The sequence below is a fragment of the Oncorhynchus mykiss genome, chromosome 5 (genome assembly GCF_013265735.2).
Source record: "Oncorhynchus mykiss isolate Arlee chromosome 5, USDA_OmykA_1.1, whole genome shotgun sequence".
NCBI lineage: Eukaryota > Metazoa > Chordata > Actinopteri > Salmoniformes > Salmonidae > Oncorhynchus > Oncorhynchus mykiss.
In genome coordinates, this window is record NC_048569.1 from 7,393,328 (window position 1) to 7,465,416 (window position 72,089).

Genomic DNA, 72,089 nt, shown 5'->3' on the forward strand with positions numbered 1-72,089 from the left:
GCATTTCTAGACTAAACTGGTGCCTCTGCCACTATGGTTCATGGGTTGAATGGGCAAGCCTTGCTCTCTCTCTCTCTCCTCCCTTAACCACCAAGGGTCCAAAATCACACAACCATCAGGATTCACAGGTCTTTCCATCCTGAATGCACAGCGGAGCTCGTCTCGATCACACGTCTGTGAAAGCCTTAATGCATCAACGGGTCCCTTTTTTACCATGGATTGTTTCCCTCTTCAAATAAGCAGTACTGAACTTTAAAAACAAAGAAGAAGAAACGACTGGGCAACCAAAGGACTTCTGTTTGTTCATTTTTTTTTCTTTTTCAAAAGAAAAAGGACCATCCATTTGGACAGTGGACCAAGATGTCCCAATGACCTTATTGTTTTGTTTGGTAGGAGTGGAGGGAGGAGTAGTGGGAGGTGTGGAGGGAGGAGTGGAGGGATGCAGACAAGGTGGAGTGGAGGGAGGGAGGGAGGCGAGGAGGGAGGTGTGGAGGGAGGAGTGGCGGGAGGGAGGCAGACAAGGAGGAGTGGAGGGAGGCAGACGGGAGGAGTAGAGGGAGGCAGACCGGAGGAGTGGAGGGAGGCAGACCGGAGGTGTGGAGGGAGGGAGGAGTGGCGGGAGGGAGGCAGACAAGGAGGAGTGGAGGGAGGCAGACAAGGTGGAGTGGAGGGAGGCGAGGAGGGAGGTGTGGAGGGAGGAGTGGTGGGAGGGAGGAGTGGCAGGAGGGAGGCAGACAAGGAGGAGTGGAGGGAGGCAGACGGGAGGAGTGGAGGGAGGCAGACCGGAGGTGTGGAGGGAGGGAGGAGTGGCGGGAGGGAGGCAGACAAGGAGGAGTGGAGGTTAGGGAGGAGTGGAGGGAGGCAGACGAGGGAGGAGTGGAGGGAGGCAGACGGGAGGGAGGCAGACAGGGAGGAGTGGAGGGAGGCAGACAAGGAGGAGTGGAGGGAGGCAGACAGGGAGGAGTGGAGGGAGGGAGGAGTGGAGGGAGGCAGACAGGGAGGAGTGGAGGGAGGAGTGGAGGGAGGCAGACAGGGAGGAGTGGAGGGAGGCAGACAGGGAGGAGTGGAGGGAGGCAGACAGGGAGGAGTGGAGGGAGGCAGACAAGGAGGAGTGGAGGGAGGGAGGCAGACGAGGGAGGAGTGGAAGGAGGCAGACGGGAGGGAGGCAGACAGGGAGGAGTGGAGGGAGGCAGACAAGGAGGAGTGGAGGGAGGCAGACAGGGAGGAGTGGAGGGAGGGAGGAGTGGAAGGAGGCAGACGAGGAGTGGAGGGAGGGAGGAGTGGAGTGAGGCAGACAGGGAGGAGTGGAGGGAGGCAGACAAGGAGGAGTGGAGGGAGGGAGGAGTGGAGGGAGGCAGACAAGGAGGAGTGGAGGGAGGCGGGGAGGAGTGGAGGGAGGCGGGGAGGAGTGGAGGGAGGAGGCAAGCCAAAGGGAGAGAGGGAGACCTAGTTTGCTCTCTCTCTGGCTTGGTTTGTGTGGGATGGTTCTCAGTAGTAGTAGTAGTAGTGTGAGTCTCTCCTCCTCTCCTGCTGGAGGACTGGGGGAGGCTCCGACCTCTCTGTAGGGGAGGAGGGAGAGTCTCAGACCTCTCTGTAGGGAAGGAGGGAGAGGCTCAGATCTCTGTAGGGGAGGAGGGAAAAGGTGGGAGAGGCTCAGGTCTCTGTAGGGGAGGAGGGAGAGGCTCAGGTCTCTCTGGAGGGGAGGAGGGAGAGGCTCAGGTCTCTCTGGAGGGGAAGAGGGAGAAGGAGGGAGAGGCTCAGGTCTCTCTGGAGGGGAGGAGGGGGGAGGCTCAGATCTGTGTGGGACTGGGGGGGGCTCAGGCCTCAGAGCCCAGGGAGATCCGTGTGGGACTGGGGGGAAGCCTCGCTGCTGCGCTGTGCTCTGTGCGGAAACTATACTCGTACTGAGAGAAAAGGTAGATGGAGAGAGATGGAAAGAAAGATAACATGTCATCAACTATCATCAGGACAACATTAAATACATTTATAAAACATATTTAGTGCGTTTGTTTAACACACCGTTGAAAACAGTTAGGGCCACCCATTAGTCTCATGCAGTTACCAGTCTCTGACTGGATTTTTGGTCAAAGTATTCCCCCTTGTGGCGGAAACCAGCACAAGCAAAAAAACAATTTTATCCACCACAAAAATACAATGTCCTTCCCCACTGATAGATGCTTGAGGTCTGGAATCAAATCAAACTCATTTAAATCCAAACAAATGCTTATTAAAATGTTGAATTAAGAGAGATCAATAGTGTTTTGGGTCTATTACAACAAACTGAACTAAACAATTCAACTAAGAGATTACATTCCAAGTTTAAAATGAAATGATTTCAGTTGATTTGCTGTGTGGTAAGAAAGCAGGGCACTAGGTGATGGTGTGTGACTACTAGTTGACAGATCTCCTCCATACCACAGGACTAAGGTTAAACAAGCAGGTATTCCCACCGCACCAATTCATGGCTTGAAAAGCAATTGTAGAGAACAGACATACATACATACATACATACATACATATACAGTGCCTTGCGAAAGTATTCGGCCCCCTTGAACTTTGCGACCTTTTGCCACATTTCAGGCTTCAAACATAAAGATATAAAACTGTATTTTTTTGTGAAGAATCAACAACAAGTGGGACACAATCATGAAGTGGAACGACATTTATTGGATATTTCAAACTTTTTTAACAAATCAAAAACTGAAAAATAGGGCGTGCAAAATTATTCAGCCCCTTTACTTTCAGTGCAGCAAACTCTCTCCAGAAGTTCAGTGAGGATATCTGAATAATCCAATGTTGACCTAAATGACTAATGATGATAAATACAATCCACCTGTGTGTAATCAAGTCTCCGTATAAATGCACCTGCACTGTGATAGTCTCAGAGGTCCGTCAAAAGTGCAGAGAGCATCATGAAGAACAAGGAACACACCAGGCAGGTCCGAGATACTGTTGTGAAGAAGTTTAAAGCCGGATTTGGATACAAAAAGATTTCCCAAGCTTTAAACATCCCAAGGAGCACTGTGCAAGCGATAATATTGAAATGGAAGGAGTATCAGACCACTGCAAATCTACCAAGACCTGGCCGTCCCTCTAAACCTTCAGCTCATACAAGGAGAAGACTGATCAGAGATGCAGCCAAGAGGCCAATGATCACTCTGGATGAACTGCAGAGATCTACAGCTGAGGTGGGAGACTCTGTCCATAGGACAACAATCAGTCGTATATTGCACAAATCTGGCCTTTATGGCAGAGTGGCAAGAAGAAAGCCATTTCTTAAAGATATCCATAAAAAGTGTCGTTTAAAGTTTGCCACAAGCCACCTGGGAGACACACCAAACATGTGGAAGAAGGTGCTCTGGTCAGATGAAACCAAAATGTAACTATTTGGCAACAATGCAAAACGTTATGTTTGGCGTAAAAGCAACACAGCTGAACACACCATCCCCACTGTCAAACATGGTGGTGGCAGCATCATGGTTTGGGCCTGCTTTTCTTCAGCAGGGACAGGGGAGATGGTTAAAATTGATGGGAAGATGGATGGAGCCAAATACAGGACCATTCTGGAAGAAAACCTGATGGAGTCTGCAAAAGACCTGAGACTGGGACGGAGATTTGTCTTCCAACAAGACAATGATCCAAAACATAAAGCAAAATCTACAATGGAATGGTTCAATAATAAACATATCCAGGTGTTAGAATGGCCAAGTCAAAGTCCAGACCTGAATCCAATCGAGAATCTGTGGAAATAACTGAAAACTGCTGTTCACAAATGCTCTCCATCCAACCTCACTGAGCTCGAGCTGTTTTGCAAGGAGGAATGGGGAAAAATTTCAGTCTCTCGATGTGCAAAACTGATAGAGACATACCCCAAGCGACTTACAGCTGTAATCGCAGCAAAAGGTGGCGCTACAAAGTATTAACTTAAGGGGGCTGAATAATTTTGCACGCCCAATTTTTCAGTTTTTGATTTGTTAAAAAAGTTTGAAATATCCAATAAATGTCGTTCCACTTCATGATTGTGTCCCACTTGTTGTTGATTCTTCACAAAAAAATACAGTTTTATATCTTTATGTTTGAAGCCTGAAATGTGGCAAAAGGTCGCAAAGTTCAAGGGGGCCGAATACTTTCGCAAGGCACTGTATATATAACACGCTGTATGGTACCACAGCAGATCAAGATTCAACAAAGCATCTTGTATTGGTCTTAACCCTGACCCTTTATTTATTACCTTACTGAAACAAGGGTTAGTCTCAACCGAGACTCACCCGGTCCGGTCTATCGTCTCAACCGAGACTCACCCGGTCCGGTCTAACGTCTCAACCGAGACTCACCCGGTCCGGTCTAACGTCTCAACCGAGACTCACCCGGTCCGGTCTATCGTCTCAACCGAGGCTCACCCGGTCCGGTCTATCGTCTCAACCGAGACTCACCCGGTCCGGTCTATCGTCTCAACCGAGACTCACCCGGTCCGGTCTATCGTCTCAACCGAGACTCACCCGGTCCGGTCTATCTTCTCAACCGAGACTCACCCGGTCCGGTCTATCGTCTCAACCGAGACTCACCCGGTCCGATCGATATGTGGTTGAGACAAAATTGTTTCTCTGCCATGTTCATTTGCCGACATTCCAGGTTAAGACATTTGTTTTTATGTCTGTTCCCCTTTCCATCTCTCCCTGCAATTCATCACCATCTTCCTCATCCCTTGTCCATCCTCTCCCTCATTCCTTGTCCATCATCTTCCTCATCCCTGCAATTCATCACCATCTTCCTCATCCCTGCAATTCATCACCATCTTCCTCATCCCTCGTCTATCCTCTCCCTCATCCCTCGTCCATCCTCTCCCTCATCCATCATCTCCCTCGTCCATCATCTCCCTCGTCCATCATCTCCCTCGTCCCTCGTCCATCATCTCCCTCGTCCCTCATCTCTCGTCCATCATCTCCCTCGTCCATCATCTCCATCATCCCTCGTCCATCATCTCCCTCATCCCTCGTCCATCATCTCCCTCGTCCCTCATCTCCCTTGTCCATCATCTCCCTTGTCCATCATCTCCCTCGTCCATCATCTCCCTCGTCCATCATCTCCCTTGTCCCTCATCTCCCATCATCTCCCTCGTCTATCATCTCCCATCATCTCCCTCGTCCCTCAACTCCCTCGTCCATCATCTCCCTCATCCCTCGTCCATCATCTCCCTCGTCCCTCGTCCATCATCTCCCTCGTCCCTCGTCCATCATCTCCCTCGTCCCTCGTCCATCATCTCCCTCGTCCCTCGTCCATCATCTCCCTCGTCCCTCATCTCCCTCGTCCATCATCTCCCTCGTCCATCATCTCCCTCGTCCATCATCTCCCTCGTCCATCGTCTCCCATGTCCATCATCTCCCTCGTCCATCGTCTCCCATCATCTCCCTCGTCCCTCGTCTCCCATCATCTCCCTCGTCCCTCGTCTCCCTCGTCCCTCGCCCATCGTCTCCCTCGTCCCTCGCCCATCGTCCCATCGTCTCCCTCGTCCCTCGTCTCCCTCGTCCATCGTCCCTCGTCTCCCTCGTCCCTCATCTCCCCCCCGTCCATCGTCTCCCATCTCCCCCCCGTCCCTCGTCTCCCATCTCCCCCCCGTCCCTCATCTCCCCCCCCCCGTCCCTCATCTCCCCCCCCCCGTCCCTCATCTCCCCCCCCCCGTCCCTCATCTCCCCCCCCCGTCCCTCATCTCCCCCCCCCGTCCCTCATCTCCCCCCCCCGTCCCTCATCTCCCCCCCCCGTCCCTCATCTCCCCCCCCCGTCCCTCATCTCCCCCCCCCGTCCCTCATCTCCCCCCCCCGTCCCTCATCTCCCCCCCCGTCCCTCATCTCCCCCCCCGTCCCTCATCTCCCCCCCCGTCCCTCATCTCCCCCCCCGTCCCTCATCTCCCCCCCGTCCCTCATCTCCCCCCCCGTCCCTCATCTCCCCCCCGTCCCTCATCTCCCCCCCCGTCCCTCATCTCCCCCGTCCATCATCTCCCCCGTCCATCATCTCCCCCGTCCATCTCCCTCATCCCTTGTCCATCATCTCCATCATCTCCCTCATCCCTTGTCCATCATCTCCCTCATCCCTTGTCCATCATCTCCCTCATCCCTCCCGTTGCAGCCCCCCCCACAGGATGAAGACGTCAACTCAAATTGTGGGCTAATCAACACTTAAGAGACACCAATTACTTATGTTCGCAGGTTCCTCTAGTCATTGGGGAAATGGGAGCCTAATGGCTGGAACCGACACCATCCGAAGCAATGAGGGGAGAAAAGCATGTAGCACCAGCCGCCCCCCCCCCCCCCCCCCCCCCCCCCCCCCCACAAAAATAAAATATATTATTGGCTTCTGTATATGATTACAGGATCCATTCTCATCACTGGATCATGCCTTTTCATTTACTCAAAAATGTCTTCCCTCTAGTTACTGTATGCGACCCTTCCACAGGGCAAACTGCACCGTTTGAGTAGAGAGTAGAGGGTGAAATAGCTCAAATTACAGGCCTCTAGTGGACAGATGGGAGAAATACAGAGGAACAACATTGCTGAAAATGCTGCCTTCACAAAAGCACTAACAAATAAGCTATGCACCTCCTCTCCATACTTACTGAACTCATTGTCTCTGGGTTCCTTCCATTCCACCGATCATGTGGATTAGACACTACGACTTACTTTGAGCCCTCGCGCACTATCGTTTATTCTTTTTTAAAAGAGGGACAAACACACCCGTGGCCATGCTCAGTGCTCTGACAGAGAGAGGCTTGGGTGTGGTTTAATTCAGAGAGGGCCTCATCTCTGCCTGAAAAGCCCCTCTAAACTCCACGTGTAAAGTCCCTTTTACACAATCAACAAGACGTGTGATCACCCTGCCTCTATCAAAATGCTAGAACCCGTTTTTGAAGGCAGTCGATGATGTCATATGTCAGTGAACATGGCGGTGTGAGTTTAGCCTGGTCCCCAGGCTCGGTTTGTGGAGTCTTGCCAACTCCTATGGTGTTCGGGCATGACAACGACCACAGGAGTTGGCAAGACGGCACAAACAGATCTGGAACCAGGCTCGTACACCGTCTCACCCCAGGCTAACTCGTACTCACCTCTTTCTCAATCTCCGTCAGCGACTTGATTGTGATGCCCATCAGATCCACCTGCTGCAGCTGCAATACAGATGGCCGACAGGACAGGAAGTTGACAGGCTGAGCGAACATGTTGAATGCATGTAAGTGGAACACAGACTTCTTCTCTCAGTCTGTGCCTACTCTTCATCAACCAGTTTCACACACACTTGAGCAACAATCTTATCAAGCTGATATCTACATCAGAGGCAAGAATATTGCCCGTTGCATTTAGTTCTCTCGTCACAACTATGATGCTCAACAGTCAAGATTACATTTTGTTTTCTCTTCACAACTATGATGCTCAACAGTCAAGATTACATTTTGTTTTCTCTTCACAACTATGATGCTCAACAGTCAAGATTACATTTTGTGAGTGAACCAACCCGAAAGACAGACTCACATCATCGGAAGCGCAGGCAAACTTCTCAGAGATCATGAAAGGCACTCCATCCATTGCTGAAAGAGACAAAGACTCATTACGCCAGCCACAAGATACAAATGTCTGGCCTCGAGGTTAGGGCGTTGAGCCAGTCACCGAAAGGTTTCTGGTTTGAAAACCCGGAGCTGACGAGGTGAAAAATCTGTCGCTGTGCCCTTGAGCAAGGCACTTAACCTCAATGGCTCCAGGGGCGCTGTATAATGGTGACCCTGGATGTTACTTCACTCCCTGAGGGTGTATCAGGAGGAGTTGGAATATGCAAAAAAATACATTTCCATTATAAACTTGTAACAGGACAAATACAAACCAACCCCTAAAATGAGGCATTAACACCTAAAACCCTCTGTCCGAAGGTTCCGTCGAGGCCACTGGGACTGTTGCCTTCTTGCTGATCCACCTCCCTCAAGTCCCAACACAGGCCACTGGGACTGTTGCCTTCTTGCTGATCCACCTCCCTCAAGTCCCAACACAGGCCACTGGGACTGTTGCCTTCTTGCTGATCCACCTCCCTCAAGTCCCAACACAGGCCACTGGGACTGTTGCCTTCTTGCTGATCCACCTCCCTCAAGTCCCAACACAGGCCACTGGGACTGTTGCCTTCTTGCTGATCCACCTCCCTCAAGTCCCAACACAGGCCACTGGGACTGTTGCCTTCTTGCTGATCCACCTCCCTCAAGTCCCAACACAGGCCACTGGGACTGTTGCCTTCTTGCTGATCCACCTCCCTCAAGTCCCAACACATCTCCAAAGAAACCAAATATATACACTAGATTAAAACTCTATTTAAATAGCTCTTTAGCTCAGAGGGCAAATTCCTGATCTTGAGGCGTGAAGGCTTAGCTATAAATGTGGAACCGTGGTGATCGTTCAACAACGAAAACTCAGGCCTGCGTAGTTTTCTTTGACCAAAGTTTGAGTTTGACCCCAGTGTATGGCTTTTGGTTCAGCCGAATGAGTATAAAACAGGGTGTGTGTTTAAACGGAAGACGTCAGACTAAAGTGTTAATTATACAACCTCCCCTCTGCGGTAATGTAGTCTTCACCACGTTTAAAATCACAGGCCTTCTGACCATCAACGGTCGCATGTATCACACTTCTGAAAATAAAATCTTATTTAAAATCGTGTACAGATGACATGGGGTACAGGCCAGGGGTTAGAGGTCAGGATGGGGTGAAGGCCAGGGGTTAGAGGTCAGGATGACATGGGGTACAGGCCAGGGGTTAGAGGTTCAGGATGACATGGGGTGAAGGCCAGGGGTTAGAGGTTCAGTATGACATGGGGTGAAGGCCAGGGGTTAGAGGTTCAGTATGACATGGGGTACAGGCCAGGGGTTAGAGGTGAGGATGTGGTGTAGGCCAGGGGTTAGGGGTTCAGGATGACATGGGGTGCAGGCCAGGGGTTAGAGGTGAGGATGGGGTGAAGGCCAGGGGTTAGAGGTGAGGATGGGGTGAAGGCCAGGGGTTAGAGGTGAGGATGGGGTGAAGACAGAGAGAGAATTCTCCAATGAAAGAGCCTAAATACATTCAACAATCCCTTTTAAACCTGTTGACACGTGACAAGCTGGCACAGGTCAATTGTTAATTTTTATGATGTTACTCCTCCAATATAATACAACATGTAAATAAATATCATCCAAACAAAAACAGATTTGTCCTTCAACCTCCTTGTCTAGTGCCTCGTCCTTCCTAACTAACCTTAAAACTCTGTAGGGCATAGAACCCCCCCCAGATCAACTAAGGAGAGGAGACAAGGAAGGAAGGCCGCTTCCTTCAAGCAGAGCATTAGAAGCTTATTAATAACTTACTTAAATAACCCGCAGAAGATCTTTTAAGGGACATTAGGATGATGAATCTTTATAAATTGTCTTTAAATGGCTTGGATGTGGAGGGCATAATTTCATCTGGCTGTAATTAGCTGGGGATGTATAGCATGGCCACACTCCTCCATGGGATGGGATGGATGGACAGTATGTCGCCGTCTCCTCAGGCCATGTGTTGCAACAGGGGTAGGGTTTCAAAATTCCGGTAAAATTCCACGGTTTTCCAGAAATTCGTGTTGGAAGATAACTGAAATGATGAGAATAAGGAAGGAATACAGAAATTCTCCAACCCAAACCAGAATTTTGGGAAAGTAAGTAGAATTTTGCAACCCGAAAAACAGGGGGTTATGGGAGATGTAGTGAGGACCAATGGGGCATACTGAACTGAAGGTGATGGAGACCTGTTGTGGCACATCTGGGCTGTGTCATGTAGCTTGTTGACTACTTGTGCTCTTTGACTAATAAAGTGTAAAACCAAGAGGAGGATTTGAGACGAGGAGTTTGGGGATGTGTTTGGATAATAAGCTTAGAGCCCACGGTGCCTCAAATGTGTACTTCTACGATGTCATTTGTTTTTACTTCCTCCATTCTAAATGATCCCAAATATCCGGATGGATTTGACTGAAAACCTCAACTGTCAAAAGGCGATCCTTTTCCCTGTGTAAATAGTGAACTAAAACGTGTGTGTCAAAAGGACGAAACTCAATTAAAAAATAAAAAAAAGAGCAAAAAATAAATAATGGGAGGAAGTAGAGAAGAAGGAAAGTCCTTGCCATAATCAGTGAGCCAGGCGTCATCTGGAACTATTAAGCGTATTCCACACAGAGTGACGAGGGGGGGGGGATCAATCGTCTAAGCGTATTAATAAAATACCCTAAAATTACACAAGTCATAAATCCTGGGGAAAATGAAGCGCACCCTCGTCTGTCACTGCTATTTTAGCTTTAGAGACGTCACCAAGAGTGGGGTGAGCTCTCGATAAGGCTGAACGGCAAAGAGATGAATATGTAAATTACACTGAGCATTTTACAAGCCTCGAATACCCTCCCCCCCCTTCCTCCCCTCAAAAGACAACTTCTGTCTGAGGCTTTTCCGCTTCTCATTGTAACCCACCTCATGTTTAATTCATTCGGGGACTCACCTGTCAGTTTCAGCCTCTAATGCTGCAGGGGTGTCATTACTGCGACCTCCGTCAAGGAGCCAGCGTGGGTTTTAATTGGAAAGCGACGCCGAGTTCTCAGAGCTACAATTATTAGGGTCAAATTATAAAATAATAAAAAAAGGGCAGGTGCATCTCCTTAAAATGGCTGATATCTGATATTTGTTTCAGCGGCTTGGCACCCGATTGGTTACTAGGCTTCTCTCCCGACTGACGGTCATGTCTCGTCTTAATTGGTTACTAGGCTTCTCTCCCGACCCGACATCGCGTCCGTTCAAACAACGTGGGAGTAATGAAAGGGATCCGTCGAAGCAAACTGATGTTTACTGCAGTGTTGATGAGTGGTGCGGTCATTGGTTGGTTGGTTTCGCAGCCTTTCTCAACTGTGCGGGGGGGGGGGGGGGGGGGGGGGTCACCCGGAGTTTAGAGAACAGAAGGAAAACTTTTGGGTAAAACTCAAAAATGTCCTGCTTTACCCAAAGGGTTTCCTACGCGCAACTCCAGGGGAGATTTCATGTGTCAGTGTTGCGTCTACTCAAGCGTTTTGTTTATTTTCGATGTGCCAATGATAAGGAGTACAAAGAAACCCCTATTAGATTGCATTACCACTCCCGGTACATAGCTCATTAAGTGAAAATTAGATGTAGAATAGAGTATGAGAGAGTATGGAAGAATTGAGTCGCCCAGTACTGGGGGGGGGGTCCATCTCTCTGGCTCACCATACGATGTCTCTCTTTGAATCCATAACATATCCATCATACGACATCCAAAGACTCCTTAAGGGGTAGCTACCACAGGTGACTTCAGAGTAAACTGAGGGATAACACTCCTTAAGGGGTAGCTACCACAGGTGACTTCAGAGTAAACTGAGGGATAACACTCCTTAAGGGGTAGCTACCACAGGTGACTTCAGAGTAAACTGAGGGATAACACTCCTTAAGGGGTAGCTACCACAGGTGACTTCATAGTAAACTGAGGGAAAACACTCCTTAAGGGGTAGCTACCACAGGTGACTTCAGAGTAAACTGAGGGAAAACACTCCTTAAGGGGTAGCTACCACAGGTGACTTCAGAGTAAACTGAGGGAAAACACTCCTTAAGGGGTAGCTACCACAGGTGACTTCAGAGTAAACTGAGGGATAACACTAAATTCAAAATTAATATTATGCAATGGCTGAAAGGGAAAAAAACAACACCAACAAAAAAACATTGAATATATGCATATTCCAGAAGACTTTTTGCAATTGGGAAGAAACGTAGACAGTAGCTCACCTGATATGGCGTACAGGTTGGAGTTCTGGTGTTCAAAATCTGGTCTAGTAGTGGTTTGCCTTTTGAAACTGGCGGGGAGTGTCATGGATATATGTCTGTAGGGGACAAACAGATTTTTAAAAAAGCCATGTTTAATAATCAATGTGTCCAATTTTTTAAAATGTGTGTATATATATCTATCTATCTATAGACTCAGTCTTGTTTTGGTATCAATCGCTTCTAACTGATTTTTATCTGTAAAATCTCTCTCTCATATATATACATACACACACACACACACACACACACACACACACACATACATACATACATACATACATACATACATACATACATACATACATACATACATACCACACACACACACACATATATATATATACACATATACATACACACAAGACTGAGTCTTCCTCGTCGCCCCAAAACAGTCAGCAATATTTACAAATAGACGTCTGGTTCTGTCTCTCTCTCTCTCGGGTTTATTCTGCCATGATGGGGGTCGACCTTTTAACCTCATCAATTCCATCAGCGTGTGGATACGCTCCTCTCAGACAAGACAGCGGAGGATTCTTTTTATTAAAAAAAGGTTGACGACAATCGTTAATCTGGGCATTGGCCACGGACTGCTTTAATGAAGATCTCCTTTCCAGCTCATCTAAAAAAAAGGTTGACTGAGGAAGTGGAGGGGAATTACGTCGGTGATAGGATTCCGATGGCGGGTGTGATATTTCACAAACACAGATTGACCTGACAGATATTGTTTGGGTGCTCTTTCTGAGTATGCCTGCCTTTGGCCACACTAGACAAAACATCCATCAATATCCAGAAATGAATGCAGTAAATAGGCTGCTTTTGGAGAAGTCTACTCTCTCAGACCAGGACGAGCGACGTACTCAGGAGCTGCGTCTAGAGTCAAATCAGAAACAAGAACAGTCGCTTTTGATCAAAATGACAAGCTTTTGAATAGTGTATAGCAGGGCTCTCCAACCCTGTTCCCAGAGAGCTACCCCTAATGTAGGTTTTTGCTCCAACCCCCCCCCCCCCCCCCCCCCAGCTGAAACTAACCCGTTTATCAAACAGTTCATTATTACAATCAAGTAGATTAGAGATGGAGCGAACATCTACAGCTCTCGGTTTCCCGATAGCGATGGAGTTTATAGGCTTTTACAAATGTTTTAGCGATGCATCTTTCCTTACAACGACTTTCCTAAAACACCACGCAGAGAGAACGTTCGCTAAGTGCCTTTCGGAGCATAGTGTCGATACTGCCGGGATCGAAATGAAAAAGGCAGCACTGCTCTCGGATCAGATTCTGCCGTTCAAATCTTACCTTGACGTTTATAATTATAATAAATTACAGACAGCCTACAATTAGCAAAACAGAACTCGATTGAATGAACAAGAAATGTATTTAAATATTTAATTATATAGTCCTATACTGTAGGCTATTTATCTTGAATAAACAGCCTTTTTTTTAACAATTGCAAAGACATTGGCAACTTTGTATTTGTAGTCAACTTCACTGTGAAATTAATCGGTGGTCACAGAGACAGATAAATAAACACATTAATTCTATGTTTAGCAGCAGGGTAGCCTAGTGGTTAGAGAGTTGGATTAGGAACCGGAAGGTTGCAAGTTCAAACCCCCGAGCTGACAAGGTACAAATCTGTCGTTCTCCCCCTGAACAAGGCAGTTAGCCCACTGTTCCTAGGCCGTCATTGAAAATAAGAATTTGTTCTTTAACTGACTTGCCTGGTTAAATAAAGGTAAAAATTAAAATTAAATCTGTGTTTAAAGTCATGCAGTAGGTAAAAAAAATAAATACAAATCTAACGAAGATGTTTGAATGGTATGAGGCAATAAGTAAATAAGTGTTTAAGTGCAAATTTGGTAAATGTTTTTTGGGGGAAACAGCTCATAGATGTAACGATGCTCCTGTGAAGGTTCTTATGACGAACTTAGCCTTAAGATGCCTTTTGGAAACCGGACCCTGGATGGTACGGTAGCTCCCCTGGAACAGGGTTCGAGAGCCCTGCTGCAGAGCCACTTCACAGGCAAGATGTTACACTAACAAGCATCCATGGTCCTTCTGTGGCTGTCAAAACTTTTCTCAAATGGAAAAACGGCATTTATTAAAACTCAGAAAAATCAGCCACATCTCAGAGAAGCTACAAGGCTTTAGACTGGTGACTCAATTGACATATAAGGCAATAAGTTACTCAGTGAACAAAGCACAGAAAAACTGACTGCAGTGGTTAGGGATTGGATTACAGTGGCCACTGGAGTTTGGAATCCAATTTATCATCGTTGTGGGGAACAAGATGCCACTCCTCTTGTTTCTCTGCCGAGGTTCTGACTGTGGTGTGCTGAAATGCTTTAGTAAATTACAGAAGAGAACATTGTGGGGAGAGAAGGGAAATGAAACAATTATGCATCGTAACAATCCAGTCTTTTGGAGCGAATTTAAGTAATATTGTCAGGCACACAGAAAAGAAAATATGTTTTAACCTTCGCTACCACTTTGTAACTATGTTGGAGCCAGTGTTGGGGTCAACTAGTGATTCAACTACATTTTGCAGTAGCTTGGTAGTCATTGAACTAAATTAAAATCTAGGTACTGTTTACAGTAGTTAATCATTTTTTTGCCGTGTAGCTAAATACTGTAACTCCACCACTTTTCCCCCCACTACAGCCTAATTCTCACTTAACTGTTTTTGTTTTTTAATTACACATTCTGTTAACATCTGACATTTCAGATATACATACAGTGCATTCGGAAAGTATTCAGACCCCTTGACTTTTTACACATTTTGTTACGTTACAGCCTTATTCTAAAATTGATTAAATTCTCCCCCCCCCCCCTCAATCTACACACAATATATAATCACAATAGCGTAAGTATTCAGACCCTTTACTCAGTACTTGAAGGACCTTTGGCAGCGATTACAGCCTAGAGCCTTCTTGGAAATGATGCTACAAGCTTGGCACATGTGTATTTGGGGAGTTTCTCCAATTTTTCTCTGCAGATCCTCTCATGCGCTGTCAGGTTGGATGGGGTGTGTCGCTGCAGAGATGTTCGATCGGGTTCAAGTTTGGGCTCTGGCTGGGTCACTCAAGGACATTCAGAGACTTGTGTGCTTAGAGTCATTGTCCTGTTGGAAGATGAACATTCGCCCCAGTCTGAGGTCCTGAGTGCTCTGGAGCAGGTTTTCATCATGGAGCTCTCTGTACTTTGCTCTGTTAATCTTTGCCTCGATCCCGACTGGTCTCCCAGTCCCTGTCGCTGAAAAACATCCCCACAGCATGATGCTGCCACCACCATGCTTCACTGTAGGGATGGTGCCAGCTTTCCTTCAGACGTGACGCTTGGCATTCAGGCCAAATAGATAAATCTTGGTTTCATCAGAACAGAGAATCTTGTTTCTCATGGTCTGAGAGTCCTTTAGGTGCCTTTTGGTAAACTCCAAGCAGGCTGTCAATTTCCCTTTACTGAGGAGTGGCTTCCGTCTGGCCACTCTACCATAAAGGCCTGATTGGTGGAGTGCTGCAGAGATGGTTGTCCTTCTGGAAGGTTCTCCCATCTCCGCAGAGGAACTCTAAAGCACTGTCAGAGTGACCATCGGGTTCTTGGTCACCTCCCTGACCAAGGACAGTCTCCCCCAGTTTGACCGGGTGGCCAGCTCTAGGAAGAGCCTTGGTGGTTCCAATCTTCTTCCATTTAAGAATGATGGAGGTCACATTTCTTGGGGACCCTCAATGCTGCAAAAAAAAAATGTTGTTCCCTTCCACAGATCTGTGCCTCGACACAATCCTGTCGTCTCTGAGCTCTATGGACAATTTCTTTGACCTCATAGCTTGGTTTTTGCTCTGACATGCACTGTCAACTGTGGGACCTTATATAGACAGGTATGTGCCTTTTCAAAATCATGTCCAATCATTTGAATTTACCACAGGTGGACTCCAATCAAGTTGTAGAAACATCAAGGTTGATCAATGGAAACAGGATGCACCTGAGCTCCATTTCAAGTCTCAGAGCAAAAGGGTTATGTAAATAAGGTATTTCTTATTCACAATTACGTGTAATTTGTACCCAATTTCGTGATTACGATCGGCTCATCGCTGCAACTCCCCAACGTGTTCGGGAGAGGTGAAGGTTAAGTCATGCGTCCTCTGAAACATGACCCGCCAAGCTGCGCTTCTTAACACCCCCTCGCTAAACCCGGAAGCCAGCTGCACCAATCTGTCAGAGGAAACACCGTTCAACTGACGACCGGAGTCAGCCTGCAGGCACCCGGCCCGCCACAAGGAGTCGCTAGAGCGTGATGAGCCAAGTAAAGCCGACCTGGCCAAACCCCTCCCCTAACCCGGGCGACGCTGGGCCAATTGTGCGCCGCCCTATAGGACTACTGTTCATGGCCGGTTGTAACACAGCCTAGGATCGAACCTGGGTCTGTAGCGACGTCTCAAGCACTGCGATGCAATGCCTTAGACCGCGCGCACACTCACTGGCAAAGATGTTCAGCAGGCAGGCAGATGCTGCGAAAACAATTCTGATCGACAGAGGGAGTGATTTGCATAGGCAGTTTGTTGCCTTTTTGGTGGGGACTAGAACAAAATAAATATCCTCCAATTTAATGTAGAGCTAAAAATTTTTTTTTTTAAAGATTTCTAAGGTTTAAAAAAAGAACAAAGGAGTTCGAACTGGTTCAGAACGAAATTATTGGTTCCAACCCCTGGAGAGAACGAAATGATTGGTTCCAACCCCTGGAGAGAACGAAATGATTGGTTCCAACCAATCAGAGAGAAGAGGGCTGAAAGAAAAGAGGGAAAGACGAGGAGGAAGCAGCTTCCTGTCTCTTTAAAAATGGCTGAAAAGCATTGCACAAAAAATGCATTTAATTTCACGGGGAAAGTATACTTAAGCAATAAGTCCCGAGGAGGTGTGGTATATGACCAATACATCATAGCTAAGGGCTGTTCTTATGCAACACAGAGTACCTGGATACAGCCCTTAGCCGTGGTATATTGGCTAAAAACAACAAACCCGAGGTGCCTTATTGCTATTATAAACTGGTTACCAACATCATTAGAACAGTAAACAAGTAGTTTTGCAACATACCCATGATATATAGTCTCATGTCTTGCAAGCAATAAGCAATCAGGGCTCTGGCTACCGCGTTTATAAATGCTACCAACTATAAAATGCTACCAACGCTTAGGATAACGATCCTGAATCCAGCCCCCCAAAAATACACAACACTGTTGTTGGCAGCAGTAGGAGGCTACGCTGCCTCTACAGAGCATCCAGTCCAGTGGAGGTTACATGCTAGCCTGGCTGGGGTGGCGCTGCTAGTCCAGTGGGGTTACACGCTAGCCTGGCTGGGGTGGCACTGCTAGTCCAGTGGGGTTACACGCTAGCTTGGCTGGGGTTACATGCTAGCCTGGCTGGGGTGGCACTGCTAGTCCAGTGGAGTTACACGCTAGCCTGGCGCTGCTAGTCCATTGGAGTTACATGCTAGCCTGGCTGGGGTGGCGCTGCTAGTCCAGTGGAGTTACACGCTAGCCTGGCGCTGCTAGTCCAGTGGAGTTACACGCTAGCCTGGCTGGGGTAGCGCTGCTAGTGCAGTGGAGCTACACGCTAGCCTGGCTGGGGTAGCGCTGCTAGTGCAGTGGAGTTACACGCTAGCTTGGCTGGGGTTACACGCTAGCCTGGCTGGGGTGGCACTGCTAGTCCAGTGGAGTTACACGCTAGCCTGGCTGGGGTGGCGCTGCTATTCCAGTGGAGTTACACGCTAGCCTGGCTATGCTAGTCCATGGAGTTACATGCTAGCCTGGCTGGGGTGGCGCTGCTAGTGCAGTGGAGTTACACGCTAGCCTGGCGCTGCTAGTCCAGTGGAGTTACACGCTAGCCTGGCTGGGGTAGTCCAGTGGAGTTACACGCTAGCCTGGCTGGGGTAGTCCAGTGGAGTTACACGCTAGCCTGGCTGGGGTAGTCCAGTGGAGTTACACGCTAGCCTGGCTGGGGTAGTGCTGCTAGTCCAGTGGAGTTACACGCTAGCCTGGCGTTGCTAGTCCAGTGGGGTTACATGCTAGCCTGGCTGGGGTAGTCCAGTGGAGTTACACGCTAGCCTGGCGTTGCTAGTCCAGTGGAGTTACACGCTAGCCTGGCTGGGGTGGCGCCCAGTGTAGTTACACGCTAGCTAGTCCAGTGGAGTTACACGCTGGGGTGGCGCTGCTAGTCCAGTGGAGTTACACGCTAGCCTGGCGCTGCTAGTCCAGTGGGGTTACACGCTAGCTTGGCTGGGGTTACATGCTAGCCTGGCTGGGGTGGCACTGCTAGTCCAGTGGAGTTACACGCTAGCCTGGCGCTGCTAGTCCAGTGGAGTTACACGCTAGCCTGGCTGGGGTAGTCCAGTGGAGTTACACGCTAGCCTGGCTGGGGTAGTCCAGTGGAGTTACACGCTAGCCTGGCTGGGGTAGTCCAGTGGAGTTACACGCTAGCCTGGCTGGGGTAGTGCTGCTAGTCCAGTGGAGTTACACGCTAGCCTGGCGTTGCTAGTCCAGTGGAGTTACACGCTAGCCTGGCTGGGGTGGCGCCCAGTGTAGTTACACGCTAGCTAGTCCAGTGGAGTTACACGCTGGGGTGGCGCTGCTAGTCCAGTGGAGTTACACGCTAGCCTGGCGCTGCTAGTCCAGTGGGGTTACACGCTAGCTTGGCTGGGGTTACATGCTAGCCTGGCACTGCTAGTCCAGTGGAGTTACATGCTAGCCTGGCTGGGGTGGCGCTGCTAGTCCAGTGGAGTTACACGCTAGCCTGGCGCTGCTAGTCCAGTGGAGTTACACGCTAGCCTGGCTGGGGTAGCGCTGCTAGTGCAGTGGAGTTACACGCTAGCCTGGCTGGGGTAGCGCTGCTAGTGCAGTGGAGTTACACGCTAGCCTGGCGCTGCTAGTTCAGTGGGGTTACATGCTAGCCTGGCTGGGGTAGTCCAGTGGAGTTACACGCTAGCTTGGCTGGGGTTACACGCTAGCCTGGCTGGGGTGGCACTGCTAGTCCAGTGGAGTTACACGCTAGCCTGGCTGGGGTGGCGCTGCTAATCCAGTGGAGTTACACGCTAGCCTGGCTATGCTAGTCAATGGAGTTACATGCTAGCCTGGCTGGGGTGGCGCTGCTAGTGCAGTGGAGTTACACGCTAGCCTGGCGCTGCTAGTCCAGTGGGGTTACATGCTAGCCTGGCTGGGGTAGTCCAGTGGAGTTACACGCTAGCCTGGCTGGGGTAGTCCAGTGGAGTTACACGCTAGCCTGGCTGGGGTAGTCCAGTGGGGTTACACGCTAGCCTGGCTGGGGTAGTGCTGCTAGTCCAGTGGAGTTACACGCTAGCCTGGCTGGGGTAGTCCAGTGGAGTTACACGCTAGCCTGGCTGGGGTAGTCCAGTGGAGTTACACGCTAGCCTGGCTGGGGTAGTGCTGCTAGTCCAGTGGAGTTACACGCTAGCCTGGCTGGGGTAGTCCAGTGGAGTTACACGCTAGCCTGGCTGGGGTAGTCCAGTGGAGTTACACGCTAGCCTGGCTGGGGTAGTGCTGCTAGTCCAGTGGAGTTACACGCTAGCCTGGCGTTGCTAGTCCAGTGGAGTTACACGCTAGCCTGGCTGGGGTAGTGCTGCTAGTCCAGTGGAGTTACACGCTAGCCCGGCGTTGCTAGTCCAGTGGAGTTACACGCTATCCTGGCTGGGGTAGCACTGCTAGTGCAGTGGAGCATTGTCTGAGAGCAACAGTGTGAGAGGAATCCCAATGGTCTCTATGCGTTCTTGTGGTTAAGGTTAGGGTCATCCCAAGGATCCCAGATAGCACGGACAGTGGGATCATGGTGTAATGCTTTTTCCTCCGGGGGATATAGCAGAACCTCCATTTATATAGCATAACCTAGTATTACAGAGTTTAAATCTCAAAACAACTATGGTGTTTAAGTCAAATTGATAGTAAAAACTTTATTGGTATAATACATAAAACACACGACAACAAAGTGCAAAGCCGTTGTTGTAAACAAGAAAATAGTTACACTAGACTATTTTAACTTAGACAAAAGGCACAAAAAAAAATATATGTTTTAGGATTTCAAGTGTACATCGTTTTTCATTAAATGTGGAGTTTTGTTACAATAACAGGTTCCATCTGGTTCAGATATTTCAGCACTACTAACAATGCTGGCCCGTTCTCGAGACTAAACCACCCTCAGATAGGAGCGCAACTCCAGTGGTTAACCATTGTTAGAGAAAACCACACCAAGACGGGTCCCGGTGGCAGTCGGGAGAAAACCACACCAAGACGGGTCCCGGTGGCAGTCGGGAGAAAACCACACCAAGACGGGTCCCGGTGGCAGTCGGGAGAAAACCACACCAAGACGGGTCCCGGTGGCAGTCGGGAGAAACCCACCAAGACGGGTCCCGGTGGCAGTCGGGAGAAAACCACACCAAGACGGGTCCTGGTGGCAGTCGGGAGAAGATGCATGTACACTTCAGATGGGAAGAAAACCCACTATTCTAGCTGCAGACTAGTATTCCTCTCCTTCTCTTGCAGAAGCTTTATAGACACAGTTTCTCTTTGTTTTACTCTTTAGCCACAGGCTATAGGCAGTTAATTTTCCCCATTCTCTTGAGTAAACGCCGTTTCAACACAACGTGCCTGTTCTTTAGCTTACTTGGCTGCAGACTTGAAATAGAAACCACTCTGAATTATGGGAAGTGGAACACACACACGCAAGAGGTCCTGAATGAGGCGACAGGTAGTTCAAATCCCAAAGCTGACAAGGTCAAAATCTGTCGTTCTGCCCCTGAACAAGGCAGTTAACCCACTGTTCCTAGGCCGTCATTGAAAATAAGAATTTGTTCTTAACCGACTTGCCTAGCTAAATAAAAAGTAAAAAAAAATAAAAAAATAAAATGAGAATATGGAAAACATAGCATACTTGGGCAGAGGGGCTGCTGGGGTTGGTGTGGTGTTGGCCGTCGAGTTGATATTCTGGATGTTATTGGTGGTTGGAGTTGGCGAAGATTCCTGGGCACGCGGGACCTTACCCATGCGATACCAGATCCCCATGTTGTTGAGCTCTCTGGAACACAACCACAGCCTCTTTTAGCATCATCATCCATTTCCTGCATACAGCCGCACCACGTAGACAGACTAGAAGTACAACATTCTGACGCCTGTTCACCTCAATTCATAACCTGTTGAAGGAACTCAAAATTGTGTGAAACCCCAATTTCCCTCACATTTTATAAGTAAATTAAACCCCATTTCCTGGTGGCTGGCTTACTCTGAAAAACCCTAGCTCTACATCATCTGGCTCTACGATATCTATGTTAATAACATCACAGCTGCTAACCCTATGAAAGTGTACTGCGGTGGGGCCTGCTTGGACCTGCCCAGGATTCTGATGTCACAGATGGCTGCCTCTGTGGAGTCCCGCGGGATGAACTTGATACACAGCCTCCTCTTCCGGAAGGCTTGCTCCTCTGTGTGTGGCCAGCAGACAGACAACAAAAAGAGACAGACAGCCAGACAAAGAGGAAGCAGGAGGGTGACAGACAAAGAGAAAATACAGAGAAAAGAGGAAAGAGAAAGCAGAGAGAGAGAGAGGAGAGAAGAAAGAAAGAGAGACATGGAGAGAAAAGAGGAGAGAGAGGAGAGAAAAGAGGAGAGAGAATAAAGAAAGAGAGACATGAAGAGAAAAGAGAGAGTCAGTGCACTGAAAAAGGTCTCTGATCATGTTACGGTCTATAAATAATAAAAACTAACCATGTAACCAGTATCCTATCTCCCAGAGTCCACAAAGTCTGACTCACAAAAACACATGATTTGCTTTTCACATTTGTAGGGACATTTTTAAATAAAATCACACATGCTGTTATGTAGCACTGACTACCTTGATGGTTAGTCAGAGAAGCTTAAAATAGACCCGGGAGGTAAAGAAGGAGAGCTGTAGGATATGAGAGGAGAAGATCAGTGCTTACGTGTGTCCACAGTCTCCTGGATGGGAATAAAACCCACAGGCAGAGTGTCCTTGATGTCGATAAGCTTCATGTCCACCAGCACATTACCTAAATGACTCTGCAGAGGCAGCGAGAGAGAGACAGGCAGCGAGAGAGAGACAGGCAGCGAGAGAGAGACAGGCAGCGAGAGAGAGACAGGCAGCGAGAGAGAGACAGGCAGCGAGAGAGAGACAGGCAGCGAGAGAGAGACAGGCAGCGAGAGAGACAGACATAGAAACCACATCCACGTTAGCTAATGATCAGTCAACAGTTCATTCCAAAGCCTTGACAGTGGCAGTAGAATGTTTGTGTATGTGCAAGAAGTGTTAGCAGTGGGGAGGTGGGGGGGGGGGGGATTCTTCCCTGACAGAGAAGACGTCTCCCTACCTCCACAGAGGGTTATAAATCACTAACGCCTGTGGTTCCGTTGCACACTTTGCGGACTAATTTCACAGTATCTGTTTTTGTCACAGACAATTACGCTGCGGGCCGTATTGATTGGCAGACAAAATAGCTTCTGTTGATGGCACGGTCACATCTGATCACACCTCAAACTGGCAGGAAACTAAACGGAAGTTAGTCTGGGCTTGATGGACAGACATGGGAGGGGGTTGTGTGTGTGTGTGTGTGTGGGGGGTGGGGTAATTGTTTGCTATGTGGCTATTTATTTCAGACTTCAATTGTGTTTCTGTCAAGGATGAATATCATCAGTGTATTGGTTTCTACCTTCCAGGATGTGTATCAACTGGCCCCATCAAGTGATCAGACCAAGTTGTATGTTACAGACCTATGCTTTTCACAGCAACTCTACAGATCAAGTTGTATGTTACAGACCTATGCTTTTCACAGCAACTCTACAGATCAAGTTTGTACAGGAATTGTTCAAACTGGACTTACTTAAAAAACAGACCTCACAAAGCAGCCATCATCTCAAAAAGTATCATACTAAGTATAAGAAAAAGAACATGAGTATGAGTAGGGAATTCCTGATTTGATAACGGTGCTACAGACCCTGTTGTTTAAACAATCCAGAGCAAGGTCAAAGAGTCAAATGGAACACTGGAATCATTCCAGAATAACATCCCCGCGGCAAAGGAGAAAATCTTTTGTAACTCGGAGATGTGTGTTTGGGAAAGCCTTTGTGAGAACGCCTGTCACCTACGCCCAAGGACCGATGTCCAATGTTCTCCATGGAGTTGGTCAAACTGTTCTCCTTTCTCTACCAACAGGCTCTACGCCTAAATAAGGTCATCGGTATCAGAGTTTTCTACCAACAGGCTCCACGCCTAAATAAGGTCATCGGTATCACAGTTCTCTTCCAACAGGCTCTACGCCTAAATAAGGTCATCGGTATCACAGTTCTCTACCAACAGGCTCTACGCCTAAATAAGGCCATCGGTATCACAGTTCTATACCAACAGGCTCTACGCCTAAATAAGGTCATCGGTATCACAGTTCCCTACCAACAGGCTCTACGCCTAAATAAGGTCATCGGTATCACAGTTCCCTACCAACAGGCTCTACGCCTAAATAAGGTCATCGGTATCACAGTTCTCTACGCCAGGTAATCGGTATCACAGTTCCAGGATCCACCAGGGTAGATTTTGCCTTTGTTACTCCATCTGAAGTGAAGTCAGTTAGCCCAATACCATTTAAGAAGACAAACACTGTATTCACGACTAGTTTAGTCAGATATTTTTTATTGGGTTATTACCTAATTAATATTTGGCAAGTTTCCAACCATAATGGTCCTGTATGGATCAGTTGGTAGAGCAGGACACTTGCAATGCCAGGGTTGTGGGTTCGATACCCGCGGCCACCCGTATGAAAAATGTACGTTTTGGATAAAAAGGGGCTTGGCATATGTTATAGCACCTGGTAAAGCGTTATATAAATCTAATTCTTAATTTTTTGGGGGCTAATTAGCCTAAGCGGAGAAACTGGTGACTCTTGCAAAATATGTTTGTCAGGTAACATAAATTATGGCACAAAAAAGCTGCCAGAAAACAAGGTGCTTCAGATGAGATATTTTGGTCTCTTTCCCCATCACAGAGAGTGAGTCATGCATGCTGTTTGAGTTTCTGATTAGAGTGGCTTATTGTATTGATGTGTTGAGAATCAGGTTCCTCCTCCCTACAGTAATTATTTGAACATCAGGGCTCTCCAGAGGGTGGCACGGTCTGCCCAACGCGTCACCGGGGGCAAACTACCTGCCCTCCAGGACACCTACAGCATCTGATGTCACAGGAAGGCCAAAAAGATCATCAAGTACATCAACCACCCCGAGCCACTGCCCGTTCACCCCGCTTTCATCCAGAAGGTGAGGTCAGTACAGGTTCATCAAAGCAGGGACCGAGAGTCTGAAAAACAGCTTCTATCTCAAGGACATCAGACTGTTAAGCAGCCATCACTATTCAGCTTCCACCCGGTTACTCAACCCTGCACCTTAGAGGCTGCTGCCCCATATACATAGACATGGAGTCTCTGGTCACTTGAATAATGGAACACTGGTCACTTTAATAATGTTCACATACAGTATATACATATGAGATGAGTAAAACAGTAGAATAGAATACAGTATATACATATGTAATGAGTAAAACAGTAGAATATAATACAGTATATACATATGAAATGAGTAAAGCATTATTATATTCTACTGTTTTACTCATTTCATATGTATATACTGTATTCTATTCTACTGCTTTACTCATCTCATATGGATATACTGTATTCTATTCTACTGTTTTACTCATTTCATATGTATATACTGTATTCTATTCTACTGTTTTACTCCTTTCATATGTATATACTGTATTCTATTCTACTGCTTTACTCATCTCATATGGATATACTGTATTATATTCTACTGTTTTACTCATTACATATGTATATACTGTATTATATTCTACTGCTTTACTCCTTTCATATGTATATACTGTATTATATTCTACTGTTTTACTCATTACATATGTATATACTGTATTATATTCTACTGTTTTACTCATTTCATATGTATATACTGTATTCTATTCTACTGTTTTACTCCTTTCATATGTATATACTGTATTCTATTCTACTGCTTTACTCATTTCATATGTATATACTGTATTATATTCTACTGTTTTACTCATTACATATGTATATACTGTATTATATTCTACTGCTTTACTCATTTCATATGTATATACTGTATTCTATTCTACTGTTTTACTCCTTTCATATGTATATACTGTATTCTATTCTACTGCTTTACTCATTTCATATGTATATACTGTATTCTATTCTACTGCTTTACTCATTTCATATGTATATACTGTATTATATTCTACTGCTTTACTCATTACATATGTATATACTGTATTATATTCTACTGTTTTACTCATTTCATATGTATATACTGTATTATATTCTACTGTATTTTAGTCAATGTCACTCCGACATTGCTCGTCCTGACATTTATATATTTCTTAATTCCATTATTTTACATTTAGATGAGTGTACTGTAGTGTATTTTTAGATTCTACTGCACTGTTGGAGCTAGGTACACAAGCATTTCGCTACACCCGTAATAACATCTGCTAAATATGTGTATGTGACCAATAAATTGTGATTTGATTTAGTATAGACAAACCATTCAGGAACACAGATGTTCATCACAGTGGGCATTAGAGTGGCAGTGTGGTATCATTAATGTACGTCGACTTTCATCACTTACGTTTTCTTTAGAGAAGACCCTGGTGAAACAGAGGTAGCGTGTCACCTTGGATTTGAACAGGCCGTCTTTCCACAAGTCAGCGTCAAGACCATCTGTTGTTTGGGAGACCTGTTGGTTGAGAGGGATAGACATTTAGAGGGGCGTCGCTAGTCAGTGTGGACCTATCACCATTGAGGGAAGATAGTGATGAATCTGTTGATGCTGGAAAATAAAAGGATTTTACTGGCTGATTGACACGAGGTCGGGTCAAGCTTGGAGACAGACAATAGCAGTTTTCTTCCTTAAGTTCCAGACTGAAAAATACACCTATTGTCAAAACTCAACACTTGAAAAGACGTGAACACAATACTAAACAGTGACATTTAACTCATGTCAAAAAAATTGGATTAAGCAAACGGAAATTGAGGGATCCACCTCTCAGTAACTCCGAGGATATTTGAACATGTGGGATATTGGGGTGTTACACCACTGCTCATGTTAGTAGGTCTTCTGTATCCGGCCAATCCAGCAGTGCCTGTTAACTTGAGAGAAGAAGAAAAAAAAAAAACTGCAGGATAAGCGATAAGCGACCCTCACGCAAAAGCAACACATTCTTGGGTTTCTCCGTGACAACAGGAATTCTGTGATCCACCAAGGCTGGTTTGGAAGCCACTGCCACCCCAATGATGTATAATTGAGTTCAGAGGGAAGTGTCTATACTTGGCTATCAGTGAGAAATGTAGATTCCCTGTCAGACCAGAGGTCAGCGAAGCCTCGACAATGATATTTTCTCTACCACAGAAAGAAAGATAAAAACCGTTGGTGGTGGTGGGGGACTGCTTTTCCAAAAATTAGTTTTGATGGAGCGAGGCAGTTATTGACCAGAGAATTAACTTATTCCACATTGTTGTGTTACAGCCTTTTTTAAATGACTACCTCATCTCTGTACCCCACACATACAGATAGTTGTAAGGTTCCTCAGTCGAGCAGTGAATTTCAAACAAAAAGACAAGGGAGGTTTTCCAATGCCTCGCAAAGAAGGGCACCAATTTGTAGATAAAAATGTATAGACACCGTACATCTGAAATACCCCCTAGGACCAAACAGACTTGGGTAAACAAAAATGCGTATTTGAAAATACACTTGTCTGTATACAGGAAAATACTTTCCAAGTATATTTCCAAATACATTCCAATATTTTAACAATAATATCCAAATACTTACTTCGAAATGGTCTTTAAAAGTAATGGAAATAGAATTTAAAAGTATTTAAGACCAGACCAGACCAGTTCTCTCTGCTTACTTCAGATGTTAGTACGTCCTCTCAGGGACTATGATAATCGATTATGATCAAATCAGCTTCCTGTGAACACATGTTAACATGTGTCGAGAAGCAATTTATGCCACATACCCTTGGATTAAAAAGACATGATAACTACCTCTGCTGAAATGAGTAGTGGAGTCTTGCTCTTCACAGTATTCCCATAGCTGCAAACATCAGAACAAAGTGTGGGAGCACTTCATCACTTTCTAGTATAAAACTACTTGGTGCTGTTACTCGCAGTTACATTTTACCTTGTCAATTGTGCTACAGCACATAAGGAATACATGTTTGAATCCCAATGTGTCATTATCGCTTATACCAGCCCTTATGGAAATCCCAAGCAGCAGAGGACCAGGCTGAGAATAACTGTTACTAGGGAAGGGTTCACTGTGGCAGCTGGTAACGATGGCCAACAGCCAATCACAAGCTGTTAGAATCTTGGGGGATATTCGGATCCATGCGCCACTCCCAGACTTTCGTGACATCGGGTCGTGGCTTTGCGCCATCTGCCCGCACACAGAAATGAGTCTCTTCTCCGTGGCAATGAGTCAGCGGGTGTCTTTCCTTTGAGACGGTGAGAAGGAGAGCGTGACCATCATTGACAAGCCTGAGTCAATGACTACACTTGGGGAACGAGGCGGGAGAGCACTCTAGGGAACGAGGCGGGAGAGCACTCTAGGGAACGAGGCGGGAGAGCACTCTAGGGAACGAGGCGGGAGAGCACTCTAGGGAACGAGGCGGGAGAGCACTCTAGGGAACGAGGCGGGAGAGCACTCTAGGGAACGAGGCGGGAGAGCACTCTAGGGAACGAGGCGGGAGAGCACTCTAGGGAACGAGGCGGGAGAGCACTCTAGGGAACGAGGCGGGAGAGCACTCGGGGAACGAGGCGGGAGAGCACTCTAGGGAACGAGGCGGGAGAGCACTCGGGGAACGAGGCGGGAGAGCACTCGGGGAACGAGGCGGGAGAGCACTCGGGGAACGAGGCGGGAGAGCACTCAGGGAGTATAAAGGAATGTTTAACGATGTGTATTCAGAACAGAAACTAACTTGTCAATAGTTACAGAAGTGCAGAATGCTGAATTTAATTTCCATATTTGGTATATTACTTGGATCCCCATTACCAGTTGCTATAGCAGCGGCTAGTCTTCCCGGGGTCCAACACAAAACATGAAACATAATACAGATAATTAATAGACAAGAACAGAACTAAATAAAAAAAATTTTTAAAGGCACACGTAGCCTACATATTAATGTATACACACAAACTATCTGGGTCAAATAGGGGAGGGAGAGGCGTTGTGCTGCGAGGTGTTGCATTATCTGTTTAAAAAAACAAAAACATGTTTTCTGTTCATTTGAGCAATATGAGATGGAACAGAGTTCCATGCAATAAGGGCTCTATATAATACTGTACGCTTCCTTGAATTTGTTCTGGATTTGGGGACTATGAAAAGACCCCTGGTGGCATGTCTGGTGAGGTAAGTGTGTGTGTCAGAGCTGTGTGTAAGTTGACTATGCAAACAATTAGGGATTTAACACATTAACGTTTCTTATAAAAATAAGTGATGCAGTCAGTCCTTCCTCAACTCCCAGCTAAGAGAGACTGAAATGCATAGTATTTATATCAGCCCTCTGACTACAATGAAGAGCAAAACGTGGCTCCCTGTTCTGGACCGGCTGCAGTTTAACTAATGTCGGTCTTTCCTTGCAGCACTGGACCACATGACTGGACAATAATTAAGATCAGAGTCAGACTTCTCCCCATCTTTACAACCATTGAATCAGTGATTTCATTATCTGTGGTTGCTGATGCGTATGTGGTTGAATCATCAGAAGACATGGACACAGAGGGCCTAGAGCGCTGCCCTGCGGTTCACCACACTTTACATGTTTGACATTAGAGAAGCTTCCATTACAAAAAAATAAGTTCTATTGGATCGATAGCTCGGAATCCACGATATGGCAGAGGTTGAAAAGTCATACGTTTTTTTTCTCCAACAGGTTATAGTCAATAATATCAAAGGCTGCACTGAAATCTTAACAGTAAATGTTCTTATAAAATTTCTCCATACCCAGGGAGGAGATATCGTTGTTGTTGGTAAAGGAAGGCATGCGATAGAGATGCCCTCCAGCCTACGCTAGTCCAATGTTTGGTTTGAGCATTGCTGAGTTCAAACAAACAAACAAACTCCTGCCTCCCCAAGTGCCCACAGGGCTAGACTTTCTGCTGCCCATCCACCCTGCAGTGTGAGCCTGTGTCCATGTAAACTTGCACCTGCAAATTTCTCCAGTTCAACTTGGGCACACTGGGAGTTAGGCCTAGGTCCTCTGGGTGCCAGCAGAAAGGATGAGGCACAGCCGAGAGGCTACATCAGTGTGGAGGCCTAGAGAACTTCAACAGGCTAACAAGATGGCCACCTTCTGAATCATAAACACAAGGCTGCTGGCTGCAACGCTCAAGGAGATGTTGTTTCACATTCAGAAGTACAACTAGGCCTAGGGATGTGCATCTTTCCCTTTCCAGATGATTCAATACGTATCTAGATACATGGGCTCCGATACAGGAACCATACATTTTTAATTTTTAACGAGTTGGTGCGATTCGTCACACCAAAATGTGTTGCTGATGGAGCTCATGAGCTGGATCGTCTGAGCTGACTTCTCTATGTGTGTGTAAATGTATGTACAGTGCTTTGCGAAAGTATTCGGCCCCCTTGAACTTTGCGACCTTTTGCCACATTTCAGGCTTCAAACATAAAGATATAAAACTGTATTTTTTTTGTGAAGAATCAACAACAAGTGGGACACAATCATGAAGTGGAACGACATTTATTGGATATTTCAAACTTTTTTAACAAATCAAAAACTGAAAAATTGGGCGTGCAAAATTATTCAGCCCCCTTAAGTTAATACTTTGTAGCGCCACCTTTTGCTGCGATTACAGCTGTAAGTCGCTTGGGGTATGTCTCTATCAGTTTTGCACATCGAGAGACTGAATTTTTTTCCCATTCCTCCTTGCAAAACAGCTTGAGCTCAGTGAGGTTGGATGGAGAGCATTTGTGAACAGCAGTTTTCAGTTCTTTCCACAGACGCACTGTATGTATGTATGTATGTATGTATGTATGTATGTATGTATGTATGTATGTATGTATGCATGTATGCATGTATGTAGGCACCTGAGCTGAGCATAAGGGAGTTTACCCCCACACTACCAATATCAGATTAGAGCTATAAGGGACACTAGACATCTACCCCCTACTACCACTATCAGATTAAGGGGGGGGGCAAATGTAGCATATTTGTTTCTGAAATCACCACTCTAATTAACTTGTAATTTCTGCAGATTAAGTGTTTAGGATAGTAATGTAGCAATATTTAGTTTACAAATTAGCTATGACAAAGCCACAACAATGGATTTCACCCCCCGTCTGTCGTCGCCAGGCAATTGTATGCAACGTTCAGCAGGTATAGCCAGATGAGTGGTCTCCGGTACCTTACTTTTAACCAATTCAACAGCGCATAGATAACCTAGCAAATTACAAAAAGGTGGTCACTCAGCTAATAAAGCCCAATATCACACAAGCCGTTTTAGCATTTGAAGATGTGCAAGATTAGGAACAGACTACCTACCTCGTGTTGGTCAGCGTGCAAAGCTGGGCACAGTGCGCAGTTTGACAAGGCTATTGACATTGCCTGGCGTTGTTAGGCAAAACTATTTGTAGACTAATGACTTAACACAGGTACATGCAGTTTGACACCGAAGGAGAGAGGACACATCAGTTGTCACAAAAGATGAGGTATTTTCAGAAGCCAGAAAGACGGTAATGAGCTAAAAAAAAATATTGAAATCAAATCAAACTTTATTTGTCACACACACACGCTGAATACAACAAGTGTAGACATGACCGTGAAATGCTTACTTACTACAAGCCCTTAACCAACAGTGCAGTTCAAGAAGAGTTAAGAGTTCTGACCAATGCATTCTACATTTGCATTGGTTTGGGATCCGATGCACATGCATCTTAAACATTTGAAAAAGAATCTGTGACTTGTTACATCCCTACCTACAGTTGAAATCGGAAGTTTACATACACCTTAACCAAATACATTTACACTCAGTTTTTCACAATTCCTGACATTTAATCATAGTAAAAAGTCCCTGTTTTATGTCAGTTAGAATCACCACTTTATTTTAAGAATGTGAAATGTCAGAATAATAGTAGAGAATGATTTATTTCAGCTTTTATTTCTTTTATCTCATTCCCAGTGGGTCAGAAGTTCAGACACTCAATTAGTGTTTGGTAGCATTACCTTTAAATTGCTTAAATTGGGTCAAACGTTTTGAGTGCCTTCCACAAGCTTCCTACAATAAGTTTGGTGAATTTTGAGCCATTCGTCCTGACAGAGCTGGTGTAACGGAGTCAGGTTTGTAGACCTCCTTGCTCGCACACGCTTTGTGATGGCCACTCCAATACCTTGACTGTGTTGTCCTTTAGCCATTTTGCCACAATTTTGGAAGTATGCTTGGGGTCATTGTCCATTGGGAAGACCGATTTGCGACCAAGCTTTAACTTCCTGACTGATGTCTTGAGATGTTGCTTCAATATATCCATATAATTTCCCTTCCTTATGATGCCATCTATTTTGTGAAGTGCACCATTCCCTCCTGCAGCAAAGCACCCCCACAACATGATGCTGCCACCTTCGTGCTTCACGGTTGGGATGGTGTTCTTAGGCATGCAAGCCTCCCCCTTTTCCTCCAAGCATAACGATGGACACTTTGGCCAAACAGTTCTATTTTTGTTTCATCAGACCAGAGGACACATTTCTCAAACAAGAATGATCTTCGTCCCCATGTGCAGTTGCAAAAAGCAGTCTGACTTTTTATGGCGGTTTTGGAGCAGTGGCTTCTTCCTTGCTGAGCGGCCTTTCAGGTTATGTCGATATAGGACTCGTTTTTACTGTGGATATAGATACATTTGTACCCGTTTCCTCCAGCATCTTCACAAGGTCCTTTGCTGTTGTTCTGGGATTGATTTGCACTTTTCGCACCAAAGTACGTTCATCTCTTGGAGACAGAACACGCCTCCTTCCTGAGCGGTATGACGGCTGCGTGTTCCCATGGTGTTTATACTTGCATACTATTGTTTGTACACACAAACGTGGTACCTTCAGGCGTTTGGAAATTGCTCCCAAGGATGAACCAGACTTGTGGAGGTCTACAATTTATTTTCTGAAGTCTTGGCTGATTTCTTTAGATTTTCCCATGATGTCAAGCAAAGAGAGTTTGAAGGTAGGCCTTGAAATACATCCACAGGTACACCTCCAATTGACTCAAATTATGTCAATTAGCCTATCAGAAGCTTCTAAAGCCATGACATCGTTTTCTGGAATTTTCCAAGCTGTTTAAAGGCACAGCCAACTTAGTGTATGTAAACTTCTGACGCACTGGAATTGTGATACAGTGAATTATAAGTGAAATAATCTTTCTGTTAACAGTTGTTGGAAAAATGCACAAAGCAGATGTCCTAACTGACTTGCCAAAACTATAGTTTGTTAACAAGAAATTTGTGGAGTGGTTGAAAAATGAGTTTTAATGACTCCAAGCTAAGTGTATGTAATATTCCGACTTCAACTGTATAAGCCTACATCAGTGTAAGAATCAACGCAATAAATGTGTGATTAACATCACAAGCCAACATCAAGAATAGCTTGTGTGGCTAATCCTTCATCAAACAGGCTGATTTGATATTCTTTTTAATTAACACATCTTTCCCGAGTCCTGCACCTCCGTGATGTACTCACCACATCATAGCCAGTAGGCGCTCTGTTTCGCGAGGCCACCACCCCCACACCAGTGATGGGGTCCATGGGCAACTCCGGCAGTGCGTCTGAAAGCTCCCGAACCTCAGGCATCATGGGAGAGTTCTGAGGAAGGAAAAAAAAAAAACACAGCTAGAGTTCAGTGCCTCAAGAACTGTCTGATTGGGCTGAAAAGGTCAAGCGAAAACAGGTCTAATGTAAAAGTTGCCCCTAAGCACAGATCTATGGTTATGGACCCAGTGCTAATGACTAGTAAGACACACTGTCTGTGGTTAAAGATTACAGGGGGGGGTCTTCAACCTTTTCTAGCATGTGGGCTACTTTAAAAATTATGAAACATGTCACGAGCTACTCATAAAATGTTTTCCTAGCTTTTAAATAGGCAGTTTTTGTATTTTCCAGTATGACCTTCCCTGTATATTTTGTAATTTAATGTTTTACTCTCAATTTTACAATTATTCATAAAGAACTAAAATGTGATGTCCATGTCAATGGTTGAATCACATCCAAAGACAATTTTCTAATAAAATAAAATAAACCTGACAAGAGACAATGTGAGAGAAAGCGAACTGCCATTACCATTATGAAGATCAACCCCAGAATAAATTATTCAATTGGAGTGTTGAACCAGCAGGTTCATAGAATGATGATCCCATCTTACATTAAGGGGATTGGAATTAGCCCACTGTTAGACCAGGCAGGGACTCATTATAGAGTGCCTTCAGAAAGTGTTTACACCCTTATTGACTTAATTCCACATTTTGTTATGTTACAGCCTGATTGGATTCACACAATACCCCATAATGACAAAGTGAACATATTTAGATTCACGTTTGGCATCAATGGATTGTACAATATTTACCCATTATTATTTTCAAAATGATTCAAGCTCTGTCAAAATGTATTGTTGATCATTGCTAGACAACCATTTTCAGGTATTGACATATATTTTCAAGCAGATTTAAGTCAAAACTGTAACTGAGACACTCAGGAACAGTCACCGTCTTCTTGGTAAGCAACTCCACTGTAGATTTGGTCTTATGTTTTAGGTTATTGTACTGCTGAAAGGTGAAATCATCTCCCAGTGTCTAGTGGAAAGCAGACAACCAGTTTTTCCTCTAGGATTTAGCCTGTGCTAAGTTCTATTGCGTTTCTTTTTTTTATCCTGAAAAACTCACTAGTTCTTAACAATTAAAAGCATACCCATAACATGATGCAGCCACCACTATGCTTGAAAATATGGAGAGTGGTACTCAGTAATGTGTTGCATTTGCCCCAAACATAACACTTTGTACTCCGGACAAAAAGTGACTTGCTTTACCACATTTTCTGCAGTTTTACTTTAGTGCCTTGTTGCAAACAGGATGGATGTTTAGTGCCTTGTTGCAAACAGGATGGATGTTTAGTGCCTTGTTGCAAACAGGATGGATGTTTAGTGCCTTGTTGCAAACAGGATGGATGTTTAGTGCCTTGTTGCAAACAGGATGGATGTTTAGTGCCTTGTTGCAAACAGGATGGATGTTTAGTGCCTTGTTGCAAACAGGATGGATGTTTAGTGCCTTGTTGCAAACAGGATGGATGTTTCGGAATATTTTTATCCTGTATAAGTGTCCTTTTCATTCTGTCAATTAGGTTAGTATTGCAGTTTAACTATAATGTTGTTGATCCATCCTAATTGTTTTCCTATCACAGCCATTAAACTCAGTAACTGTTTTAAAAGTCACCATTGGCCTCACGGTGAATTACTGGAGCGGTTTCCTTCATCTCCGGCAACTAGGATGGACGCCTGTATAGAGTTAGGATGGACGCCTGTATATTTGTAGTGACTGGGTGTTTTGACACACTATCCAACATGTAATTAACTTCACTATGCTCGAAGGGATATTCAATGTCTGCTTTTGTATTTTTACACCCATCTTCCAATAGGTGCCCTTCTTTGCGAGGCATTGGAAAACCTCCTTGGTCTTTGTTGTATAATCTGTGTTTGAAATTCACTGCTCGACCTTACAGATAATTATGTGTGTGGGGTACAAAGATGAGGTAGTCAAAATCATGTTTAACACTATTATTGACATGCAACTTATATATCACTTGGTACACATTTTTACTCCTCAACTTACTTAGGCTTGCCATAACAACGGGATTGAATACTTATTGACTCAAGACATCGAAGACATTTAATTTCTAATTAATTTGTACAAATATTGAAAAACTCTACTTTGACGTTATGGGGATAGTGTGTTGTGTGTAGGCCAACCAGTGACAAATCTAAACGTAATCAATTTTAAATTCAGCCTGTAAAACAAAATGTAGAAAAAAGTCAATGGGTGTGCTGTGCATACTTCCTGAAGTTACTGTTTGAGCATTTTGAAATGATAAAAACTACAACAACAAAAAAAATATTTGGATCACACTATTCTCTCTGCTTCTCCTCAATTCAGCAGACTGTAGAGGACAGGTTTCAAACCAAGAGAAAGAAATTTGATCCAAAAAAATCATATTAATCTTTGGTCTCAACAGTCTGCACTGACAAATAGATCACAGAGGCCCTTACACAAACTGCGCCCTTCCTCTGTGCAGACCACAGAATCCCACAGCCTCATTCCTAATCTGACTTCATACAGCAAAACAAAGATTCACAACAGCACCTCAGAAACAATGAATAGAACATTAAAATCCTATGTTCCAGACAGGCACCTAAAGCCGCTAGAGCCAAACGGCACCTGAACATGTTTGAACATCGTCTCACCAGTTGCAGACACAACAGTGCAACAAATACGAGTAGGAGGGGACAGGGTACTAGTTTTGACCTCAGTTTCACAGAGAGGATGTGGCCTGATTATGACCATTTACCACTGCACAATAGACAAGACCAGCAGGATTTCACTGATGTCTACCTGAAAGCAAATATAATCAAATGCTAGTTAACAAAACAAGACAAAAATGTTAGTTGGATTGTTGGAGAAACAACATTGGTCCTGACATGTATTAAGGAAAAGCTGATTCCAATGCTCCGGACAGAAATTACTCAGAGGTAAAAAGGGTAACCTGGCCTCCTTAATAACAAACAGAATCAGATTGCTTCGTAAATGCTTTGCAGAATTAGAGATTGCAAAGAACACTGCCTCGAACAGCGCAGCAAAAACAGGTTCCACTGATTCACAGATAGGACATGGAATGGAGGGGACCTGACAGTCTGGGTGTGACGGTTTAAACATTAAAAAAGTTTAATCTCTCCCCACATTCAAAGCACAGTGCCGTTATCACACAACTACAACTAGCAGGCAGGGCTCTAACGTGCGACAAAATATGTTCCTGGGCGACCAGTTTTATTTTGGGAGCACTAACACCCATAAGCACTCCCATTTCGTTGCGTCGGATGTCCTGCATGTCAATGGAGACGTCCACAACGGAGTGGAAACGCAACGGCGGTTGAAGGCTGCGTTGCGAGACGGACACTGCATACTTACATTTTGTTCCCTTCATCTTCAGTCCAGCCAGATCACATTGAAGAACAGGTACTTACCACAGAAGAAGAAAAACATTTGGTTTTCGATTATGGCTTTATGGGATAGCTAGCAACTTGTAAACAGTTACCCATTCCTATACGAGTACTAGTGTATTTTAATAGTAATGTTAAAAATAATACACATTGGCTGTTCAGCCAATTATATTGACCGTTGCCTCCCGTTTAAGTTTATTGTGATGGTAATGACGTTTGTTTAAATTATAATTATTGGGTGGTGGTCACTAGCTACAATGGTATCTTCAAGCTAGCTGCTCTTAGAGAAACAAAACATGTTTTATTATCACCTGAAACAATATATTTATCCTGTCGTGAATGAAAAAAGGTAATTTTGCACCCTTCCAAAATAAATGTGATCTTTGACGAGAGACAGTCTCTCCTCCATCTTGCATTACAAACACTACACTTGTCTGTTCGGTAGAGTGAAAATAACATAAAAATATCTTTTTTTACTCCTGTACGTAATGAAATACATCACGATGTAAACGGGCATAGCAGGCTGACTACACTGCTCGCTGCAAAATAAATGTAGAAAGCTATGTTATTCAATTATTGCACCGACACTGCGTGCGCCAACGAGCGTCTGCGTTGCCATGGGCTAAAATAGATGTCAGTTCTATTTCTGATGCAGATCGAGCTGCAAGTCCTGCCTCTCCCATCTCCTCATTGGTTTATAGAAGCAGATACGCACGTGCCATCTCCTCATTGGATATACCCACTTGGGTGACTGAAAGACGAAAGAGGTCGGTGGAGGTAATGCACCTAATTTATTAAAGTTGCCAATCGCAATTATAAAGTCAAGAGAAGAAAAGGTCTAGAAGGAGGAAAGATGACTAGAAACGATTCGTTTGACCATTTTGTGTGTGGATTAATTGTCGGAGTAGAGGACCTTGTGCATTTCAGGTAAAATAACAACTCAATGTTTATATCCCAGGACAAATTAGCTAGCAACAGCAAGCTAGCTAAATAGGACAAATTTGCTAGCAAGTGCAAGCTAACTAGCTAAATTGCTATAAAGGTTTAATGCTTTTTGACCTGTCCCCAAATTAAATGTCATTGGTTCAGAGTTTGTTTTGATATTTTAACCTGCGTGTCCTGATCGCGTTTGGTGTGGGGGGGACAAAATAAATGTATGCTCGATGGCGCACAGCCGGTTTGGGTTCCGTGTCAGGCTTCACTGCACGGTTGTTTCCGAGCGCCCTAGATAAACAAGCAAGTGCAGATTCGTTGGCGCAATGTTCACACCACACTCTACAGCGAAACGGCATGCTTCTAGCCCAACCATCTCAAAAGATCTGACCCGTATTACCCGCGCAAAATTATCTTCCTATAGCAGTAGCGGATAACCAGGAAAGCATTTTACAGTCATAAACCACGTTATGGGCCGCTTTATAAAAATAGAAAATTGTATCAAATTAAATTAAATTGTATTTGTCACATGCGCCGAATCCAACCTCACAGTGAAATGCGTACTTAAAAGCCCTTAACCAACAACGAAGTTAAGAAAATCTACTCGTGCATCGACTTTGTCAACCATTTATTTTACCTTTATTCAGTCACATTACCTCATTGGCTAGCTAGCTAACAACCTGGGAACTTTAGCAGTACATCCAAACATCTGGTGGCACAGAGAAAAGAAAGGGGATATCTTGATCAATGATCATAGCAATGAATGAATGACTGATTTCTTGCATGTCATCACTCAAACTTTACGTTTTTAAAAGGGGACCGTGTTCAATTTTCAATGACCTGCATCGCAATAGGAAAATAGTGCTTTTATACAATGTAGAAACCTAATATGATATTTCAATGACAGAAATTCGTATCAACATTTTAGCTTTTATAGTAAACAAATATATTTTTTGTGAGTTTAATCTTGGTGGGCAGGCTTTCATAGTTAAATCATATTTTTTAAAGTGTTACATATTAGTTTTGGGGGACAACACGTGCTTTAAACATAGCCTAGATCGAATTCATATAGTCTGTATCTCAATCAAATAAAAAATATATTTTCTGTTTATATTTTCTGTGGTTTTCATAACTAAGTTAGGCGCATCATTGCTCCCAATATTTATTTTTAATTTAAAGCCCTGCGAACAGGTCCCAATCATCATCATCATCATCATCGTAAAGGGAGAAAATGTCAACAAATATGTTTACCTAACGCAATAACGCTGTACCGTTAGTAAGAGGGGATATGCATCTTTCTAGTTGTCTGCCACGGATATGAAGTCCTCCGTGTGCACCGTGGTTAAAAGTTGGGAGGGGGGGGGAAATACACTGATTACAGATTTCATTGCAGTTGATATGCAGCCATTGTCAATGGCCTTTGTGAGTTGAGGTAATTTGCTAAATGAAGGACTGTCCGTGCCATTTGAACTGCGACTCGTGCTACTGAAACAAGTGTGTCTTCCTCATCAATATCACTGTGCACCGTTTACTCTGAAACAAGTGTGTCTTCCTCATCAATATCACTGTGCACCGTTTACTCTGAAACAAGTGTGTCTTCCTCATCAATATCACTGTGCACCGTTTACTCTGAAACAAGTGTGTCTTCCTCATCAGTATCACTGTGCACCGTTTACTCTGAAACAAGTGTGTCTTCCTCATCAATATCACTGTGCACCGTTTACTCTGAAACAAGTGTGTCTTCTCCTCATCAGTATCACTGTGCACCGTTTACTCTGAAACAAGTGTGTCTTCTCCTCAGTATCACTGTGCACCGTTTACTCTGAAACAAGTGTGTCTTCCTCATCAATATCACTGTGCACCGTTTACTCTGAAACAAGTGTGTCTTCCTCATCAGTATCACTGTGCACCGTTTACTCTGAAACAAGTGTGTCTTCCTCATCAATATCACTGTGCACCGTTTACTCTGAAACAAGTGTGTCTTCCTCATCAGTATCACTGTGCACCGTTTACTCTGAAACAAGTGTGTCTTCCTCATCAATATCACTGTGCACCGTTTACTCTGAAACAAGTGTGTCTTCCTCATCAATATCACTGTGCACCGTTTACTCTGAAACAAGTGTGTCTTCCTCATCAATATCACTGTGCACCGTTTACTCTGAAACAAGTGTGTCTTCCTCATCAATATCACTGTGCACCGTTTACTCTGAAACAAGTGTGTCTTCCTCATCAATATCACTGTGCACCGTTTACTCTGAAACAAGTGTGTCTTCCTCATCAATATCACTGTGCACCGTTTACTCTCTTTTCAACAGGTTGTTATTAGCCTTCACCAAAATGGGAGTTGAGACAAAAACAGCATTAGAAAGCAAATATTCTTCCCCTTTTTAAAAAAAAAAAAATCAGTAGATACCCACATCTGGTGGTTTCTTTTGCCCTGCGTTTGATTTGTGATTTAATCTTAGTGGTCTTTTGTTAAACATGAAACAACGTAGGCTCCTTGACGAATGAAAATGGTATTTGCCTTCAAAACATTTTTGCTGCATATTTCAGTCTGGAACCTGTCTAGGTTTAGGGGGAGGGGGTTGTCACCTACTCTAAAAAAAAAGGCACACTAGAGCAGTTTGCAACAAAAAAAAGCCTAAAATATTCCAAAACCACAGCTCTTAGTTGGAACACATATTTCCCTACTTTTATAAACCAGTATATTTTTAATTGGAGTTAAAGCTGTGGTGATTTGGTAGAAATGTCTACAGTTTTCTTTGTGTATCCCATCCTTTCTTATAGACCCAATGGGAGCTTGGGTGCGCAGCACGCTGGTGTCTGTAGAGGGAGTGGTCAGATCCAATCTGACTGAGACACGTAACGGAGGGGAAAAAGAGAATGTAGGGAGAAGAACTGTGAACACTTGGCTAGGTTTATTTTTTTATGCCAGTTGTCGAAGCAGTGTCCAGATGCACAAGCCTACTGTATGACTGTGGTAGTACTTCATCCCAGCTGTCATTCCAGGCAATAGGATTTCACATACTTTATGTTGGATTTCCCCCTTTTGTCCTCTCTTTTTAAGTGGGCTGAATATTGAGACTTGGGGGGGGGACATCAAAACATAGCAGCATATTAATGAGAGCTGAACTCTTTGGAGTTTGCACAGAGCAGGCAACACACTCTGGAGGCTACCTAGGCAACCGGGGCCCTCCCGCCTGGCATCTCCTTGGCTACCCGGCTCCCTTGCCAAAACAACTGACATAAAGAGGCTGTGTCAACTTCGTGAGGTAAACAGGAGCAGTTTGAGGCAAAGGGAACAACTGATGTGAAATGTATACCACAGGTTTAGGAGGGGACAGAAACCCCCAAGTCACTGGAGTTGAAGCAGCTGATGGTGACAGGCTAGAGAGAGCAACCTGACAAGTGACTTGGTGGCAGGCACCTGACAGTGACAGATATATTAGGCTACTGTACAACCAGGTAACTCACTCATTCACAGAACCAGGAAGAAGCTGGACATCATAGCCGTACACACAAGCATGTGCATAAACAGTGAGAACAAATGCATAGTGGCTGGTATAGCATGTAGGAATCCAGCATTTGTCAACAGCAGAGGTTAGGTGGGTCGCTGGGCTAGCCAAGAAGCTCAAATGCACAACTCACCCATACATGCACAAGCAGAGGGGTCCGGCCATGGTCGCCACACATTACACTGTTGTTCACTATGTACATACCACTCACATGTGTGGCTGCTAATGGGGCGAAGCAGGTCCATACCGAGCAGAGTCCTATCTGAATTCCTCTTGTGAAAAAAGACATTGCTAAGGAGACAGGGAGGAACACGACTGCCAAGATTGCAGAGACCATCCAGGCGCTGTATCTCTGCTTACAGTAACAGGAGCTGAACAGCAAGTGAACACACTTGACACACACACACACAGAGAGCCTGGAATGTGTCATTAACAGGCCTAGATTAGTTTGAGAGCAAGGACAGTTAGAATAGGTAGTGAGTTAAGTAGTCAGCTTGCATTAGGCTAGCTTTGGTCCTCACATGAAGAAAACAAAAACAGCCTACATACCCTAATACAGTAGGACTTTACAACAATTGGCTTCCTTGCCCCCTTTTTCTGAAGAGAAACTCAAACAAACATCAATTTAAGTGTTAAGTCAACTGCTTGGGCAAATGTAGTAAACGGAAACTACCCAAATGTTATGCTCCCACAACAGTTACGTGAAATCATGAGTCACTTCCTCAAGAACCAGTTCCTCATTTAGCTCAAAGCAGGTATGTGAAATCATGGGTCACTTCCTCAAGAACCAGTTCCTCATTTAGCTCAAAGCAGGTATGTGAAATCATGGGTCACTTCCTCAAGAACCAGTTCTTCATTTAGCTTCCCTCCTCTCTCATATTATTAAAATTAACATAAAGAAAACTACCGCACGCAAGATGGAAGGGGAGGAATACCAAAATGTCTCAGCATTCCAAACAAAAAGGCCTAGGCTACCAACACATCTAAATTGAAAGTAGTGGCTACTTTGTTTAAAAGCTGTATATTGAGGTCTTTCAATGTGTAACTCATATTTATTTACCCATTTGTAATCCCGGACAATGACTTACCAGACGCACAACTTCCTCTCTCTTCATGTAAGAATCATGTCTGAGGCTAAATCCAATGAATTGCTGAACAAGTGTCAGCTAAAATTAGCCAGGTCCATCATCGGATTTGAATTACTTTTCTGCACAGAGATGGTTCTCAAGCATTTAGCCTTGCCTACCTCATGCAGGACAAGTTAACACGTACACCCCAGTAAAGATGATCAAACCTTTCAAACTGAACAAATCCAGCAACAACAACACCCCAGAACAAATTAATATAGTAAGAAAGTTACAGTAACTAGGTCTTCTGTATGCCTTGGCAGAGCACCAAGCACTGACTACAGACTACCAGACCAAAAACAAATTTACCAGCTATCCCTGCATTTTGCGAATTTAATGACTCCAATTTGGCTATTACATTTTAATTCTTACAAAACTGTTTACAAAATGTGCCAATCACATTCCATAGGCCTAGATAGGAAGAAGTATGCATTTCTGTTTTTAAAAGTTAGGTGGCTGATACAAAGAGTTTGAGACTAAACTGCAATTATACTTAGCTGTAGACTCACTCAACTCAAAGAGTAAATGCCTGCATCTCTTGGCTGTTTACTATTATATCTGAGGCCTCAACAATATTCTGAGTGACCCGAAAGCCATGCAAAGGAATACCATTATAGCTTATCTATATACACTTTCTTGCCAACAAATAGGCACAAGATTGCAGAATACCTTGCTTGGTGTGCATGAGAGTAAATATCTCCATTGGGTGTGTAGCCAGCACAATTTCCTTGGATGAAAAAACAACAACAATGTTGTATGACTGAATGCACTGTGTAGGAAACTAGCTAAATAAGTGGCCTGCTGTATTGACTGGGAACCTAGCCTACCTACAGACCTAGCTAGCGAGCTTCCTCCAACTAAATATAGTTAGTTCATTAGCTAGGTAACGTTAGTAAATATATATATATATATATGGCTGTAGAAAGACATACGCTGCTAACTAGCAGCGAAAGTTACTCTTTGGTAAGAGAATGCTTGCTAGCTGATTGTGTGAGTCCTTGACATTGGCACATAGCTTAACGTTAGCAAAACATCGGCAGGCAGCTAACGAACACAGCCAGTGCTAGCTAGCTACTTAGCTAACGTGTTCATTCACATTTCTAACTTAACGAGGTAACTACAAGTCTATTAAAATAACCAACACGGCTTGCCATAATATGGTAACAGTAGAACTGGTTAATTAAGTTAGTAAACAAAGCTAGCAAGCTAACGAACGTTAGCATCTTTCGCTCCGAAAGAAAAGACAACGAAAGACAAAGTTAGCATGCACCATCGGTAGCTAGTTACGTTAGCAGGTTAATTATGCAAAGCAAAATTAGCAACAATATACAATCCATATATATTACTCCAAATGTGTCATCATCTCGTTAAATCTCTCGTATAGACTTAACTGTTACTCGCGGCACAGTGTCCCTCCTTTTCAGACAAAAGCATCTTTTCATGACCACAGAAGCAGCAGGGGGGGCTAGCAGTAGTGCTACAAGCCGCGGTCTCGTTCGAGGCCACCGCAGAGAGAAGCAGATGCTAACTACTTAAGCAGCTAAGCTAACTAGCTAGTTTGCAAGCTAACTAATCGATTTCTTACCCAGTGAGGACCAACAATTCAGATTTTTTTTTTTTTTTAACAATCTTGGTTTAGACTTTCTATCTTCTTTTCCTCTTCTCCCCCTTTTTCGGGAATTACAGCCGCAAGAAATGCATCCTTTGTGGGATGTTAGCTAATCCCCCCCCCCAACGAGTTGATTTACTGAGCATTTAGGTGACTGAGATTGTAGCTAGCGGATTCTAATAGCTGCCATTTGTGGACATTGCAGTGAGAGAATGAGGGAGTGTACCAAGGCAGAAGTGATATGGTAATACCCCCTCCCTCCCTGCTCATGTTTGTTTTGTTTTGTGACGGACATATCAACAGTGCATGTAGTTAAGAACTATAAATGAGCCCGCTATGAATTCTTTGCTTCTGATGAAAAATGTACTGTCATATTGTTTTCCTTTTAATTTCAAAATCAAATCAAATGTATTTATAAAGCCCTTCTTACATCAGCTGATATCACAAAGTGCTGAACAGAAACCCAGCCTAAAACCAAACAGCAAGCAATACAGGTGTAGAAGCACAGTGGCTAGGAAAAACTCCATAGAAAAGCCAAAACCTAGGAAGAAACCTAGAGAGGAACCAGGCTCTTCTGGCTGTGCGGGGTGGAGATTATAACAGAACATGTCCAAGATGTTCAAATGTTCATAGATGACCAGCAGGGTCAATAATAATAATCACAGTGGTTGTCGAGGATGGTCAGCACCTCAGGTCAGCACCTCAGGAGTAAATGTCAGTTGGCTTTTCATACTCAATCATTCAGAGTATCTCTACCGCTCCTGCTGTCTCTAGAGAGTTGAAAACAGCAGGTCTGGGACAGGTAGCAGGTCCGGTGAACAGGTCAGGGTTCCATAGCCGCAGGCAGAACAGTTGAAACTGAAGCAGCAGCACGGCCAGGTGGACTGGGGACAGCAAGAAGTCATCAGACCAGGTAGTCATGAGGCATGGTCCTATGGCTCAAGTCCTCCAAGAGAGAGTAAAAGAGAGAGAATTAGAGAGAGCATACTTAAATTCACACAGGACACCGGATAAGACAGGATAAATACTCCAGATATAACAGACTGACCCTAGCCCCCCGACAAATAAACTACTGCAGCGTAAATACTGGAGGCTGAGACAGGAGGGGTCAGGAGACCCCAGGGCCAAAAAGGCAGGATATAACCCCACCCACTTTGCCAAAGCAGAGCCCCCACACCACTAGAGGGATACCTTCAACCACCAACTTACCATCCTGAGAAAAGGCAGAGTTCAGCCCACAAAGATCTCCGCCACAGCACAACCCAAGAAGGGGCGCCAACCCGGACAGGAAGATCACATCAGTGACTCAACCCACCCAAGTGATGCACCCCTCCAGGGACGGTATGGAAGAGCACCAGTAAGCCAGTGACTCAGCCCCTGTAAAAGGGTTAGAGGCAGAGAATCCCAGTAGAGAGACGGGAACTAGCCAGGCAGAGACAGCAAGGGCGGTTCATTGCTCCAGTGCCTTTCCATTCACCTTCACATTCCTGGGCCAGACTACACTCAATCATAGGACCTACTGAAGAGATGAGTCCTAATAATTTCCTTCCCCATTATTAGTTTATGTGCATATTCAGCTACAATCTGAGTTAGACCTAGCCTTTGATCATTACTCAGTTCCATTACACATAAGAGTCGTTGGACAAAGGCATCTTCTGTATGGGGGAGTTACTGTGTTTTGTAACAAGTCGCCAAACAACCTATGGGAACATCCCTTGTGCTTAATATCAAAGAACTTTACAGTCACGTCACACCCTTACTATATCCACGTGACCTGTCACTATGGACGGGTCAGCTGACAACATCAGCAGAAGTATTTTATTTTTATTTAACTAGGCAAGTCAGTTAAGAACAACTTCTTATTTACAATGATGGCCTACACCGGCTAAACCTGACGACGTTGGGCCAATTGTGCACCGCCCAATCATGGCTGGGTGTGATACAGCCTGGATTTGAACCAGGGTGTCTGTAGTGACGCCTCTAGCACTGAGATGCAGTGCCTAAGACCACTGCGCCACTCAGGAGCCCAAAAGTCTGCTTGAGTTGTGATTCTGGATGGCCAGATAGCTACCAACAATGATAACAAACTGCCATGGTTCTGGATGGCCAGATAGCTACCAACAATGATAAGAAACTGCCACGGTTCTGGATGGCCAGATAGCTACCAACAATGATAACAAACTGCCATGGTTCTGGATGGCCAGATAGCTACCAACAATGATAAGAAACTGCCATGGTTCTGGATGGCCAGATAGCTACCAACAATGATAACAAACTGCCATGGTTCTGGATGGCCAGATAGCTACCAACAATGATAAGAAACTGCCACGGTTCTGGATGGCCAGATAGCTACCAACAATGATAAGAAACTGCCAGGGTTCTGGATGGCCAGATAGCTACCAACAATGATAAGAAACTGCCATGGTTCTGGATGGCCAGATAGCTACCAACAATGATAAGAAACTGCCATGTGGGGAATCGTAAGTGACTCATTTCAGCTAGTTTAATCTTGTTCTTGATACCATTTCTTGTTATGAGGTGTTTTGACTGATTTCATGTCAATGCTAACATGCAAAAATTCCCTAGCTAGCTAGCTAACCAACAACTGTAACAATGTATTTGAGAGACAACAAGTTTACATGTTGTCAACATTCTATGCCATCCATCTGTTTTGCCCCATAGTTGCGCGTGTCGGTTGTTGCTAAACAACCAACCTGTCTATAAAATGCAGTGTGGCGTGACATACTGTCTTGTCTTCACTCATGTCGGGGCGGCAGGGAAGCCTAGTGGTTAGAGTGGAGGGGCGGCAGGGTAGCCTAGTGGTTAGAGTGTAGAGGCGGCAGGGTAGCCTAGTGGTTAGAGTGGAGGGGCGGCAGGGTAGCCTAGTGGTTAGAGTGTAGAGGCGGCAGGGTAGCCTAGGTGTTAGAGTGTAGAGGCGGCAGGGCAGCCTAGTGGTTAGAGTGTAGAGGCGGCAGGGTAGCCTAGTGGTTAGAGTGGAGGGGCGACAGGGCAGCCTAGTAGTTAGAGCGTTGGACTAGTAACCGGAAGGTTGCAAGTTCCAACCCCTGAGCTGACAAGGTACAAATCTGTCATTCTGCCCCTGAACAGGCAGAATGACTGTTCTTAGGCTGTCATTGAAAATAAGAATTTGTTCTTAACTGACTTGCCTGGTTAAATAAAGGTAAAATATATATTTTTTTACGTGTTTTACATTACAAGATTACTTTTTAAAAACACCCTTCGGCCTAGTGTGTTTTCATCATCACATGCTAACCAGCCCTTAATCATAGCAACATTTCATTTGCCTCCCCACTCCTCACAGGAAAGTCTTGAGTTGCATACACCTTGCCCGGTTAGGGCGTCGAGTGCCTACTTTGCTGCAACAAGAACTGTTTGTCAAACAGAACAGCTTTCGTGGGGATAACATCAAAAGGGGGGCGCTGTCTCGAAGCAGAGACTGGCACATTGGACGACCAACGCAGTGTCAAAATGAATACGCTGCAGCAGGTAGAACAACTCCACATGGCATGGTAGCACACTCCACCAGGGGTATGGCCACTTCATGGGCCTCGTTCAGAGGGGCCTCCCCTAGACTCTATCTGTGCTGCTGCAAGTTGGGCAACACCCATGACTTTCATGAGGTACTACAGACTCAATGTTATGTTCACACCATCAGTGGGATCTGTGGTTCTGGCACACTCTCTCAACTCAGATAAGTGAGCGTACCGTGAACCTTGTACTTACTTACTTATCAACCATCAGTGAGATTGGATGTTCTATACAAAGGCTTTCCACTCTTGGTGCTGTTGCACCTCGTGTTGTAAGTTCTAGCTTTCAGCTTGCCGTGTGTATACCACAGTTGAAATGTTGTGTTAATTTTGTGTTACTCTCTTGGGGTAATTATATTCTGTTACATACTGTGGTGGATACAAGGACGTCCCAGAGATTCATCTGGGTTTAATTTAAATGGTGAGTTATCCTACTCTGTTGTCCGAACAACCTCTTTCACACAGCCTCTGATAGGTCGTTTGGTTACAAGAACGAAAGAGAACGTTGGGTTACGGATGTAACCTCAGTTCTCTGAGAAGAGTAACAAGTCGCCAAGCTTTCATGTTGTTCTTCCACCTCCGTGGGGTTCGACTGAAGTAATAGACAGCATGTCACGCCACACAGCCTTTTATAGTGACAGGTGACATGGGTACAGTAAGTGTGTGGCGTGACTGTGAACATCTTTGATATTAAGCATCTCCATCACATCTTGTGAAGGGGAAGGAGTTCCCGTAGGTTGTTTGGCGACCCATTAAAACCAAGGTTACATCCATAACCCAGCGTTTTGTTAAGAGCCGCGACGCTCCATCTCAACATCAACATGCATCACCTGTGGTACCTTTTCTTTCATATCAGCGAGGAAGGCTAAAAAAGATAACCAAGGACATCAAGCACCCCGAGCCACTGCCTGTTCACCCTGTTCTCATCCAGAAGGCGAGGTCAGTACAGGTACATCAAAGTTGGGACCGAGAGACTGAAAAACAGCTTTTATCTCAAGGCCATCAGACTGTTAAATAGCCAGCTAGCACCCGGTTACTCAGCCCTGCACTTTAGAGCCTGCTGCCCTATAGACATAGACACGGAATCACTGGCCACTTTAATAATGGAACACTAGTCACTTTAATATTGTTTACTTACTGCTTTACTCATCTCATATGTATATACTGTATTCTATTCTACTGTTTTTTAGTCAATGTCACTCCGACATAGCTCGTCCTGACATTTATATATTTCTTAATTACATTATTTTACTTTGAGATGTTGCACTGTTGGAGATAGGAACACAAGCATTTCGCTACACCTGCAATAACATCTGCTAAATATGTGTATGTAACCAATTACATTTGATTTGATTCATAGGGTTAGGGTTCCCACACGGCCTTATTGTCATCACTTTAAACAATGCTACTTAATATAATGTTTACATACCCTACATTACTCATCTCATATGTATATGTATATACTGTACTCTATATCATCTACTGCATCTTTATGTAATACATGTATCACTAGCCACTTTAAACTATGCCACTTTGTTTACTTACCCTACACTACTCATCTCATATGTATATACTGTACTCGATACCATCTACTGCATCTTGCCTATGCCGCTCTGTACCATCACTCATTCATATATCTTTATGTACATATTCTTTATCCCCTTACACTTGTGTGTATAAGGTAGTAGTTTTGGAATTGTTAGTTAGATTACTCGTTGGTTATTACTGCATTGTCGGAACTAGAAGCACAAGCATTTCGCTACGCGCGCATTAACATCTGCTAACCATGTGTGTGTGACAAATAAAATTTGATTAGATTTTTTGATTTGATCTTACAACGCTTGTTTACGGAAGACAGAAGGGACTGCCTGTGCTAATTAGCTATCTGCGTCTCCGAACACCTGCGTGTAAACGGAAGACTCACATCACAAATGTTTTGTCACTGAAAAATACTGTTGCCTGCAACTACTACTACTTAACAAAGTATTAATGCAACATTAACAAATGTTGGTCCCATGTTTCATGGGCTGTAATGGAATATCACAGAAAATGTTCCATATTCACAAAAAGCTTTTTTCTCTCAAATGTTGTGCACAAATTAGTTTACATCCCTGTTAGTGAGCATTTCTCCTTTACCAAGATAATCTATCCACCTGACAGGTGTGGCATATCAAGAAGCTGATTAAACAGCTTGATCATTACACAGGTGCACCTTGTGCCGGGGACAATAAAAGGCCACTTTAAAATGTGCAGTTTTGTCTCATGACACAATGCCACAGATGTCTCAAGTTTTGAGGGAGCGTGCAATTGGCATGCTGACTGCAGGAATGTCTACCAGAGAATTGAATGTTCATTTCTCTACCATAAGATGACTCCATTGTTGTTTTAAAAAATTTGACAGTACATCCAACAGGCCTCCCAAACGCAGACCACGTGTAAACCTGCCAGCCCAAGACCTCCACATCTGGCTTCTTCACCTGCGGGATCATCCAAGGAGCGGTGCTGAAGAGTATTTCTGTCTTTAATAAGGCCCTTTTGTGGGGAAAAACAAATTCTGATTGGCTGGGCCTGGCTCCCTAGTGGTTGGGCCTGGATGCCAAGTGGGTGGGCCTATGCCCTCCCAGGCCCCATGACTGCACCCCTACCCAGTCATGTGAAATCCATATATTAAGGCCTAATTAACATATGTCAGTTGATCTGTAACCCAGTAAAAATCTTTGAAATTGTTGCATTTATATTACTGTTAAGCAGATTTTGATGTGATATGAAAGTAAAGGGATTTATGTTTCTCGAACCATACCGCAATTGAGAATCGATTCATGTTTAGAAAGAGTATTTGACTGTTTTGTCTTCCAGAGCCAGTTCACCCTTTAAACAGAACATGTAATATCCTTGGACTAAGAAGTAACGTATATATTGAGCTAAGGTAGAACAAACTAAAAAATGGTCTCCTAACAGGAAGTTATTTGTTTGCTTGGCTGGCTGATTGGTTGCTTGCTTGGCTGACTGACTGGTTGGTTGAATGAAAAACACAAACCGGACAACACCAATGCAATGCATTAGACCTAAACACACACACACAGGTATGATGATGATGGAGCTATTCTATAATTTGTAGTTTAGTCTACCAATAGAGTAATAATTGCAAGACTATACCCAGCTAGCACATAATGTTGTGAGAACCATATATTTCTTAGAGCTTGGCGAGAGTGTGGCTGTCCTATGGTTATTTTACATACAACATTCCTATAACGTTTCGTTATTTGTTCTAATTTAAAGTAATTACTTATTGTGCAGAGAACGTTAAGAAGCAACGTTCTTCTGTGGGAATTTCAGTACTTCAACATAATGTTTTCTACAGGTTTCCTCATGGTTATATTTACATTCATGTTCTCTGGAAAATTAAAGACAACTTTCCATAAAAAAACAGTATAATGTTCAAAGAACATTCTAAGAATGTTATTTTATAACATGTACATTCCGTTGTCAACATCAACAAAACACTCTATGTCCTCTATCTTGTTAAGTGTGTTATTGGCCACACTTGATCTTAATGTGTGCTTTGAAATGGGGTCTGTTTGAATAGGCTGAAATGAACCGCTTTGTGTTAGTAAAAAAATAAAAAACATGGCATGCTAACTCCATCCTGGTGGAGAAGTGGACTAATTCCATAGATAGAGAGCAGAAGAGCATATTGTTTGAAATCTCACTGACACAATAAAAAATGAATGTGTTTGCCTAAGCTAGGGGTCCCAACAAGAAAATGGTGCCATCTGGTTTACTTAATATATGGAATTTGAAATTATTTTATACTTTATATGCTTAAATATATTTGAGGAATTACATTTACTTTTGATACTTAATTATGGGGTGGCAGGTAGAGTGTTGGACTAGTAACCGAAAGGTTGCAAGATCAAATCCCTGAGCTGACAAGGTCAAAATCTGTCGTTCTACCCCTGAACAAGGCAGTTAACCCACTGTTCCCCGGTAGGCCGTCATTGAAAATAACAATTTGTAATTAACTGACTTGCCTAGTAAAATATTTAAAACCAAATACTTTTTCTATCCTGTATGACAATTGGGTACTTTTTCCACGACTGTTCGAAACAGTTAACCCAAACAGGCTAACAGTGTTATAGAAAGTCTTATTGAAACATGTTCTCAGAACTTTATTTTAATTACCTTCAAATAACCGATAATTTCCTTTCTCAGAACGTTACTAAAGACCTCCCAGGAAAACTTTCAGGGAACCATAGAAAAGCATTCTCAGAACCTTCCTGCAACCTAGAAATGTACAATCCCAGAGCAGGTGCAATTTTCATTAACATGCTCAGAACGTAAAAATGTATGGCTTCGTTCCCAATTCCAATGGGAATCCAAAAACGCACGTTCCTACAACTTCCAAGGAATCAAATGTGCTAGCTGGGTAATGTTATAATTACAGCACTATTAACAGTATGTATCCTACTAAGAAAAAATGGTTGAATAGGTAGGTTATAGTATACAATGCATAAATGTCCCAATCCATCTACACTGCATGCCCTTCAGAAATGCAAAACCCTTTATGATGATTGATAGAAAAATGATCAATAAAACTAATGGAGGGAGAAGGATAGTGTCAGGAGAACAATGCACCTGTAAGCGGAGTAAGACTGACACGCACAAATCACAACGGATGATCCCCCCCCCCCCCATCCAGAAATGTAGGCCAAACAATAAACATGACACCCGTCACACACCCCTGAATGTGGGTACCCACATTGGCTTGTCACTTAGACCTAATCCCTCAACAGGACACATTTACTGAGCTCAGTATTAAATCAATTTCTCTCTCGATCCTCCATTTCTTTCCATGTCCTCCCTGCCTCATGCTTTCATCTGTCTATACTATGACAATGACTCCACCCCTCTCCACCTCTACTGTGACATTGGCTCCACCTATACTATGACGTTGACTCCACCCCTCTCTACTATGACGTTGACTCCACCCCTCTCTACCTCTACTGTGATGTTGACTCCACCCCTCTCTATCTCTACTGTGATGTTGACTCCACCCCTCTCTACCTCTACTATGACGTTGACTCCACCCCTCTCTACTATGACGTTGACTCCACCCCTCTCTACCTATACTATGACATTGTCTCCACCCCTAACCACCTATACTATGACGTTGACTCCAACCCTCTCTCCCTATACTATGACATTGTCTCCACCCCTCTCTCCCTATACTATGACGTTGACTCCACCCCTCTCTCCCTATACTATGACGTTGACTCCACTCCTCTCTCCCTATACTATGACGTTGACTCCACCCCTCTCTCCCTATACTATGACGTTGACTCCACCCCTCTCTCCCTATACTATGACGTTGTCTCATCCCTCTTTCCTTACACTATGACATTGTCTCCACCACTCTCTCCCTATACTATGAAGTTGACTCCACCCCTCTCTACTATGAACATTATTGTATTATGTTATTACTTTGAGACTTAGGAGGAATGGGAAAAAATGTCAGTCTCTCGATGTGCAAAACTGATAGAGACATACCCCAAGCGACTTACAGCTGTAATCGCAGAAAAAGGTGGCGCTACAAAGTATTAACTTAAGGGGGCTGAATAATTTTGCACGCCCAATTTTTCCGTTTTTGATTTGTTAAAAAAGTTTGAAATATCCAATAAATGTCGTTCCACTTCATGATTGTGTCTCACTTGTTGTTGATTCTTCACAAAAAAATACAGTTTTATATCTTTATGTTTGAAGCCTGAAATGTGGCAAAAGGTCGCAAAGTTCAAGGGGGCCGAATACTTTCGCAAGGCACTGATGTAATCTTCCTGTCCGGGTTGGCGCCCTCTCTTGGGTTGTGCTGTGGCGGAGATCTTTGTGGGCTGAACTCTGCCTTTTCTCAGGATGGTAAGTTGGTGGTTGAAGGTATCCCTCAGGTGGTGTGGGGGATGTGCTTTGGCAAAGTGGGTGGGGTTATATCCTGCCTTCTCTTGTCTCAGCCTCCAGTATTTACGCTGCAGTAGTTTATTTGTCGGGGGCTAGGGTCAGTCTGTTATACAGTGCCTTGCGAAAGTATTCGGCCCCCTTGAACTTTGCGACCTTTTGCCACATTTCAGGCTTCAAATATAAAAATATAAAACTGTATTTTTTTGTGAAGAATCAACAACAAGTGGGACACAATCATGAAGTGGAACGACATTTATTGGATATTTCAAACTTTTTTAACAAATCAAATACTGAAAAATTGGGCGTGCAAAATTATTCAGCCCCTTTACTTTCAGTGCAGTAAACTCTCTCCAGAAGTTCAGTGAGGATCTCTGAATGATCCAATGTTGACCTAAATGACTAATGATGATAAATACAATCCACCTGTGTGTAATCAAGTCTCCGTATAAATGCACCTGCACTGTGATAGTCTCAGAGGTCCGTCAAAAGCGCAGAGAGCATCATGAAGAACAAGGAACACACCAGGCAGGTCCGAGATACTGTTGTGAAGAAGTTTAAAGCCGGATTTGGATACAAAAAGATTTCCCAAGCTTTAAACATCCCAAGGAGCACTGTGCAAGCAATAATATTGAAATGGAAGGAGTATCAGACCACTGAAAATCTACCAAGACCTGGCCGTCCCTCTAAACTTTCAGCTCATACAAGGAGAAGACTGATCAGAGATGCAGCCAAGAGGCCCATGATCACTCTGGATGAACTGCAGAGATCTACAGCTGAGGTGGGAGACTCTGTCCATAGGACAACAATTAGTCGTATATTGCACAAATCTGGCCTTTATGGAAGAGTGGCAAGAAGAAAGCCATTTCTTAAAGATATCCATAAAAAGTGTTGTTTAAAGTTTGCCACAAGCCACCTGGGAGACACACCAAACATGTGGAAGAAGGTGCTCTGGTCAGATGAAACCAAAATTGAACTTTTGGCAACAATGCAAAACGTTATGTTTGGCGTAAAAGCAACACAGCTCATCACGCTGAACACACCATCCCCACTGTCAAACATGGTGGTGGCAGCATCATGGTTTGGGCCTGCTTTTCTTTAGCAGGGACAGGGAAGATGGTTAAAATTGATGGGAAGATGGATGGAGCCAAATACAGGACCATTCTGGAAGAAAACCTGATGGAGTCTGCAAAAGACCTGAGACTGGGATGGAGATTTGTCTTCCAACAAGACAATGATCCAAAACATAAAGCAAAATCTACAATGGAATGGTTCAAAAATAAACATATCCATGTGTTAGAATGGCCAAGTCAAAGTCCAGACCTGAATCCAATCGAGAATCTGTGGAAAGAACTGAAAACTGCTGTTCACAAATGCTCTCCATCCAACCTCACTGAGCTCGAGCTGTTTTGCAAGGAGGAATGGGAAAGAATTTCAGTCTCTCGATGTGCAAAACTGATAGAGACATACCCCAAGCGACTTACAGCTGTAATCGCAGCAAAAGGTGGCGCTACAAAGTATTAACTTAAGGGGGCTGAATAATTTTGCACGCCCAATTTTTCATTTTTGATTTGTTAAAAAAGTTTGAAATATCCAATAAATGTCGTTCCACTTCATGATTGTGTCCCACTTGTTGTTGATTCTTCACAAAAAAATAAAGTTTTATATCTTTATGTTTGAAGCCTGAAATGTGGCAAAAGGTCGCAAAGTTCAAGGGGGCCGAATACTTTCGCAAGGTACTGTATATACAAAAGTATGTTGACACCCTTTTAAATTAGTGGATTCTGCTATTTCAGCCACGCCCGTTGCTGACAGGTGTATAAAATCGAGCACACAGCCATGCAATTTCCATAGACAAATATTGGCAGTAGAATGGCCTTACTGAAGAGCTCAGTGACTTTCAACGTGGCACCGTCATAGGATACCAACTTTCCAACAAGTCAGTTTGCCAAATTTCTGCCCTGCTAGAGCTGCCCCGGTCAACTGTAAGTGCTGATATTGTGAAGTGGAAATGTCTAGGAGCAACAACGTCTCAGTCGTGAAGTGGTAGTCCACACAAGCTCACAGAACGGGATCCACCGAGTGTCGTAACGCGTAAAAATCGTCGTCTGTCCTCAGTTGCAACACTCACTACTGAGTTCCAAACTGCCTCTGGAAGCAACGTCAGCACAACTGTTCATCGGGAGCTTCATGAAATGTGTTTCCATGGCTGAGCAGCAGCACACAAGCCTAACACGGAATCCAAACCGGCTGCGTGCGTGCGCCATCGTGCGCATTCGTGCATACATCCATTTTGTCCCCCTACACCAGACGTGATCAGGAAACGCAGGTTAAAATAACCACAAAAAAATCTGAAGCAATGACATTCATTTGGGGACAGGTCGAAAAGCATTAAACATGTATGGCAATTTAGCTAGTTAGCTTGCACTTGCTAGCTAATTTGTCCTATTCAGCTAGCTTGCTGTTGCTAGCTAATTTGTCCTGGGATATAAACATTGAGTTGTTATTTTACCTGAAATGCACAAGGTCCTCTACTCCGACAATTAATCCACACATAAAATGGCCAACCAAATAGTTTCTAGTCATCTGTCCTCCTTCCAGGCTTTTTCATTGTTGAAATTATATGGTGATCACATCTACACTTTCATAGTATTAACACGACAACCGGCAAAACAGTTCATCTTCCAATCACCCACATGGGTATAACCAATGAGGAGATGGCAGGTGGGTACCTGCTTCTATAAACCAATGAGGAGATGGGAGAGGCAGGACTTGCAGCTCGATTTGTGTCAGCAATAGAACTGACTTCTATTTTAGCCCTTTGCAACGCAGACGCTCGTTGGCGCACGCGAGCAGTGTTGGTGCAATAATAGAATTTGATAATCTTGTGATTATTGTGACTTTGCCATTGTAATTGTTTGTAAACTTGTGTAGTATGCTATCCATTTGTTGTTTGTATGCTACTCTTTGTATGACATTTTAATATTTGATTATTAACCAATGATATTAGGCCACTCTTGGCCATGATTACAGACACCTGTGTCTTTTGACACTATATAAACGAGTCATCCCGCAGTGTTTGTGACTATACCCCGATGAAGACAGCTTGGCTGTCGAAACGTTGGTAATTACATTTTTGCATCTGAGCTCGTAGAGTGTGCGGCTCTCTTTTATTTTCATGCAATAATAGAATAACATGGATATACTAAATGTATTTTGCGACGCTCGCGCACGCGACATGTCCGGTCTGGTCAGCCTGTAAGATTGCCATGCGCAATGCGAAGTGTCGGCTGGAGTTATGCCGCCATTGGACTCTAGAGCAGTGGAAACGCGTTCTCTGGAGTGATGAATCGCTCTTTACCATCTAGCAATCCAATGGACAAAATCTGCCTGAATGCATAGTGCCAACTGTAAAGTTTGATGGGACGATGACTAATGGTCTAGGGTTGTTTTTCATGATTCTTCTAGGCCCCTTAACTCCAGTGAAGGGAAATCTTAACACTACAGCATGCAATTACGTTATAGACGATTCTGTGCTTCCAACTTTGTGGCAACAGTTTGGGGAAGACCCTTTCCTGTTTCAGCATGACAATGCCACTGTGCACAATGCAAGGTCCATACAGAAATGGTTTGTCGAGATTGGTGTGGAAGAACTTGACTGGCCTGTACATAGCCCTGACCTCAAACCCATCGAACACCTTTGGGATGAATTGGAACGCCGACTGCGGGCCAGGCCTAATCGTCCACCACAGGTGCCCGACCTCACTAATGCTCTTGTGGCTGACACAAGCGTGCACGCTCGCTCGCTCACTCACCCGTTTAGTATCTTTTGACTGGCTGGCATTGCCATGGTGCCCTAGTCGAGCCCTCTGCCAGACCCCCCCACCCCATGGTGGCGGTGAGTGCCACCATCTGCTGCGCCACACGGGCATCATAATCTCCCCATAATGACATTAGCGGCACCATCAGTTACCGCCTGGCACAGGGATTTTTCAATCAGCCAGGGAATCATAAATAATTGCGCTAAGTATCTGGCACCAGATGTGCGCACCAGCTCTTGGCTGTCCGGAGATGAATAGTATCACAGCTGTGTCTGGTGTTGTCTTTTTTTTTTATATGATGGAGCAGTCGAATAACGATATGGCCCTTTCTCGTCTCTCTAATGAGCCTAGTCTCTCGGTCTTCCATAGCTCTCTCTCAATTGTTTTCATGGTCTGAGATGCATTCAAGATAATTGTGTGTGGTGTGGCTGGGTGGGGGGGGTGACGTGGTTACAACAATAATGCTAAGTCTAGGCCCCAGTGTATGGGGTTTAAGTATATTGGCAAGAGCAGAAATGTTGACAAGCTATGTAATGTCGCCCCGGTGACAAACACTTCCAGCCCCTGTCAAATGTGCAAATCCCTATGCATGCTGGGAAAACATAGGCTCAACAATATTGAGATATGGTGATATGGCACACCAGGGTAGTGTTCATTAGGAAGGACGTCTTGAAACCAAGTTAAGACGGGGAGGTACTACCTGACCTTGTCAACTAAGAACACAGATGTGTTTTCTATTGCAAAGCGTTTTGCTACTGAACACAACCCAGACTTAACATTATAGTCTTGATAACCTGCTTGACATTCTCAACAGCTCTGATACTGGTGAACCATGACAATAAAGGGTTAAAGACCACGAAGCTGATGTTCAATCAATCTTAAGAATGAACCTGTAGACAGAAAACCATGCTGTTTCTTTTTGTTTACTCATTAAGTTAACAAGATTCTAGCCCTGTTGATAACAGCATCTCTCTCGCACACAAACACACACACACACGAATTAAACAAAAGCCCTTGTGTTCTTGTATTCAAAACGAGGCAGTGAAATAATTGATGGCATTGTTTGCTTGAACATACAGTAAGTAGAGAGGACTATCTTTGCCATTTTGAAGATGCGTTTGAGTGTAATGGAGACACAAGACATGTAAAAGAGCCCTGGGTGATTTGTCTCGGTGACAGAGCCTGCAGGGTAGAACCCATCAGGTTCTCATTGTCATTTCAGTCACAGTGTGGGTTTCACCAATGAGCTTAACTAAAATGAATGACTAAAACTATATATAAAGACTCCCACAAAGACAAAGACAAGACCCTTGATTAAATCCAAGTGCATTAGCTTGAACAGAGTAACTTGGAATAAAAAAAAAAACTGAGTTGGGGCGAAGGATAGAAACTCAGGTATTGACTAAATGTATCTGCACATTTATCATCATTTATTTTTCCACCTTTCGAGGCTTCTGTGTTTAAGGATGATAGATGACTCAAGATGTCTTCCTTCCCTCCAGACGCTTTCTGCTCTGGTAAGTGTGTCCGACACGGAATCATTTTGTCACTTTATTATCTTGTCGCATACGTTTGTCACAGCCCTCGTATGCGTGTCATCTGTGTTCTGTCCCCGCCTACTCGTTTTCTGTCTGTATGCAACGGTTTGAAAAATTACCATGTGTAGCAGCTTTCAAAATGTCCTAACTTTATGGAGACTGTCCGTACTTAGAGTAGAATTGTAATGTTCATTAATGAAGGTAAATTATAGCTTGTCTGGTGTATCATACCCTCAACCCTCCAGCAGTGAGATATAAACAACAATCTACTTCCATTTTGTTGTTGTTGTTTTTTCATTATGATAGACTTGCAAACAATATCATGCCATCTGCAAACACAATGTATTCCTGCTCATACTCCCTATATGAGTGGCTTGGGAAACATTCAACACATGTAGATGAAGTGGAGTTCTATAACGAACATTAAACTAATCACCAACCAATGTCTTTAGGACCGGTGCCATATGCGATCTTCTGAAATGGATGATGTCATCACCTCGTTAGATCCTCTTTCCCGAAGTAGACACTACCACGTATCCTACCTCAACCCATGGAGGAGACACTACCACGTATCCTACCTCAACCCATGGAGGAGACACTACCACATATCCTACCTCAACCCATGGAGGAGACACTACCACGTATCCTACCTCAACCCATGGAGGAGACACTACCACGTATCCTACCTCAACCCATGGAGGAGACACTACCACGTATCCTACCTCAGCCCATGGAGGAGACACTACCACGTATCCTACCTCAACCCATGGAGGAGACACTACCACGTATCCTACCTCAATCCATGGAGGAGACACTACCACGTATCCTACCTCAACCCATGGAGGAGACACTACCACGTATCCCACCTCAACCCATGGAGGAGACACTACCACGTATCCTACCTCAACCCATGGAGGAGACACTACCACGTATCCTACCTCAACCCATGGAGGAGACACTACCAAGCACCTTGCTTTGAAATGGGATAGATATTTATACACGGAGTATACCAAACACTAGGAACACCTTCCATAATTCTAATTATTTCCACAGTTGTGTCAACTTGGCTGGATGTCCTTTGGGTGGTAGACCATTCGTAATACACACGGGAAACTGTTAAGCGTGGAAAACCCAGCAGCGTTGCAGTTCTTGACACAAACCGGTGCTCCTGGCACCTACTACCATACCTCGTTCAAAGGCACTTAAATATTTTGTCTTCACTCTCTGAATGGCACACACACACCATCCATGTTTCAATTGTCTCAAGGCTTAAACATCCTTATTTAACCTGTCTCCTCCCCTTCATCTACAGTGACTGAAGTGGATTTACCAAGTAACATCAATAAGGGATCATAGCTTTCACCTGGATTCACCTGGTCAGTCTATGTCATGGAAAGAGCAGGTGTTCTTAATGTTTTGTACATTCCGTGTATATCAGTTATACTGACATAACATACTTGTTATTCTGTTGACACAGTACCCAACACCCTGAAACTACACACGGCTCATCTCCGAAAGGCCTGGGCTTTGAACCGGCAACCCTCCGTTACTGGCCCACCTGTCTAGTCTCCAGCGCCTCCGTTCACCGCCTCCCCATCACCCCAGGAAGCATCAGCAGGAGTACGGTTCATCCATGCTCTGACTGCGACCAACTCATTGTCATCATTGGCACCTGGACCTAGTCCATCATAGGTATGTTGCTGAAGGGCAGTGATTATTTTCTTGACTGAAAAAGCACAGTTATCCAGTCAGACCTTTTTGAGAATTTAGGACTAGGGTCAAGAAAATGTTTCCACCCTCTAGGGGGTTCACAGTCAGATTGATGGCGGCATCGAGAATTCTGTGTGAATTCTGACATCTCCCTGAAGCTCAATACCCACCTCAGAAACTGTCCACGATATAGGAACACACCACACTGTCTAAGTCCATTATAATAGAACAGAGAGTACCTTAATTGTTCTCCGAGGCTTTAGATCTGTCACCAGAGTGGATGAGGAGACGGTTTTAAAGAGACAGAAATACAAACGTATCCCTTATCAACTGTCCTTCCTGTGCAGAAGTAGTCTACCACAACCTGAAGACAGCTGCTGATTTGGCCCATTGGCTGCTCTGATGTTACGGACAGGTAGAGAGAGCAGTCGGATCCCACTTTCAGTAGAACTCCCGCATCTTCAGCTCTGATGTTACGGAAATGTAGAGAGCAGTCAGATCCCACATTCTGGAAACAGGAAGAGGCCAGGAATAATTGGCACCAGAGCGCAATGCGTGCCTCTCTGGTTTGGCAGCAGAGCTTTTAAATATGGTTTACAGTGTTTGGGGCATATTTTAATTCCAGAGCCTTTTATTCAACTAGGCAAGTCAGTTAAGAACAAATTCCTATGACGGCCTACACCGGCCAAACCCTAACCCGGACGACCCGATGGGACTCCCAATAACGGCCAGATGTGATACAGCCTGGATTTGAACCAGGGACTGTAGTGACGCCTCTTGTACTGAGATGCTGTGCCTTTTGACCGCTGCTCCACCCGGGTGGCCCCTGATTTGATATCTCCATGTTTCATGTTAATAAGGTAACTGACTAAAGTACATTTGAAACACAGAAAAATAGCAGTGGATGTTGAACACCAGGGGTGTACTAGGAGTGTTGTTGATACATTGAGGGGCGGTTGGTTCAGCCAAAAGCTGAAACATCTTTAATGATTGACTTAAAATATTTCATGTTTGTACGGTTCAATGTGTGAATGTGTTTTAATGGCACTTTTAAATTGACGTTTTCATCCTGATCCAAGTGCGAGTGTCAATTGGTGGTGATCCATTAGCTTAAAAACTAAAAGCTATTATTAGCATTACTGTGGTGGTTGTGGGATTAAACTGAGGCGATGGATATCCAATGAAAGTGTTATTACACAGTTTTAAATTGTTTTAAAAAATCCTACGTTTACAATCTTCTGAGGCTCAAGACCAAAAATGTATGGGTATGCTCTAAAAAAATAAAAGTTGACTACAATCATTCCAATCCCGATTTTAAAATGCAATGACTGTTTAGAGTATTGCTGGCTGGCTTTAAGACCATGCGGAGCGTCGCTCGGAGAGAAGCTGTCAGCCTGTGTGTCTTGCTCTCATTTTAGTAAGAAAGCAGAGACGGTGCCAGACAGTTTGCTTTGCAGGTCAGCCATTTAGGCAGTGGGCTGATTGCTTTGAATTTGATGTTGGCATTTGTACTCGGCCTTGTATGCTCTTTTATACTCCTGTTACTTTCACATTGATGTCGGCATCGGCAACGCGTCCAGTAGGCTCGGGGTAAGATAAGCTTCCCCTAAAGTAAACATCATTAAATTTGCCAAAATTAGCTTTAGAATTGTAATTTACATTTTTTAAACATTTTTATTTTAGCTTTATATAACCAGATAGGCCAGTTGAGAACAAGTTCTCATTTACAACTGCGACCTGGCCAAGGCTGTGCGACACAAACAACACAGTGTTACACATGGGATGAACAAACGTACAGTCAATAACACAATAGAAAAATCTATATACAGTGTGTGCAAATGTATTAAGATTAGGGAGGTAAGGCAATAAATAGGCCATAGTGGCGAAATAATTACAATTTAGCAATTAAACACTGCAGTGATAGATGTGCAGAGGATTAATGTGCAAGTTGAGATACTGGGGTGCGAAGGAGCCAAAAAAATGAACAATATGGGGATGAGGTAGTTGGGTGGACTATTAATAGATTAGCTGTGTACAGGTGCAATGATTGGTAAACTGCTCTGTCAGCTGATGCTTAAAGTTAGCGAGGGAGATATAGGACTCCAGCTTCAGAGATTTTAGCAACACTGTGTTCAGTGTTCAAGCAAGCTAACACGTCTACTTAGCTAGCTAGCTAGCTAGCTAGCTAACATCTTCTGTATACGGACTGTTTTGTACTCCAAGGAATCGAATGATAGCATCATGTAGCTACACTGCATGAACCACACAAGATGCCCAGTGCCTTTATTTCAAATAGCTAACGTTAACTAGCTAGCTAGATGTTTTGTAGATAAGAAATTTGGTACGTTAAAATCACACAAACATGTATTTCTCATGGAGATACTGGTGGAGATGGTCTGACTTCGAGGGAACCTGAGGCTGTACAAGTTGTGCAAACACCAACACTGAAAGAGGCAAGAAATGCCTTGTACCTTTTTTTGTTATGCTTTGTGATTCAATAATTATTTGGTATGTAATTGACCAAAATAGTTAGCTATGTTAGCCTGTTCGGCACATTACCTGCCTACAGTAATTGATTCCTACCCATCAGAACGGCTGATTGAATATCCAGCGTGGTGAGTCAAATAAACAATGGCTCATCTGCATGACAGCCAGAAGAGGACTGGTCACCCCTCATAGCCTGGTTACTCTCTAGGTTTCTTCCTAGGTTTTGGCCTTTCTAGGGGAGTTTTTCCCTAGCCAACGTGCTTCTACTCCTGCATTGTTGCTGTTTTGGGTTTTAGGCTGGGTTTCTGTACAGCACTTTGAGATATCAGCTGATGTAAGAAGGGCTGTATAAATAAATTTGATTTGATTTTGAACATATTTATGGACTATTTACCTTCAATTAATAGGATGGTGACACTAGCGTGACACGTTACACTGGTTACAGCATAACACCACATCCTGTGTATGTAAAGGAAACTGTTGGGACACTGACTTACTGTGTTTGGTTGTAACATATCTTTCCACCTCACATTTAGCTGTAGTCAACAGAACATTGATGGTGATTCACAACCCTGGAGAGCATTGAAGAAGATGTGTTGGAATTAATTAATGGTGCGTGCGTTCTCACTATAATGTTTATTTGGCATGTGCACAAGATACAGTGGGGTGTATTTAAGCAATAAGGCACGAGGGGGTGTGGTTTAGGGCCAATATACCACGGCTAAGGGCTGTTCTTAGGCATGCAATGCGGAGTGCCTGGATACAGCCCTTAGCCGTAGTACACTGAACAAGCATATACAGTGTGCAAGTTCTCCCACTTAAAAAGATGAGAGAGGCCTGTAATTTTCATCATAGGTACACTTCAACTATGACAGACAAAATGAGGGGAAAAAAATCCAGAAAATCACATTGTAGGATTTTTAATGAATTTATTTGCTTAAACCCTTGAGGTGCCTTATTGCTTTCATAAAACTGATTACCAACTTAATTAGAACAGTAAAAATAAATGTTTTGTCATACCCGTGGTATACGGAATTATAAACTGGGTGGTATGAGCTCTGAATGCTGATTGGCTGGAAGCTGTGGTATATCAGAACGTATACCATGGGTATGATAGAAAAAATAATTTGTACTGTTTCAATTACGTTGATAATAGTGGAGGTCGGTGTCGTTTAAGATGAGGGAGGACAATGTTTTTTTTTCATGAGCATGGCCTTATTTATTTTACAGCATATTGGATGACTGTCATTCATATTCCATTCACCCAGTTCATTGTAACATCGATAGGTTTAGGCTGCTACATGATACTCTAATTTTCCCAATACCCATCATGAGGTTGCTACAACCTATCCTATGAATACAAGTTTACAAAGTAGGTGAACAAGTTGAGAGAAACATTTTAGTAATCAAGGTGACAGACCGTGATCGCCTTGCACAACCTTGCCTTTATCTAGGTGTAATCATTCGTCCAAAAGTTGCCAACAAGAGTTTCTATTGGACAACGTCAGGTATGTTTATCCCTGTTCCGTTTGCTTCCATTTTAGAAACGGAGGAATGAATGAATACACCCCTGATCACACGTAAACACAGTTCACTTTCATAGCAGCCACTGCTCTTTGTATAATTCCTACTTGCCTCTCTCTACATGCTCTCCTCCTCTCACCTTTTCCCGTTGCTTGTGGACTTCAGTGCACAACACATTAGCTGTCTGTGAGCTGGCGAAAAAACCGTTCCAAGCCAAACATTCATGTCATAACTGCTTATCCTCAACACACAGCCTACATTGTTGTCACCATATTAGCAAACACCATAGTCAACGTAGCTGATAGAAGTAACGTGTTAGTAAACCCGCTACAATCATCCATTACAGTGTATAGTCAGCAAGCAGTTTAGCAGTTACACCTGGGCCCTGGTGGCAATAAATTAATACAACCAAAAGCTTACCTTGACTTGGAAGAGTTCCAGTGTTGGATAGCCATAGCCAGCTAGCTAACATAGCATCCCTCTAAGTTTGAGCCAGGTGTTTGAGTAGGCTAAACTAGCTAGCTGCATTTGCTAGCTAAGTAAGTGAAAGTGGAAGTGAAAAAAATATATAGCTTTCCCTCTCTCTTGCTTCTCCTTCATTTAATAAATTAATTTGTTCAAAACTGTTCAACTATTGTCTTTCTCTCTCTCTTTAAGTCAAATACTAACCACATATTATGCAGTGCTAGCTAGCTGTAGCTTATGCTTTCAGTACAAGATTATTTATGTGATCCTTTGATTGGGTGGACATGTCAGTTCATGCTGCAAGACCTCTGATAGGTTAGAGGACATCCTCTGAAAGTTGTCATAATTACTGTGTAAGTCTATGGAAGTGGGAGAGAAACATGAGCCTCCTAGGTTTTGTATTGAAGTCAATGTACCCAGAGGAGGACGGAAGCTAGCTGTCCTCCAGCTACACCATGGTGCTACCCCTTCAGAGTGCTGCTGAGGCTACTGTAGCCCTTCATTGCAAAACAGTGTGTTTTAATAAATTATTTGGTGATGTGAATATATTTACTATAGTCCCATTTAAAAAAGGATTACTTTTTAAAATGTTACAATTTAAAAAAAATGTTCTATGAAATTTACTGAGGAAGATAGTCCTCCCCTTCCTCCTCTGAGGAGCCTCCACTAATCGGTAACAGTTTAGCATTGTACCATGTACTTCTGAAGTAACAATTTGTTTAATGTTTTCCCAATGTCACCCTACAGTGTATTCGGAAAGTATTCAGACCCTGTGACCTTTTCCACATTTTGTTACGCTACAGCCTTATTCTAAAATTGATTAAATTGTTTTTTTCCCCCCATCAATCTACACACAATACCCCATAATGACAATGCAAAATAGGTATTTAGAAATGTTTGCATTTGCAAAGTACTCAGTACTTTGTTGAAGCATCTTTGGCAGCGATTACAGCCTAGATTCTTCTTGGGTATGATGCTACAAGCTTGGCACACCTGTATTTGGGTAGTTTCTCCCATTCTTCTCTGCAAATCCTCTCAAGCTCTGTCAGGTCATTCAGAGGACATTCAGAGACTTGTCCTGCGTTGTCTTGGCTGTGTGCTTAGGGTTGTTGTCCTGTTAGAAGGTGAACCTTCACCCCAGTCTGAAGTTGTGAGTGGTCTGGAGCAGGTTTTCATCAAGGATCTCTCTGTACTTTGCTCTGTTCATCTTTCATCAATCCTGACTAGTCTCCCAGCCCCTGCCGCTGAAAAACATCCCTAAAAAATGCTTCTGCCACCACCATGCTCCACGGAAGTGATGGTGCCAGGTTTCCTCCAGACGTGACGCATGGCTTTCAATCTTGAGTTCAGTCTTGGATTCATCAGAACAGATAATCTTGTTTCTCATAGTCTGAGAGTCCTTTACGTGCCTTTTGGAAAACACCAAGCAGGCTGTCATGTGCCATTTACTGAGGAGTGGCTTCCGTCTGGCCATTCTACCATAAAGGCCTTATTGGTGGAGGGCTGCAGAGATGGTTGTCCTTCTGGAAGTTTCTCCTATCTCCACAGAGTGACAGAGCTCCAGAATTCGAGTGACCATCGGGTTCTTGGTCACCTCCCTGACCAAGGTCCTTCTCCCCCGATTGCTCAGTTTGGCCAGGCGGCCAGCTCTAGGAAGAGTCTTGGTGGTTCCAATCTTCTTCCATTTAAGAATGATGGAGGCCATTGTGTTCTTGGGGACCGTCAATGCTGCAGATATTTTACGGTACCGTTCTCCAGATCTGTGCCTCGACACAATCCTGTCTCTGAGCTCTACGGACAATTCCTTTGACCTCATGGCTTGGTTTTTTGCTCTGACATGCACTGTCAACTGTGGGACCTTTATATAGACAGGTGTGTGCCTTTCCAAATCGTGTCCAATCAATTGAATTTACCACAGGTGGACTCCAATCAAGTTGTAGAAAAATCTCAAGGGTGATCAATGGAAACAGGATGCATCTGAGCTCCATTTAGAGTCTCAGAGCAAAAGGGTCTGAATACTTATGTAAATAAGGTATTTCGTAAATAAGATACCTTTTTTTGCGTTGTCATTATGGTGTATGGTGTTATGGTGTTTTTAATCAATTTTAGAACGTAACAAAATGTGGAGAGAAAAAATGCAGGGGTCTGAATACTTTCCATATGCACTGTATAATACACACTATAACATGGAGCTGTCGTGTCAGCTATAGATGACCAACATCCTAACCCTTCGGCTACATACGTTGTCATCAGCATCAATGTGACGTTCAACCTGCTACACCCGAAACCAAACCAAATCAACTTTATTTAAATTCACGAGATAGAATTAAAACTCTATAGCAGGTAACTCTACCTGCTCTGATTGCCTCCTAGAAACGGGGTGAAGGTGGGAACCAGGAGCGGCACATAACAGTTTTGTTTACCTGACAACAGGTCCATACACACACACACACGATGACATACGCACACGTACACATAGATTTTGTGTTGTAGATCTGTGGTAGTAGAGTAGCGGCCTGAGGGCACACACTTAGTGTGTTGTGAATGTTTTGGAATGTTCTTTAAGTGTAATGCAGTCTGTGTGTGTAGCTGGTGTAGAGGAGTCAGGCGCAGATATGAGTAAATAGGCGTACTTTAAGCAACATATACAAAAAAGAGAGCCCACATTAACGGACCGTACTACATACAAACAATTACTCGCAAACAGACATGGGGGAACAGAGGGTTAAATAGTGCACAAGTGATTGGGGAATTGAAACCATGTGTGTAAGACAAAGACAAAACAAATGGAAAATGAAAAGTTGGATCGTCGATGGCTAGAAGGCCGGTGACGTCGACCGTCGAACGCCGCCCGAACATGGAGACGGACCGACTTCAGGCGGAAGTCGTGATATGAAGTTATATAACTGCATTCATTTTGCTGGACCTCAAGAAGAGTAGATGCTGCCTTGGCAACAGCTAATGGGGATCCATAATAAATACATATACAAATAGGGTCGTCAATCCAGGCTACTGTGTGGTGAGCACTAGCCTCATTCTGTGATCCGAGAGAGAGAGGGGAGAGAGAGAGAGAGAGAGAGAGAGAGAGAGAGACAGAGAGAGACAGAGAGAGACAGAGAGAGAGAGAGAGAGAGAGAGAGAGAGACAGAGAGAGACAGAGAGAGACAGAGAGAGACAGAGAGAGAGAGAGAGAGAGAGACAGAGACAGAGACAGAGACAGAGACAGAGACAGAGAGAGAGAGAGAGACAGAGACAGAGAGAGAGAGAGAGAGAGAGAGACAGAGAGACAGAGAGAGAGAGAGAGAGAGAGAGAGACAGAGAGAGAGAGAGACAGAGAGAGAGAGAGAGAGAGAGAGAGAGACAGAGACAGAGAGAGACAGAGAGAGAGAGAGAGACAGAGACAGAGAGAGACAGAGAGAGAGAGACAGAGAGAGAGAGAGACAGAGAGAGAGAGAGAGAGAGATAGTGGTTCATATTTTAGTTTCTGAATTTCTCTTTTTGAGTTGATTCAGATCCAAGAACCGAGAATGATGCTTGTTCCCTACTACAAGGACAATTTACTACAAGGACAATTTACTACAAGGACAATTTATCTGAAAAAAAGTTAGTTAGCTTGTTGGCTTCGTATGTTCTGTATTTGTTTCTGGCGGCTGTAATGTTAGTAACTTTTACATCTCCAGCTCCGGGACAGCAGGGTCATTCTGGGGGATTGTTTGTCAGCAGAGTAGGCTTCTAATTTGTGTTGTATTAAAAAAAAATGTTGCTCATATCTCCAGTTTTTAAAGTGTAGTACAATTGCGTGAAATTATTATATTTTTCCGGTGCAAAATAAGTAGAAGAAACGTTTCTGATTAAAGGCCTGCTCTGTCGACCTTGTTATGACCTTATCGCATGTATTATGCATCTATACTGAGTGGACAAAACATTAGGAACACCTTCCTAATATTAAGTTGCACCCCTCGTTTGCCCTCAGAACAGCCTCAATTTGTTAGGCAAGGTGTTGAAAGGGTTCCACAGGGATGCTGGCTCATGTTGACTCCAATGCTTCCCACAGTTATGTCAAGTTGGCTGGATGTCCTTTGGGTGGTGGACCATTCTTGATACACACAGGAAACTGTTGAGTGTTAGAAATCCAGCAGCGTTGCAGTTCCTAACACAAACCGGTGCGCCTGGCACCTACTACCATACACCCGTTCAAAGACACTTAAATATTTTGTATTGACCATTCACCCTCTAAATGGCACACATACACAATCCATGTCTCTATTGTCTCAAGGCTTAACAATTCTTCTTTAACCGGTCTCCTCCCCTTCATCTACACCAGTGGTCACCAACCTTTTCTGAGTCAAGATCACTTTCACTGTCAAAAAGCAAGCTGAGATCTACTGCTCAGATATATATATATATATATATTTTACATTAATCTCACACAAACAGTTTTGTAGGAATGAGGTTTGGGCAGTTGGACTAATACATTATCACAGCATATTGGCTATATGATTGGCCTGCCAATATTGTTAATCGGACCATATTATATTTCAAAACTCAAGCTTTGATAACAAAATAGATCAGTTGGTTTAGCACTTGTCTGGCATGGACTACAATTTGTTGACCACTGTGGAGCATGAATTAAAATAATTTGCTTTTTTTTATTTTACTGGACTGATGGTACCTGCATCTGATGGTCAATGAGGTAAAATCACGATGTCAGTGATCTTCAAGTTCGAAAAGTCGGAGCTCTAGAAAGATGCCCGAGTTTCCGACTTGGAATTCCGAGTTGGAATAACCGTTCATAAACTTGGCTGTGGCCAGGGTCAAAGAAGCTCTGTAGCCACGGTGATTTGAGCTATCCGATTGGGCAGAGCAGTAGGTGCACTCGATTTAGTCACAGGGTTGCCGGTCCGCCGGGGTACGTGGAGTTTGTCTCATGGCCTGTGGCGCAGGACTGCCACCTGTGGCGCAGGACTTGTGAATCATGTGCACCTACCAGCAACACCTCAACACAATTTCAAAAAAGGAGTGCAAGCCTTTATCGTTGGCTTTTATACAGAATTATTTGGTGATCGACTAGGAATATCGACCGGTTGGCGACCACTGATCGACACTGACTGAAGTGGATTTAACAGGTGACATCAGTAAGGTATCATAGCTTCCACCTGGATTCACCTGGTCACTCTATGTCATGGAAAGAGCAAAGATGTTTCGTACACTCAGTGTATTTCATGTTGCACTGTGTGCTCTAAGCACATTTCACAAGTTAATGAGTCAATTTATGATGAGGTTGAGTAGAGGTTGGCAATGTATATGCCATTCCACAGACCTTTAAACATAATATTGGTGATAATTCATGTGTGGGCCATTTTTATTTGTTTTCCAAAAAGCATTTTATTTTAGGGGGGGAGGGTCCACAAGTCACATCGCCCAGTTCTCTTATTGTACGCCGACTGAAACCTGATCCAGACCTGATCCAGACCTGATCCAGACCTGATCCAGACCCTGATCCAGACCTGATCCAAACCTGATCCAGACTTGATCCAAACCTGATCCATTCCTGATCCAGATCTGATCCAGACCCGATCCAGACCCGATCCAGACTTGATCCAGAACTGATCCAGACCTGATCCAGACCTGATCCAGACTTGATCCAGAACTGATCCAGACCTGATCCAGACCTGATCCAGACCTGATCCAGACCTGATCCAAAACTGATCAAGATCTGATTCAGACCTGATCCAGACCTGATCCAGACCTGATCCAAACCTGATCCAAACCTGATCCAGACCTGATCCAGACCTGATCCAAACCTGATCCAAACCTGATCCAAACCTGATCCAGACCTGATCCAGACCTGATCCAGATCTGATCCAAACCTGATCCAGACCTGAACCAAACCTGATCCAAACCTGATCCAGACCTGATCCAGACCTGATCCAGACCTGATCCAAACCTGATCCAAACCTGATCCAGACCTGATCCAGACCTGATCCAGATCTGATCCAAACCTGATCCAGACCTGAACCAAACCTGATCCAAACCTGATCCAGACCTGATCCAGACCTGATCCAGACCTCTCCCCTCACGCACTTCTCTCCCTGCACTCCTTTACGTATTAATCCTGAGAAGAAGAAGGACACCAACTATGTTTGGGTCAGAAATCAAAGAGCCTCAAGCCGGGCCACCAACACCTCCTGCTCCTGCCCAAACGGGTATCGGACACATGTGGCGGAACGAAATGCCCCTATGCATGCTGGGAGACTGTGGCAACTCTCAAAGTGTAGCACCGCTGAGGACGTGTCCCTGGGCCAATGGATGCTTGGTACTGTTTCACGAGGCATCATAAATCCGGCTTAGGCCTTCTTGGGTTGGTTGGTAAATCACATCGTAAAAGCCGACATCACGTGTCTTGTTGAGTTGTTTCATTACTTTTTGTTTTATTTTAAATTTATAACCCAGAGAGGAGTGCGACATCCAGCAAAATATCGTTTTTTCATCCAAGAGTCAAGCCGTGAAGTCCAAGCAAGTGATTAGAGATCATAACGTATACTTGGACAAAACATGATTAAATGTTGTGGCCCGTATTTAATTCACAGCTGCAATATTGCCATGTCAATAACATCTAAATATAAATATGGAGATTTTGCCAGGGAAGTGTATGAACATTGCCCTCTATTTCACAACATTCAGTGGTATTCTAAGTGTTAAATATAACACATGGTTTGCAGTCAAAAACAGATATCACTCCTGCAAATACATTTTAGAAACTCCCTGCACTTCACACTTTCTAAAAGTACAGGAAAACCATTCATAGTGGAGTTATACATCACAAATGACCACCTTTTGGTTACTTCTTCTATAAATAAAAAAAACTGTACACTCCTGAAGAGATTTTTGGTAGGCGCCAATGTACACATCTTCAAGCCACAGTATCAACTACCCTGGGCTATTGCTTGGATTCCTTCATTGACTGTTGGTTTGGATACAATGTTTGGGATCCTTTCATTGTGTGATCAGTATCCCCTATCAGAAAATAACTATACCTAATAAACATATTTTCATGCTCGCTCTCTCTCTCTCTCTCTGCCTTCCTCTCTCTCTCTCTCTCTCTGCCCCTCCCTCTCTCTCTCTCTCTCTCTCTACCCCTCCCTCTCTCTCTCTCTCTACCCCTCCTTCTCTCTCTCTCTCTACCCCTCCCTCTCTCTCTCTCTCTCTCTCTCTCTCTCTCTCTCTCTCTGCCACTCCCTCTCTCTCTCTCTCTCTCTCTCTCTCCCCCCCGTCCTCTCTCTCTGCCTCTCTCTCTCTCTCCTCCCTTTCCTCTACTCACAGCTTCTTGTTCTGCTGTCTGGTCACAAGGGGGTAGCATTGACCCAATCTTAGGAAGCCAGGCTATATCTGTGAGTCAATACATTGACCCAATCTTAGGAAGCCAGGCTATATCCGTGAGTCAATAGATTGACCCAATCCATTCCCCATTGCATCCATGGATCATCTGCTTTGTCTAATTTCTATGTGTATAAGGCATCTATTTAATCAGTACATGCATGGTTAACGTCTTCATTCTTGCCATATTTTGACAATAATATTTGTTTAGTAATCTAGTGGATTCAATCAATCCCATTATTTAGCAGAATCCAACAAAATCATTAAAACATTGTTTTTTACCGCTAAGCATTATAATAGTATTGTTAG

At 44.1% G+C, this 72,089-nt stretch overlaps 1 protein-coding gene across 3 annotated transcripts; it reads right to left on the reverse strand.

The window, feature by feature from the left end:
* Positions 1-1,485: 1,485 nt before the first annotated feature.
* Positions 1,486-43,592, reverse strand: mvb12ba (multivesicular body subunit 12Ba). 3 transcript variants are annotated; one of them, XM_021601552.2, is made up of 10 exons: positions 43,341-43,592; positions 32,661-32,783; positions 25,553-25,660; positions 21,817-21,913; positions 21,189-21,318; positions 20,772-20,915; positions 11,807-11,901; positions 7,518-7,573; positions 7,097-7,156; positions 1,486-1,904 (listed from the first exon to the last, which is right to left on the reverse strand). In XM_021601552.2, exons 2-10 carry the CDS (start codon positions 32,772-32,774, stop codon positions 1,818-1,820), a joined length of 891 nt encoding a protein of 296 aa, XP_021457227.1. In that variant the 5' UTR covers positions 32,775-32,783; positions 43,341-43,592; the 3' UTR covers positions 1,486-1,817. The 3 variants fall into 3 exon arrangements, with proteins under 3 accessions (XP_021457227.1, XP_021457226.1, XP_021457225.2); XM_021601551.2 differs by lacking the exon at positions 43,341-43,592 and adding an exon at positions 43,147-43,332; XM_021601550.2 differs by lacking the exon at positions 43,341-43,592 and adding an exon at positions 40,840-41,504.
* Between the last annotated feature and the right edge of the window lie 28,497 nt (positions 43,593-72,089).

What these genes read in the sequence shown, in the direction of transcription:
- mvb12ba (XM_021601550.2), bottom strand. Translation starts at nt 41,058, where the DNA reads ATGACACATTCCAGGCTCTCTGTGTGTGTGTGTGTCAAGTGTGTTCAC. An exon ending in CCAGGAGACTGTGGACACAC is followed by an intron (nt 21,319 to 21,816) that starts GTAAGCACTGAT and finishes GGCCACACACAG; the next exon opens with AGGAGCAAGCCTTCCGGAAG. An exon ending in CCAGCAGCCCCTCTGCCCAA is followed by an intron (nt 11,902 to 20,771) that starts GTATGCTATGTT and finishes TGTCCCCTACAG; the next exon opens with ACATATATCCATGACACTCC.